The sequence below is a fragment of the Pelodiscus sinensis genome, unplaced genomic scaffold, assembly GCF_049634645.1.
Source record: "Pelodiscus sinensis isolate JC-2024 unplaced genomic scaffold, ASM4963464v1 ctg75, whole genome shotgun sequence".
NCBI classification, from domain to species: domain Eukaryota; kingdom Metazoa; phylum Chordata; order Testudines; family Trionychidae; genus Pelodiscus; species Pelodiscus sinensis.
The window spans coordinates 171,334-239,435 of record NW_027465860.1 but is presented as its reverse complement, the minus strand read 5'-3'; the positions used below and the strand labels follow the sequence as shown (position 1 = coordinate 239,435).

Sequence of the window (68,102 nt, the reverse complement as noted above, 5' to 3'; positions counted from 1 at the left end):
CCTGCATTACCGGCCATGGCCACCGGGGGGCGCCGTGGAGGCGCTGCGGAATTACACCTGCATTCCCGGCCGTGCCCACCGGGGGGCGCCTTGGAGGCGCTGCGGAATTACACCTGCATTGCCGCTCATGGGCACCGGGGGGTGCCGTGGAGGCGCTGCGGAATTACACCTGCATTCCCGGCCGTGCCCACCGGGGGGCGCTGTGGAGGCACTGAGGAATTAAACCTGCATTCCTGGCCGCACCCACCGGGGGGCGCCGTGGAGCCTCTGCAGAATTACACCTGTATTCCCGGACGTGCCCACCGGGGGGCGCCGTGGAGGCGCTGCGGAATTACACCTGCATTCCCGGCCGTGCCCACCGGGGGGCGCCGTGGAGGCACTGAGGAATTACACCTGCATTCCCGGCCGTGCCCACCGGGGGGCGCCGTGGAGGCACTGAGGAATTACACCTGCATTCCCGGCCGTGCCCACCGGGGGGCGCCGTGGAGGCACTGAGGAATTACACCTGCATTCCCGGCCGTGCCCACCGGGGGGCGCCGTGGAGGCACTGAGGAATTACACCTGCATTCCCGGCCGTGCCCACCGCGGGGCGCCGTGGAGGCCCTGCAGATTTACACGTGCATTCCCGGCCATGCCCACCGGAGGGCACCGTGGAGGCGCTGCGGAATTACACCTGCATTCCCGGCCGTGCCCACTGGGGGGCGCCGTGGAGGCACTGAGGAATTACACCTGCATTCCCGGCCATGGCCACCGGGGGGCGCCGTGGAGGCGCTGCGGAATTACACCTGCATTCCCGGCCGTGCCCACCGGGGGGCGCCTTGGAGGCCCTGCGGACTTACACGTGCATTCCCGGCCGTGCCCACCGGGCGGCGCCGTGGAGGCCCTGCGGAGTTACACGTGCATTCCCGGCCGTACCCACCGGGCGGCGCCGCGGAGGCGCTGCGGAATTACACCTGCATTCCCGGCCGTGCCCACCGGGGGGCGCCTTGGAGGCCCTGCGGACTTACACGTGCATTCCCGGCCGTGCCCACCGGGCGGCGCCGTGGAGGCCCTGCGGACTTACACGTGCATTCCCGGCCGTGCCCACCGGGCGGCGCCGTGGAGGCCCTGCGGACGTACACGTGCATTCCCGGCCGTGCCCACCGGGAGGCGCCGTGGAGGCTCTGCGGAATTACACGTGCATTCCCGGCCGTGCCCACCGGGCGGCGCCGTGGAGGCCCTGCGGACGTACACGTGCATTCCCGGCCGTGCCCACCGGGAGGCGCCGTGGAGGCCCTGCGGACTTACACGTGCATTCCCGGCCGTGCCCACCGGGCGGCGCCGTGGAGGCCCTGCGGACGTACACGTGCATTCCCGGCCGTGCCCACCGGGAGGCGCCGTGGAGGCCCTGCGGCATTACACGTGCATTCCCGGCCGTGCCCACCGGGCGGCGCCGTGGAGGCCCTGCGGCCTTACACGTGCATTCCCGGCCGTGCCCACCGGGCAGCGCCGTGGAGGCCCTGCTGCCTTACACGTGCATTCCCGGCCGTGCCCACCGGGCAGCGCCGTGGAGGCCCTGCGGACTTACACGTGTATTCGCGGCCGTGCTCCCCGGGCGGCGCCGTGGAGGCCCTGCGGAGTTACACGTGCATTCCCGGACGTGCCCACCGGGCGGCTCCGTGGAGGCCCTGCGGCATTACACGTGTATTCCCGGCCGTGCCCACCGGGCGGCGCCGTGGAGGCCCTGCAGCATTACACGTGTATTCCCGGCCGTGCCCACCGGGCGGCGCTGTGGAGGCCCTGCGGACTTACACGTGCATTCGCGGCCATGCTCCCCGGGCGGCGCCGTGGAGGCCCTGCGGACTTACACGTGCATTCCCGGCCGCGCCCACCGGGCGGCGCCGTGGAGGCCCTGCGGCATTACATGTGCATTCCCGGTCGTGCCCACCGGGCGGCGCCGTGGAGGCCCTGCGGCATTACACGTGTATTCCCGGCCGTGCCCACCGGGCGGCGCCGTGGAGGCCCTGCGGCCTTACACGTGCATTCCCGGCCGTGCCCACCGGGCGGCGCCGTGGAGGCCCTGCGGCCTTACACGTGCATTCCCCGCCGTGCCCACCGGGCGGCGCCGTGGAGGCCCTGCGGCATTACACGTGCATTCCCGGCCGTTCCCACCGGGCGGCGCCGTGGAGGCCCTGCGGCATTACACGTGCATTCCCGGCCGTGCCCACCGGGCGGCGCCGTGGAGGCCCTGCGGCCTTACACGTGCATTCCCGGCCGTGCCCACCGGGCCGCGCCGTGGAGGCCCTGCTGCCTTACACGTGCAATCCCGGCCGTGCCCAACGGGTGGCGCCGTGGAGGCCCTGCGGACTTACACGTGCATTCCCGGCCGTGCTCACCGGGCGGCGCCGTGGAGGCCCTGCGGACTTACACGTGCATTCCCGGCCGTGCCCACCGGGCGGTGCCGTGGAGGCCCTGCGGACTTACACGTGCATTCCCGGCCGCGCCCACCGGGCGGCGCCGTGGAGGCCCTGCGGCATTACACGTGCATTCCCGGCCGTGCCCACCGGGCGGCGCCGTGGAGGCCCTGCGGCATTACACGTGAATTCCCGGCCGTGCCCACCGGGCGGCGCCGTGGAGGCCGTGCGGCATTACACGTGCAATCCCGGCCATGCCCACCCGTCCAATCCCGGTGTAATTCCGCAGCGCCTCAACGGCGCCCCCCTGTGGGCATGGCCGGGAATGCAGGTGTAATTCCGCAGCGCCTCCACGGCGCCCTCCGGTGGTCATGGCCGGGAATGCAGGTGTAATTCCGCAGCGCCTCAACGGCGCCCCCCTGTGGGCATGGCCGGGAATGCAGGTGTAATTCCGCAGCGCCTCAACGGCGCCCCCCTGTGGGCGTGGCCGGGAATGCAGGTGTAATTCCGCAGCGCCTCAACGGCGCCCCCCTGTGGTCATGGCCGGGAATGCAGGTGTAATTCCGCAGCGCCTCAACGGCGCCCCCCTGTGGGCATGGCCGGGAATGCAGGTGTAATTCCGCAGCGCCTCAACGGCGCCCCCCTGTGGTCATGGCCGGGAATGCAGGTGTAATTCCGTAGCGCCTCAACGGCGCCCCCCTGTGGTCATGGCCGGGAATGCAGGTGTAATTCCGCAGCGCCTCCACGGCGCCCCCCCGGTGGGCATGGCCGGGAATGCACGTGTAATTCCGCAGCGCCTCAACGGCGCCCCCCTGTGGTCATGGCCGGGAATGCAGGTGTAATTCCGCAGCGCCTCAACGGCGCCCCCCGGTGGTCATGACCGGGAATGCAGGTGTAATTCCGCAGCGCCTCAACGGCGCCCCCCGGTGGGCATGGCCGGGAATGCAGGTGTACTTCCGCAGCGCCTCAACGGCGCCCCCCTGTGGGCATGGCCGGGAATGCAGGTGTAATTCCGCAGCGCCTCCACGCCGCCCCCCTGTGGGCATGGCCGGGAATGCAGGTGTAATTCCGCAGCGCCTCAACGGCGCCCCCCTGTGGTCATGGCCGGGAATGCAGGTGTAATTCCGCAGCGCCTCCACGGCGCCCCCCGGTGGGCATGGCCGGGAATGCAGGTGTAATTCCGCAGCGCCTCAACGGCGCCCCCCGGTGGGCATGGCCGGTAATGCAGGTGTAATTCCGCAGCGCCTCCACGGCGCCCCCCGGTGGTCATGGCCGGGAATGCAGGTGTAATTCCGCAGCGCCTCCACGGCGGCCCCCTGTGGGCATGGCCGGGAATGCAGGTGTAATTCCGCAGCGCCTCAACGGCGCCCCCCTGTGGTCATGGCCGGGAATGCAGGTGTAATTCCGCAGCGCCTCAACGGCGCCCCCCGGTGGGCATGGCCGGGAATGCAGGTGTAATTCCGCAGCGCCTGCACGGCGCCCCCCGGTGGTCATGGCCGATAATGCAGGTGTAATTCCGCAGCGCCTCCACGGCGCCCCCCGGTGGGCATGGCCGGGAATGCAGGTGTAATTCCGCAGCGCCTCCACGGCGCCCCCCTGTGGGCATGGCCGGGAATGCACTTGTAATTCCGCAGCGCCTCAACGGCGCCCCCCGGTGGGCATGGCCGAGAATGCAGGTGTAATTCCGCAGCGCCTCCACGGCGCCCCCCTGTGGGCATGGCCGGGAATGCACTTGTAATTCCGCAGCGCCTCAACGGCGCACCCCGGTGGGCATGGGCGGGAATGCAGGTGTAATTCCGCAGCGCCTCCACGGCGCCCCCCCGGTGGGCATGGCCGGGAATGCAGGTGTAATTCCGCAGCGCCTCAACGGCGCCCCCCGGTGGGCATGGCCGGGAAGGCAGGTGTAATTCCACAGCGCCTCCACGGCGCCCCCTGTGGGCATGGCCGGGAATGCAGGTGTAATTCCGCAGCGCCTCAACGGCGCCCCCCGGTGGGCATGGCCGGGAATGCAGGTGTAATTCCGCAGCGCCTCCACGGCGCCCCCCGGTGGGCATGGCCGGGAATGCAGGTGTAATTCCGCAGCGCCTCCACGGCGCCCCCCGGTGGTCATGGCCGGGAATGCAGGTGTAATTCCGCAGCGCCTCAACGGCGCCCCCCTGTGGGCATGGCCGGGAATGCAGTTGTAATTCCGCAGCGCCTCAACGGCACCCCCCGGTGGGCATGGCAGGGAAGGCAGGTGTAATTCCGCAGCGCCTCCACGGCGCCCCCCTGTGGGCATGGCCGGGAATGCAGGTGTAATTCCGCAGCGCCTCAACAGGGCCCCCCTGTGTTCATGGCCGGGAATGCAGGTGTAATTCCGCAGCGCCTCCTCTGCGCCCCCCGGTGGGCATGGCCGGGAATGCAGGTGTAATTCCGCAGCGCCTCCACGGCGCCCCCCGGTGGTCATGGCCGGGAATGCAGGTGTAATTCCGCAGCGCCTCAACGGCGCCCCCCTGTGGGCATGGCCGGGAATGCAGTTGTAATTCCGCAGCGCCTCCACGGCGCCCCCCGGTGGTCATGGCCGGGACTGCAGGTGTAATTCCGCAGCGCCTCCACGGCGCCCCCCGGTGGGCATGGCCGGGAATGCAGGTGTCATTCCACAGCGCCTCCACGGCACCCCCCGGTGGTCATGGCCGGGAATGCAGGTGTAATTCCGCAGCGCCTCCACGGCGCCCCCCGGTGGGCATGGCCGGGAATGGAGGTGTAATTCCGCAGCGCCTCAACGGCGCCCCCCGGTGGGCATGGCCGGGAATGCAGGTGTAATTCCGCAGCGCCTCCACGGCGCCCCCCTGGGGTCATGGCCAGGAATGCAGGTGTAATTCCGCAGCGCCTCCACGGCGCCCCCCGGTGGGCATGGCCGGGAATGCAGGTGTAATTCCGCAGCGCCTCCACGGCGCCCCCCGGTGGGCATGGCCGGGAATGCAGGTGTAATTCCGCAGCGCCTCAACGGCGCCCCCCGGTGGGCATGGCCGGGAATGCAGGTGTAATTCCGCAGCGCCTCAACGGCGCCCCCCGGTGGGCATGGCCGGTAATGCAGGTATAATTCCGCAGCGCCTCCACGGCGCCCCCCGGTGGTCATGGCCGGGAATGCAGGTGTAATTCCGCAGCGCCTCCACGGCGGCCCCCTGTGGGCATGGCCGGGAATGCAGGTGTAATTCCGCAGCGCCTCAACGGCGCCCCCCTGTGGTCATGGCCGGGAATGCAGGTGTAATTCCGCAGCGCCTCAACGGCGCCCCCCGGTGGGCATGGCCGGGAATGCAGGTGTAATTCCGCAGCGCCTGCACGGCGCCCCCCGGTGGTCATGGCCGATAATGCAGGTGTAATTCCGCAGCGCCTCCACGGCGCCCCCCGGTGGGCATGGCCGGGAATGCTGGTGTAATTCCGCAGCGCCTCCACGGCGCCCCCCTGTGGGCATGGCCGGGAATGCACTTGTAATTCCGCAGCGCCTCAACGGCGCCCCCCGGTGGGCATGGCCGGGAATGCAGGTGTAATTCCGCAGCGCCTCCACGGCGCCCCCCTGTGGGCATGGCCGGGAATGCACTTGTAATTCCGCAGCGCCTCAACGGCGCCCCCCGGTGGGCATGGCCGGGAATGCAGGTGTAATTCCGCAGCGCCTCCACGGCGCCCCCCCGGTGGGCATGGCCGGGAATGCAGGTGTAATTCCGCAGCGCCTCAACGGCGCCCCCCGGTGGGCATGGCCGGGAAGGCAGGTGTAATTCCACAGCGCCTCCACGGCGCCCCCTGTGGGCATGGCCGGGAATGCAGGTGTAATTCCGCAGCGCCTCAACGGCGCCCCCCGGTGGGCATGGCCGGGAATGCAGGTGTAATTCCGCAGCGCCTCCACGGCGCCCCCCGGTGGGCATGGCCGGGAATGCAGGTGTAATTCCGCAGCGCCTCCACGGCGCCCCCCGGTGGTCATGGCCGGGAATGCAGGTGTAATTCCGCAGCGCCTCAACGGCGCCCCCCTGTGGGCATGGCCGGGAATGCAGTTGTAATTCCGCAGCGCCTCAACGGCACCCCCCGGTGGGCATGGCAGGGAAGGCAGGTGTAATTCCGCAGCGCCTCCACGGCGCCCCCCTGTGGGCATGGCCGGGAATGCACTTGTAATTCCGCAGCGCCTCAACGGCGCCCCCCTGTGGTCATGGCCGGGAATGCAGGTGTAATTCCGCAGCGCCTCCACGGCGCCCCCCCGGTGGGCATGGCCGGGAATGCAGGTGTAATTCCGCAGCGCCTCCACGGCGCCCCCCGGTGGGCATGGCCGGGAATGCAGGTGTAATTCCGCAGCGCCTCCACGGCGCCCCCCTGTGGTCATGGCCGGGAATGCAGGTGTAATTCCGCAGCGCCTCACCGGCGCCCCCCTGTGGGCATGGCCGGGAATGCAGGTGTAATTCCGCAGCGCCTCCACGGCGCCCCCCCGGTGGGCATGGCCGGGAATTCAGGTGTAATTCCGCAGCGCCTCAACGGCGCCCTCCGGTGGGCATGGCCGGGAAGGCAGGTGTAATTCCTCAGCGCCTCCACGGCGCCCCCCGGTGGGCATGGCCGGGAATGCAGGTGTAATTCCGCAGCGCCTCCACGGCGCCCCCCCAGTGGGCATGGCCGGGAATGCAGGTGTAATTCCGCAGCGCCTCAACGGCGCCCCCCGGTGGGCATGGCCGGGAATGCAGGTGTAATTCCGCAGCGCCTCAACGGCGCCCCCCGGTGGGCCCAGTTTCTCCTCCCGAGTCCGGCCCCGCCCGCCCAGTTTCTCCTCCCGAGCTCGGCCCCGCCCGCCCCGCTTCCCCTCCCGAATCCGGCCCCGCCCGCCCCGCTTCCCTTCCCAGCTTGGCCCCGCCCGCCCCGCTTCCCTTCCCAGCTTGGCCCCGCCCGCCCCGCTTCCCCTCCCAGCTTAGCCCCGCCCGCCCAGTTTCTCCTCCCGAGAGAGGCCCCGCCCGCCAAGCTTACCCTCCCGACCCCGGCCCCGCCACCCAGTTTCTCCTCCCAGCTTGGCCCCGCCCGCCCAGCTTCCCCTTCCCGAGTCCGGCCCCGCCCGCCCAGTTTCTCCTCCCGAACCCGGCCCCGCCCGCCCAGCTTCCCCTCCCAGCCAGGCCCCGCCCGCCCAGCTTCCCCTCCCAGCTTGGCCCCGCCCGCCCAGCTTCCCATGGCGAGCGAGGCCCCGCCCGCCCAGTTTCTCCTCCCAGCTTGGCCCCGCCCGCCCAGCTTCCCCTCCCGAGTCCGGCCCCGCCCGCCCAGTTTCTCCTCCCGAGTCCGGCCCCGCCCGCCCCGCTTCCCCTCCCAGCCAGGCCCCGCCCGCCCAGCTTCCCCTCCCGAACCCGGCCCCGCCCGCCCAGTTTCTCCTCCCAGCACGGCCCCGCCCGCCCAGTTTCTCCTCCCAGCCAGGCCCCGCCCGCCCAGCTTCCCCTCCCGAACCCGGCCCCGCCCGCCCAGCTTCTGCTAGCGAGCTCGGCCCCGCCCGCCCAGCTTCCCCTCCCAGCTTGGCCCCGCCCGCACAGTTTCTCCTCCCAGCACGGCCCCGCCCACCCAGCTTCCCCTCCCAGCGTGGCCCCGCCCGCCCAGTTTCTCCTCCCGAGTGCGGCCCCGCCCGCCCCGCTTCTCCTCCCGAGTCCGGCCCCGCCCGCCCCGCTTCCCCTCCCAGCTTGGCCCCGCCCGCCCAGCTTCCCCTCCCAGCCAGGCCCCGCCCGCCCAGTTTCTCCTCCCGAGCCCGGCCCCGCCCGCTCCGCTTCCCCTCCCAGCCAGGCCCCGCCCGTCCAGTTTCTCCTCTTGAGTCCGGCCCCGCCCGCCCAGTTTCTCTTCCCGAGCCCGGCCCCGCTTCCCCTCCCAGCTTGGCCCCGCCCGCCCAGTTTCTCCTCCCGAGCGAGGCCCCGCCCGCCCAGTTTCTCCTCCCGAGCGAGGCCCCGCCCGCCCAGCTTCCCCTCCCGAATCCGGCCCCGCCCGCCCATGTTAACCTCCCAGCCAGGCCCCGCCCGCCCAGTTTCTCCACCCAGCTTGGCCCCGCCCGCCCAGCTTCCCCTCCCGATCCCGGCCCCGCCCGCCCATGTTCCCCTCCCAGCCAGGCCCCGCCCGCCCAGTTTCTCCTCCCAGCTTGGCCCCGCCCGCCCAGCTTCCCCTCCCGAACCCGGCCCCGCCCGCCAAGCTTCTCCTAGCGAGCCCGGCCCCGCCCGCCCAGCTTCCCCTCCCAGCTTGGCCCCGCCCGCCCAGTTTCTCCTCCCAGCCAGGCCCCGCCCGCCCAGTTTCTCCTCCCGAGTCCGGCCCCGCCCGCCCCGCTTCCCCTCCCAGCCAGGCCCCGCCCGCCCAGCTTCCCCTCCCGAACCCGGCCCCGCCCGCCCAGCTTCTCCTCCCAGCTTAGCCCCGCCCGCCCAGTTTCTCCTCCCAGCACGGCCCCGCCCGCCCAGTTTCTGCTAGCGAGCTCGGCCCCGCCCGCCCAGCTTCCCCTCCCAGCTTGGCCCCGCCCGCCCAGTTTCTCCTCCCAGCCAGGCCCCGCCCGCCCAGTTTCTCCTCCCGAGTCCGGCCCCGCCCGCCCCGCTTCCCCTCCCAGCCAGGCCCCGCCCGCCCAGCTTCCCCTCCCGAACCCGGCCCCGCCCGCCCAGTTTCTCCTCCCAGCACGGCCCCGCCCGCCCAGTTTCTCCTCCCAGCCAGGCCCCGCCCGCCCAGCTTCCCCTCCCGAACCCGGCCCCGCCCGCCCAGCTTCTGCTAGCGAGCTCGGCCCCGCCCGCCCAGCTTCCCCTCCCAGCTTGGCCCCGCCCGCCCAGTTTCTCCTCCCAGCTTGGCCCCGCCCGCCCAGCTTCCCCTCCCGAACCCGGCCCCGCCCGCCAAGCTTCTCCTCCCAGCTTAGCCCCGCCCGCCCCGCTTCCCCTCCCGAATCCGGCCCCGCCCGCCCCGCTTCCCTTCCCAGCTTGGCCCCGCCCGCCCCGCTTCCCTTCCCAGCTTGGCCCCGCCCGCCCCGCTCCCCCTCCCAGCTTAGCCCCGCCCGCCCAGTTTCTCCTCCCGAGCGAGGCCCCGCCCGCCAAGCTTCCCCTCCCGATCCCGGCCCCGCCACCCAGTTTCTCCTCCCAGCTTGGCCCCGCCCGCCCAGCTTCCCCTCCCGAGTCCGGCCCCGCCCGCCCAGTTTCTCCTCCCGAACCCGGCCCCGCCCGCCCAGCTTCCCCTCCCGAGCCCGGCCCCGCCCGCCCAGCTTCCCCTCCCAGCCAGTCCCCGCCCGCCCAGTTTCTCCTCCCGAGCGAGGCCCCGCCCGCCCAGTTTCTCCTCCCAGCTTGGCCCCGCCCGCCCCGCTTCCCCTCCCAGCTTGGCCCCGCCCGCCCAGCTTCCCCTCCCAAACCCGGCCCCGCCCGCCCCGTTTCTCCTCCCAGCTTGGCCCCGCCCGCCCCGCTTCCCCTCCCGAACCCGGCCCCGCCCGCCCCGCTTCCCCTCCCAGCTTGGCCCCGCCCGCCCCGCTTCCCCTCCCGAACCCGGCACCGCCCGCAAAGCTTCTCCTCGCGAGCCCGGCCCCGCCCGCCCAGCTTCCCCTCCCAGCCAGGCCCCGCCCGCCCAGTTTCTCCTCCCGAGCCCGGCTCCGGCCGCCCCGCTTCCCCTCCCAGCCTGGCCCCGCCCGCCCAGTTTCTCCTCCCAGCACGGCCCCGCCCGCCCAGCTTCCCCTCCCGATCCCGGCCCCGCCCGCCCATGTTCCCCTCCCAGCCAGGCCCCGCCCGCCCAGCTTCTCCTCCCAGCTTAGCCCCGCCCGCCCAGTTTCTCCTCCCAGCACGGCCCCGCCCGCCCAGTTTCTGCTAGCGAGCTCGGCCCCGCCCGCCCAGCTTCCCCTCCCAGCTTGGCCCCGCCCGCCCAGTTTCTCCTCCCAGCCAGGCCCCGCCCGCCCAGTTTCTCCTCCCGAGTCCGGCCCCGCCCGCCCCGCTTCCCCTCCCAGCCAGGCCCCGCCCGCCCAGCTTCCCCTCCCGAACCCGGCCCCGCCCGCCCAGTTTCTCCTCCCAGCACGGCCCCGCCCGCCCAGTTTCTCCTCCCAGCCAGGCCCCGCCCGCCCAGCTTCCCCTCCCGAACCCGGCCCCGCCCGCCCAGCTTCTGCTAGCGAGCTCGGCCCCGCCCGCCCAGCTTCCCCTCCCAGCTTGGCCCCGCCCGCCGAGTTTCTCCTCCCAGCTTGGCCCCGCCCGCCCAGCTTCCCCTCCCGAACCCGGCCCCGCCCGCCAAGCTTCTCCTCCCAGCTTAGCCCCGCCCGCCCCGCTTCCCCTCCCGAATCCGGCCCCGCCCGCCCCGCTTCCCTTCCCAGCTTGGCCCCGCCCGCCCCGCTTCCCTTCCCAGCTTGGCCCCGCCCGCCCCGCTCCCCCTCCCAGCTTAGCCCCGCCCGCCCAGTTTCTCCTCCCGAGCGAGGCCCCGCCCGCCAAGCTTCCCCTCCCGATCCCGGCCCCGCCACCCAGTTTCTCCTCCCAGCTTGGCCCCGCCCGCCCAGCTTCCCCTCCCGAGTCCGGCCCCGCCCGCCCAGTTTCTCCTCCCGAACCCGGCCCCGCCCGCCCAGCTTCCCCTCCCGAGCCCGGCCCCGCCCGCCCAGCTTCCCCTCCCAGCCAGTCCCCGCCCGCCCAGTTTCTCCTCCCGAGCGAGGCCCCGCCCGCCCAGTTTCTCCTCCCAGCTTGGCCCCGCCCGCCCCGCTTCCCCTCCCAGCTTGGCCCCGCCCGCCCAGCTTCCCCTCCCAAACCCGGCCCCGCCCGCCCCGTTTCTCCTCCCAGCTTGGCCCCGCCCGCCCCGCTTCCCCTCCCGAACCCGGCCCCGCCCGCCCCGCTTCCCCTCCCAGCTTGGCCCCGCCCGCCCCGCTTCCCCTCCCGAACCCGGCACCGCCCGCAAAGCTTCTCCTCGCGAGCCCGGCCCCGCCCGCCCAGCTTCCCCTCCCAGCCAGGCCCCGCCCGCCCAGTTTCTCCTCCCGAGCCCGGCTCCGGCCGCCCCGCTTCCCCTCCCAGCCTGGCCCCGCCCGCCCAGTTTCTCCTCCCAGCACGGCCCCGCCCGCCCAGCTTCCCCTCCCGATCCCGGCCCCGCCCGCCCATGTTCCCCTCCCAGACAGGCCCCGCCCGCCCAGTTTCTCCTCCCGAGCTCGGCCCGCCCGCCCCGCTTCCCCTCCCAGCTTGGCCCCGCCCGCCCCGCTTCCCAACCCGAGTCCGGCCCCGCCCGCCCAGTTTCTCCTCCCGAGCCCGGCTCCGGCCGCCCCGCTTCCCCTCCCAGCCTGGCCCCGCCCGCCCAGTTTCTCCTCCCAGCACGGCCCCGCCCGCCCAGTTTCTCCTCCCGAGCTTGGCCCCGCCCGCCCAGCTTCCCATCCCGAGCGAGGCCCCGCCCGCCCAGTTTCTCCTCCCAGCTTGGCCCCGCCCGCCCAGCTTCCCCTCCCAAACCCGGCCCCGCCCACCCCGTTTCTCCTCCCAGCTTGGCCCCGCCCGCCCCGCTTCCCCTCCCGAACCCGGCCCCGCCCGCCCCGCTTCCCCTCCCAGCTTGGCCCCGCCCGCCCCGCTTCCCCTCCCGAACCCGGCCCCGCCCGCCAAGCTTCTCCTAGGGAGCCCGGCCCCGCCCGCCCAGCTTCCCCTCCCAGCCAGGCCCCGCCCGCCCAGTTTCTCCTCCCGAGCCCGGCCCCGCCCGCCCCGCTTTCCCTCCCAGCTTGGCCCCGCCCGCCCAGTTTCTCCTCCCGAGCGAGGCCCCGCCCGCCAAGCTTCCCCTCCCGACCCCGGCCCCGCCACCCAGTTTCTCCTCCCAGCTTGGCCCCGCCCGCCCAGCTTCCCCTCCCGAGTCCGGCCCCGCCCGCACAGTTTCTCCTCCCAGCACGGCCCCGCCCGCCCAGCTTCCCCTCCCGATCCCGGCCCCGCCCGCCCATGTTCCCCTCCCAGCCAGGCCCCGCCCGCCCAGTTTCTCCTCCCGAGCTCGGCCCCGCCCGCCCCGCTTCCCCTCCCAGCTTGGCCCCGCCCGCCCCGCTTCCCATCCCGAGTCCGGCCCCGCCCGCCCAGTTTCTCCTCCCGAGCTTGGCCCCGCCCGCCCAGGTTCCCATCCCGAGCGAGGCCCCGCCCGCCCAGTTTCTCCTCCCAGCTTGGCCCCGCCCGCCCAGCTTCCCCTCCCGAACCCGGCCCCGCCCGCCCAGCTTCTGCTAGCGAGCTCGGCCCCGCCGGCCCAGCTTCCCCTCCCAGCTTGGCCCCGCCCGCCCAGTTTCTCCTCCCGAGCTCGGCCCCGCCCGCCCCGCTTCCCCTCCCAGCCAGGCCCCGCCCGCCCAGTTTCTCCTCCCGAGTCCGGCCCCGCCCGCCCCGCTTCCCCTCCCAGCCAGGCCCCGCCCGCCCAGCTTCCCCTCCCAGCTTGGCCCCGCCCGCCCAGCTTCCCATGGCGAGCGAGGCCCCGCCCGCCCAGTTTCTCCTCCCAGCTTGGCCCCGCCCGCCCAGCTTCCCCTCCCGAGTCCGGCCCCGCCCGCCCAGTTTCTCCTCCCGAGTCCGGCCCCGCCCGCCCCGCTTCCCCTCCCAGCCAGGCCCCGCCCGCCCAGCTTCCCCTCCCGAACCCGGCCCCGCCCGCCCAGTTTCTCCTCCCAGCACGGCCCCGCCCGCCCAGTTTCTCCTCCCAGCCAGGCCCCGCCCGCCCAGCTTCCCCTCCCGAACCCGGCCCCGCCCGCCCAGCTTCTGCTAGCGAGCTCGGCCCCGCCCGCCCAGCTTCCCCTCCCAGCTTGGCCCCGCCCGCACAGTTTCTCCTCCCAGCACGGCCCCGCCCACCCAGCTTCCCCTCCCAGCGTGGCCCCGCCCGCCCAGTTTCTCCTCCCGAGTGCGGCCCCGCCCGCCCCGCTTCTCCTCCCGAGTCCGGCCCCGCCCGCCCCGCTTCCCCTCCCAGCTTGGCCCCGCCCGCCCAGCTTCCCCTCCCAGCCAGGCCCCGCCCGCCCAGTTTCTCCTCCCGAGCCCGGCCCCGCCCGCTCCGCTTCCCCTCCCAGCCAGGCCCCGCCCGTCCAGTTTCTCCTCTCGAGTCCGGCCCCGCCCGCCCAGTTTCTCCTCCCGAGCCCGGCCCCGCTTCCCCTCCCAGCTTGGCCCCGCCCGCCCAGTTTCTCCTCCCGAGCGAGGCCCCGCCCGCCCAGTTTCTCCTCCCGAGCGAGGCCCCGCCCGCCCAGCTTCCCCTCCCGAATCCGGCCCCGCCCGCCCATGTTCCCCTCCCAGCCAGGCCCCGCCCGCCCAGTTTCTCCACCCAGCTTGGCCCCGCCCGCCCAGCTTCCCCTCCCGATCCCGGCCCCGCCCGCCCATGTTCCCCTCCCAGCCAGGCCCCGCCCGCCCAGTTTCTCCTCCCAGCTTGGCCCCGCCCGCCCAGCTTCCCCTCCCGAACCCGGCCCCGCCCGCCAAGCTTCTCCTAGCGAGCCCGGCCCCGCCCGCCCAGCTTCCCCTCCAAGCCAGGCCCCGCCCGCCCCGCTTCCCCTCCCGAGTCCGGCCCCGCCCGCCCAGTTTCTCCTCCCAGCTTGGCCCCGCCCGCCCAGCTTCCCCTCCCGAACCCGGCCCCGCCCGCCCAGCTTCTGCTAGCGAGCTCGGCCCCGCCCGCCCAACTTCCCCTCCCAGCTTGGCCCCGCCCGCCCCGCTTCCCCTCCCAGCCAGGCCCCGCCCGCCCAGCTTCCCCTCCCGAACCCGGCCCCGCCCGCCCAGCTTCTCCTCCCAGCTTAGCCCCGCCCGCCCAGTTTCTCCTCCCAGCACGGCCCCGCCCGCCCAGTTTCTGCTAGCGAGCTCGGCCCCGCCCGCCCAGCTTCCCCTCCCAGCTTGGCCCCGCCCGCCCAGTTTCTCCTCCCAGCCAGGCCCCGCCCGCCCAGTTTCTCCTCCCGAGTCCGGCCCCGCCCGCCCCGCTTCCCCTCCCAGCCAGGCCCCGCCCGCCCAGCTTCCCCTCCCGAACCCGGCCCCGCCCGCCCAGTTTCTCCTCCCAGCACGGCCCCGCCCGCCCAGTTTCTCCTCCCAGCCAGGCCCCGCCCGCCCAGCTTCCCCTCCCGAACCCGGCCCCGCCCGCCCAGCTTCTGCTAGCGAGCTCGGCCCCGCCCGCCCAGCTTCCCCTCCCAGCTTGGCCCCGCCCGCCCAGTTTCTCCTCCCAGCTTGGCCCCGCCCGCCCAGCTTCCCCTCCCGAACCCGGCCCCGCCCGCCAAGCTTCTCCTCCCAGCTTAGCCCCGCCCGCCCCGCTTCCCCTCCCGAATCCGGCCCCGCCCGCCCCGCTTCCCTTCCCAGCTTGGCCCCGCCCGCCCCGCTTCCCTTCCCAGCTTGGCCCCGCCCGCCCCGCTCCCCCTCCCAGCTTAGCCCCGCCCGCCCAGTTTCTCCTCCCGAGCGAGGCCCCGCCCGCCAAGCTTCCCCTCCCGATCCCGGCCCCGCCACCCAGTTTCTCCTCCCAGCTTGGCCCCGCCCGCCCAGCTTCCCCTCCCGAGTCCGGCCCCGCCCGCCCAGTTTCTCCTCCCGAACCCGGCCCCGCCCGCCCAGCTTCCCCTCCCGAGCCCGGCCCCGCCCGCCCAGCTTCCCCTCCCAGCCAGTCCCCGCCCGCCCAGTTTCTCCTCCCGAGCGAGGCCCCGCCCGCCCAGTTTCTCCTCCCAGCTTGGCCCCGCCCGCCCCGCTTCCCCTCCCAGCTTGGCCCCGCCCGCCCAGCTTCCCCTCCCAAACCCGGCCCCGCCCGCCCCGTTTCTCCTCCCAGCTTGGCCCCGCCCGCCCCGCTTCCCCTCCCGAACCCGGCCCCGCCCGCCCCGCTTCCCCTCCCAGCTTGGCCCCGCCCGCCCCGCTTCCCCTCCCGAACCCGGCACCGCCCGCAAAGCTTCTCCTCGCGAGCCCGGCCCCGCCCGCCCAGCTTCCCCTCCCAGCCAGGCCCCGCCCGCCCAGTTTCTCCTCCCGAGCCCGGCTCCGGCCGCCCCGCTTCCCCTCCCAGCCTGGCCCCGCCCGCCCAGTTTCTCCTCCCAGCACGGCCCCGCCCGCCCAGCTTCCCCTCCCGATCCCGGCCCCGCCCGCCCATGTTCCCCTCCCAGCCAGGCCCCGCCCGCCCAGCTTCTCCTCCCAGCTTAGCCCCGCCCGCCCAGTTTCTCCTCCCAGCACGGCCCCGCCCGCCCAGTTTCTGCTAGCGAGCTCGGCCCCGCCCGCCCAGCTTCCCCTCCCAGCTTGGCCCCGCCCGCCCAGTTTCTCCTCCCAGCCAGGCCCCGCCCGCCCAGTTTCTCCTCCCGAGTCCGGCCCCGCCCGCCCCGCTTCCCCTCCCAGCCAGGCCCCGCCCGCCCAGCTTCCCCTCCCGAACCCGGCCCCGCCCGCCCAGTTTCTCCTCCCAGCACGGCCCCGCCCGCCCAGTTTCTCCTCCCAGCCAGGCCCCGCCCGCCCAGCTTCCCCTCCCGAACCCGGCCCCGCCCGCCCAGCTTCTGCTAGCGAGCTCGGCCCCGCCCGCCCAGCTTCCCCTCCCAGCTTGGCCCCGCCCGCCCAGTTTCTCCTCCCAGCTTGGCCCCGCCCGCCCAGCTTCCCCTCCCGAACCCGGCCCCGCCCGCCAAGCTTCTCCTCCCAGCTTAGCCCCGCCCGCCCCGCTTCCCCTCCCGAATCCGGCCCCGCCCGCCCCGCTTCCCTTCCCAGCTTGGCCCCGCCCGCCCCGCTTCCCTTCCCAGCTTGGCCCCGCCCGCCCCGCTCCCCCTCCCAGCTTAGCCCCGCCCGCCCAGTTTCTCCTCCCGAGCGAGGCCCCGCCCGCCAAGCTTCCCCTCCCGATCCCGGCCCCGCCACCCAGTTTCTCCTCCCAGCTTGGCCCCGCCCGCCCAGCTTCCCCTCCCGAGTCCGGCCCCGCCCGCCCAGTTTCTCCTCCCGAACCCGGCCCCGCCCGCCCAGCTTCCCCTCCCGAGCCCGGCCCCGCCCGCCCAGCTTCCCCTCCCAGCCAGTCCCCGCCCGCCCAGTTTCTCCTCCCGAGCGAGGCCCCGCCCGCCCAGTTTCTCCTCCCAGCTTGGCCCCGCCCGCCCCGCTTCCCCTCCCAGCTTGGCCCCGCCCGCCCAGCTTCCCCTCCCAAACCCGGCCCCCGCCCGCCCCGTTTCTCCTCCCAGCTTGGCCCCGCCCGCCCCGCTTCCCCTCCCGAACCCGGCCCCGCCCGCCCCGCTTCCCCTCCCAGCTTGGCCCCGCCCGCCCCGCTTCCCCTCCCGAACCCGGCACCGCCCGCAAAGCTTCTCCTCGCGAGCCCGGCCCCGCCCGCCCAGCTTCCCCTCCCAGCCAGGCCCCGCCCGCCCAGTTTCTCCTCCCGAGCCCGGCTCCGGCCGCCCCGCTTCCCCTCCCAGCCTGGCCCCGCCCGCCCAGTTTCTCCTCCCAGCACGGCCCCGCCCGCCCAGCTTCCCCTCCCGATCCCGGCCCCGCCCGCCCATGTTCCCCTCCCAGCCAGGCCCCGCCCGCCCAGTTTCTCCTCCCGAGCTCGGCCCGCCCGCCCCGCTTCCCCTCCCAGCTTGGCCCCGCCCGCCCCGCTTCCCAACCCGAGTCCGGCCCCGCCCGCCCAGTTTCTCCTCCCGAGCCCGGCTCCGGCCGCCCCGCTTCCCCTCCCAGCCTGGCCCCGCCCGCCCAGTTTCTCCTCCCAGCACGGCCCCGCCCGCCCAGTTTCTCCTCCCGAGCTTGGCCCCGCCCGCCCAGCTTCCCATCCCGAGCGAGGCCCCGCCCGCCCAGTTTCTCCTCCCAGCTTGGCCCCGCCCGCCCAGCTTCCCCTCCCGAACCCGGCCCCGCCCGCCCCGCTTCCCCTCCCAGCTTGGCCCCGCCCGCCCCGCTTCCCATCCCGAGCGAGGCCCCGCACGCCCAGTTTCTCCTCCCAGCTTGGCCCCGCCCGCCCAGCTTCCCCTCCCGAACCCGGCCCCGCCCGCCAAACTTCTCCTAGCGAGCTCGGCCCCGCCCGCCCCGCTTCCCCTCCCAGCCAGGCCCCGCCCGCCCAGTTTCTCCTCCCGAGTCCGGCCCCGCCCGCCCCGCTTCCCCTCCCAGCCAGGCCCCGCCCGCCCAGCTTCCCCTCCCAGCTTGGCCCCGCCCGCCCAGCTTCCCATGGCGAGCGAGGCCCCGCCCGCCCAGTTTCTCCTCCCAGCTTGGCCCCGCCCGCCCAGCTTCCCCTCCCGAGCCCGGCGCCGCCCGCCCAGTTTCTCCTCCCGAGTCCGGCCCCGCCCGCCCCGCTTCCCCTCCCAGCCAGGCCCCGCCCGCCCAGCTTCCCCTCCCGAACCCGGCCCCGCCCGCCCAGTTTCTCCTCCCAGCACGGCCCCGCCCGCCCAGCTTCCCCTCCCGAACCCGGCCCCGCCCGCCCAGTTTCTCCTCCCAGCTTGGCCCCGCCCGCCCAGCTTCCCCTCCCGAACCCGGCCCCGCCCGCCCAGCTTCTGCTAGCGAGCTCGGCCCCGCCCGCCCAACTTCCCCTCCCAGCTTGGCCCCGCCCGCCCAGTTTCTCCTCCCAGCCAGGCCCCGCCCGCCCAGTTTCTCCTCCCGAGTCCGGCCCCGCCCGCCCCGCTTCCCCTCCCAGCCAGGCCCCGCCCGCCCAGCTTCCCCTCCCGAACCCGGCCCCGCCCGCCCAGCTTCTCCTCCCAGCTTAGCCCCGCCCGCCCAGTTTCTCCTCCCAGCACGGCCCCGCCCGCCCAGTTTCTGCTAGCGAGCTCGGCCCCGCCCGCCCAGCTTCCCCTCCCAGCTTGGCCCCGCCCGCCCAGTTTCTCCTCCCAGCCAGGCCCCGCCCGCCCAGTTTCTCCTCCCGAGTCCGGCCCCGCCCGCCCCGCTTCCCCTCCCAGCCAGGCCCCGCCCGCCCAGCTTCCCCTCCCGAACCCGGCCCCGCCCGCCCAGCTTCTCCTCCCAGCACGGCCCCGCCCGCCCAGTTTCTCCTCCCAGCCAGGCCCCGCCCGCCCAGTTTCTCCTCCCGAGCTCGGCCCGCCCGCCCCGCTTCCCCTCCCAGCTTGGCCCCGCCCGCCCCGCTTCCCAACCCGAGTCCGGCCCCGCCCGCCCAGTTTCTCCTCCCGAGCCCGGCTCCGGCCGCCCCGCTTCCCCTCCCAGCCTGGCCCCGCCCGCCCAGTTTCTCCTCCCAGCACGGCCCCGCCCGCCCAGTTTCTCCTCCCGAGCTTGGCCCCGCCCGCCCAGCTTCCCATCCCGAGCGAGGCCCCGCCCGCCCAGTTTCTCCTCCCAGCTTGGCCCCGCCCGCCCAGCTTCCCCTCCCAAACCCGGCCCCGCCCACCCCGTTTCTCCTCCCAGCTTGGCCCCGCCCGCCCCGCTTCCCCTCCCGAACCCGGCCCCGCCCGCCCCGCTTCCCCTCCCAGCTTGGCCCCGCCCGCCCCGCTTCCCCTCCCGAACCCGGCCCCGCCCGCCAAGCTTCTCCTAGGGAGCCCGGCCCCGCCCGCCCAGCTTCCCCTCCCAGCCAGGCCCCGCCCGCCCAGTTTCTCCTCCCGAGCCCGGCCCCGCCCGCCCCGCTTTCCCTCCCAGCTTGGCCCCGCCCGCCCAGTTTCTCCTCCCGAGCGAGGCCCCGCCCGCCAAGCTTCCCCTCCCGACCCCGGCCCCGCCACCCAGTTTCTCCTCCCAGCTTGGCCCCGCCCGCCCAGCTTCCCCTCCCGAGTCCGGCCCCGCCCGCACAGTTTCTCCTCCCAGCACGGCCCCGCCCGCCCAGCTTCCCCTCCCGATCCCGGCCCCGCCCGCCCATGTTCCCCTCCCAGCCAGGCCCCGCCCGCCCAGTTTCTCCTCCCGAGCTCGGCCCCGCCCGCCCCGCTTCCCCTCCCAGCTTGGCCCCGCCCGCCCCGCTTCCCATCCCGAGTCCGGCCCCGCCCGCCCAGTTTCTCCTCCCGAGCTTGGCCCCGCCCGCCCAGGTTCCCATCCCGAGCGAGGCCCCGCCCGCCCAGTTTCTCCTCCCAGCTTGGCCCCGCCCGCCCAGCTTCCCCTCCCGAACCCGGCCCCGCCCGCCCAGCTTCTGCTAGCGAGCTCGGCCCCGCCGGCCCAGCTTCCCCTCCCAGCTTGGCCCCGCCCGCCCAGTTTCTCCTCCCGAGCTCGGCCCCGCCCGCCCCGCTTCCCCTCCCAGCCAGGCCCCGCCCGCCCAGTTTCTCCTCCCGAGTCCGGCCCCGCCCGCCCCGCTTCCCCTCCCAGCCAGGCCCCGCCCGCCCAGCTTCCCCTCCCAGCTTGGCCCCGCCCGCCCAGCTTCCCATGGCGAGCGAGGCCCCGCCCGCCCAGTTTCTCCTCCCAGCTTGGCCCCGCCCGCCCAGCTTCCCCTCCCGAGTCCGGCCCCGCCCGCCCAGTTTCTCCTCCCGAGTCCGGCCCCGCCCGCCCCGCTTCCCCTCCCAGCCAGGCCCCGCCCGCCCAGCTTCCCCTCCCGAACCCGGCCCCGCCCGCCCAGTTTCTCCTCCCAGCACGGCCCCGCCCGCCCAGTTTCTCCTCCCAGCCAGGCCCCGCCCGCCCAGCTTCCCCTCCCGAACCCGGCCCCGCCCGCCCAGCTTCTGCTAGCGAGCTCGGCCCCGCCCGCCCAGCTTCCCCTCCCAGCTTGGCCCCGCCCGCACAGTTTCTCCTCCCAGCACGGCCCCGCCCACCCAGCTTCCCCTCCCAGCGTGGCCCCGCCCGCCCAGTTTCTCCTCCCGAGTGCGGCCCCGCCCGCCCCGCTTCTCCTCCCGAGTCCGGCCCCGCCCGCCCCGCTTCCCCTCCCAGCTTGGCCCCGCCCGCCCAGCTTCCCCTCCCAGCCAGGCCCCGCCCGCCCAGTTTCTCCTCCCGAGCCCGGCCCCGCCCGCTCCGCTTCCCCTCCCAGCCAGGCCCCGCCCGTCCAGTTTCTCCTCTCGAGTCCGGCCCCGCCCGCCCAGTTTCTCCTCCCGAGCCCGGCCCCGCTTCCCCTCCCAGCTTGGCCCCGCCCGCCCAGTTTCTCCTCCCGAGCGAGGCCCCGCCCGCCCAGTTTCTCCTCCCGAGCGAGGCCCCGCCCGCCCAGCTTCCCCTCCCGAATCCGGCCCCGCCCGCCCATGTTCCCCTCCCAGCCAGGCCCCGCCCGCCCAGTTTCTCCACCCAGCTTGGCCCCGCCCGCCCAGCTTCCCCTCCCGATCCCGGCCCCGCCCGCCCATGTTCCCCTCCCAGCCAGGCCCCGCCCGCCCAGTTTCTCCTCCCAGCTTGGCCCCGCCCGCCCAGCTTCCCCTCCCGAACCCGGCCCCGCCCGCCAAGCTTCTCCTAGCGAGCCCGGCCCCGCCCGCCCAGCTTCCCCTCCAAGCCAGGCCCCGCCCGCCCCGCTTCCCCTCCCGAGTCCGGCCCCGCCCGCCCAGTTTCTCCTCCCAGCTTGGCCCCGCCCGCCCAGCTTCCCCTCCCGAACCCGGCCCCGCCCGCCCAGCTTCTGCTAGCGAGCTCGGCCCCGCCCGCCCAACTTCCCCTCCCAGCTTGGCCCCGCCCGCCCCGCTTCCCCTCCCAGCCAGGCCCCGCCCGCCCAGCTTCCCCTCCCGAACCCGGCCCCGCCCGCCCAGCTTCTCCTCCCAGCTTAGCCCCGCCCGCCCAGTTTCTCCTCCCAGCACGGCCCCGCCCGCCCAGTTTCTGCTAGCGAGCTCGGCCCCGCCCGCCCAGCTTCCCCTCCCAGCTTGGCCCCGCCCGCCCAGTTTCTCCTCCCAGCCAGGCCCCGCCCGCCCAGTTTCTCCTCCCGAGTCCGGCCCCGCCCGCCCCGCTTCCCCTCCCAGCCAGGCCCCGCCCGCCCAGCTTCCCCTCCCGAACCCGGCCCCGCCCGCCCAGTTTCTCCTCCCAGCACGGCCCCGCCCGCCCAGTTTCTCCTCCCAGCCAGGCCCCGCCCGCCCAGCTTCCCCTCCCGAACCCGGCCCCGCCCGCCCAGCTTCTGCTAGCGAGCTCGGCCCCGCCCGCCCAGCTTCCCCTCCCAGCTTGGCCCCGCCCGCCCAGTTTCTCCTCCCAGCTTGGCCCCGCCCGCCCAGCTTCCCCTCCCGAACCCGGCCCCGCCCGCCAAGCTTCTCCTCCCATCTTAGCCCCGCCCGCCCCGCTTCCCCTCCCGAATCCGGCCCCGCCCGCCCCGCTTCCCTTCCCAGCTTGGCCCCGCCCGCCCCGCTTCCCTTCCCAGCTTGGCCCCGCCCGCCCCGCTCCCCCTCCCAGCTTAGCCCCGCCCGCCCAGTTTCTCCTCCCGAGCGAGGCCCCGCCCGCCAAGCTTCCCCTCCCGATCCCGGCCCCGCCACCCAGTTTCTCCTCCCAGCTTGGCCCCGCCCGCCCAGCTTCCCCTCCCGAGTCCGGCCCCGCCCGCCCAGTTTCTCCTCCCGAACCCGGCCCCGCCCGCCCAGCTTCCCCTCCCGAGCCCGGCCCCGCCCGCCCAGCTTCCCCTCCCAGCCAGTCCCCGCCCGCCCAGTTTCTCCTCCCGAGCGAGGCCCCGCCCGCCCAGTTTCTCCTCCCAGCTTGGCCCCGCCCGCCCCGCTTCCCCTCCCAGCTTGGCCCCGCCCGCCCAGCTTCCCCTCCCAAACCCGGCCCCGCCCGCCCCGTTTCTCCTCCCAGCTTGGCCCCGCCCGCCCCGCTTCCCCTCCCGAACCCGGCCCCGCCCGCCCCGCTTCCCCTCCCAGCTTGGCCCCGCCCGCCCCGCTTCCCCTCCCGAACCCGGCACCGCCCGCAAAGCTTCTCCTCGCGAGCCCGGCCCCGCCCGCCCAGCTTCCCCTCCCAGCCAGGCCCCGCCCGCCCAGTTTCTCCTCCCGAGCCCGGCTCCGGCCGCCCCGCTTCCCCTCCCAGCCTGGCCCCGCCCGCCCAGTTTCTCCTCCCAGCACGGCCCCGCCCGCCCAGCTTCCCCTCCCGATCCCGGCCCCGCCCGCCCATGTTCCCCTCCCAGCCAGGCCCCGCCCGCCCAGCTTCTCCTCCCAGCTTAGCCCCGCCCGCCCAGTTTCTCCTCCCAGCACGGCCCCGCCCGCCCAGTTTCTGCTAGCGAGCTCGGCCCCGCCCGCCCAGCTTCCCCTCCCAGCTTGGCCCCGCCCGCCCAGTTTCTCCTCCCAGCCAGGCCCCGCCCGCCCAGTTTCTCCTCCCGAGTCCGGCCCCGCCCGCCCCGCTTCCCCTCCCAGCCAGGCCCCGCCCGCCCAGCTTCCCCTCCCGAACCCGGCCCCGCCCGCCCAGTTTCTCCTCCCAGCACGGCCCCGCCCGCCCAGTTTCTCCTCCCAGCCAGGCCCCGCCCGCCCAGCTTCCCCTCCCGAACCCGGCCCCGCCCGCCCAGCTTCTGCTAGCGAGCTCGGCCCCGCCCGCCCAGCTTCCCCTCCCAGCTTGGCCCCGCCCGCCCAGTTTCTCCTCCCAGCTTGGCCCCGCCCGCCCAGCTTCCCCTCCCGAACCCGGCCCCGCCCGCCAAGCTTCTCCTCCCAGCTTAGCCCCGCCCGCCCCGCTTCCCCTCCCGAATCCGGCCCCGCCCGCCCCGCTTCCCTTCCCAGCTTGGCCCCGCCCGCCCCGCTTCCCTTCCCAGCTTGGCCCCGCCCGCCCCGCTCCCCCTCCCAGCTTAGCCCCGCCCGCCCAGTTTCTCCTCCCGAGCGAGGCCCCGCCCGCCAAGCTTCCCCTCCCGATCCCGGCCCCGCCACCCAGTTTCTCCTCCCAGCTTGGCCCCGCCCGCCCAGCTTCCCCTCCCGAGTCCGGCCCCGCCCGCCCAGTTTCTCCTCCCGAACCCGGCCCCGCCCGCCCAGCTTCCCCTCCCGAGCCCGGCCCCGCCCGCCCAGCTTCCCCTCCCAGCCAGTCCCCGCCCGCCCAGTTTCTCCTCCCGAGCGAGGCCCCGCCCGCCCAGTTTCTCCTCCCAGCTTGGCCCCGCCCGCCCCGCTTCCCCTCCCAGCTTGGCCCCGCCCGCCCAGCTTCCCCTCCCAAACCCGGCCCCGCCCGCCCCGTTTCTCCTCCCAGCTTGGCCCCGCCCGCCCCGCTTCCCCTCCCGAACCCGGCCCCGCCCGCCCCGCTTCCCCTCCCAGCTTGGCCCCGCCCGCCCCGCTTCCCCTCCCGAACCCGGCACCGCCCGCAAAGCTTCTCCTCGCGAGCCCGGCCCCGCCCGCCCAGCTTCCCCTCCCAGCCAGGCCCCGCCCGCCCAGTTTCTCCTCCCGAGCCCGGCTCCGGCCGCCCCGCTTCCCCTCCCAGCCTGGCCCCGCCCGCCCAGTTTCTCCTCCCAGCACGGCCCCGCCCGCCCAGCTTCCCCTCCCGATCCCGGCCCCGCCCGCCCATGTTCCCCTCCCAGCCAGGCCCCGCCCGCCCAGTTTCTCCTCCCGAGCTCGGCCCGCCCGCCCCGCTTCCCCTCCCAGCTTGGCCCCGCCCGCCCCGCTTCCCAACCCGAGTCCGGCCCCGCCCGCCCAGTTTCTCCTCCCGAGCCCGGCTCCGGCCGCCCCGCTTCCCCTCCCAGCCTGGCCCCGCCCGCCCAGTTTCTCCTCCCAGCACGGCCCCGCCCGCCCAGTTTCTCCTCCCGAGCTTGGCCCCGCCCGCCCAGCTTCCCATCCCGAGCGAGGCCCCGCCCGCCCAGTTTCTCCTCCCAGCTTGGCCCCGCCCGCCCAGCTTCCCCTCCCGAACCCGGCCCCGCCCGCCCCGCTTCCCCTCCCAGCTTGGCCCCGCCCGCCCCGCTTCCCATCCCGAGCGAGGCCCCGCACGCCCAGTTTCTCCTCCCAGCTTGGCCCCGCCCGCCCAGCTTCCCCTCCCGAACCCGGCCCCGCCCGCCAAACTTCTCCTAGCGAGCTCGGCCCCGCCCGCCCCGCTTCCCCTCCCAGCCAGGCCCCGCCCGCCCAGTTTCTCCTCCCGAGTCCGGCCCCGCCCGCCCCGCTTCCCCTCCCAGCCAGGCCCCGCCCGCCCAGCTTCCCCTCCCAGCTTGGCCCCGCCCGCCCAGCTTCCCATGGCGAGCGAGGCCCCGCCCGCCCAGTTTCTCCTCCCAGCTTGGCCCCGCCCGCCCAGCTTCCCCTCCCGAGCCCGGCGCCGCCCGCCCAGTTTCTCCTCCCGAGTCCGGCCCCGCCCGCCCCGCTTCCCCTCCCAGCCAGGCCCCGCCCGCCCAGCTTCCCCTCCCGAACCCGGCCCCGCCCGCCCAGTTTCTCCTCCCAGCACGGCCCCGCCCGCCCAGCTTCCCCTCCCGAACCCGGCCCCGCCCGCCCAGTTTCTCCTCCCAGCTTGGCCCCGCCCGCCCAGCTTCCCCTCCCGAACCCGGCCCCGCCCGCCCAGCTTCTGCTAGCGAGCTCGGCCCCGCCCGCCCAACTTCCCCTCCCAGCTTGGCCCCGCCCGCCCAGTTTCTCCTCCCAGCCAGGCCCCGCCCGCCCAGTTTCTCCTCCCGAGTCCGGCCCCGCCCGCCCCGCTTCCCCTCCCAGCCAGGCCCCGCCCGCCCAGCTTCCCCTCCCGAACCCGGCCCCGCCCGCCCAGCTTCTCCTCCCAGCTTAGCCCCGCCCGCCCAGTTTCTCCTCCCAGCACGGCCCCGCCCGCCCAGTTTCTGCTAGCGAGCTCGGCCCCGCCCGCCCAGCTTCCCCTCCCAGCTTGGCCCCGCCCGCCCAGTTTCTCCTCCCAGCCAGGCCCCGCCCGCCCAGTTTCTCCTCCCGAGTCCGGCCCCGCCCGCCCCGCTTCCCCTCCCAGCCAGGCCCCGCCCGCCCAGCTTCCCCTCCCGAACCCGGCCCCGCCCGCCCAGCTTCTCCTCCCAGCACGGCCCCGCCCGCCCAGTTTCTCCTCCCAGCCAGGCCCCGCCCGCCCAGCTTCCCCTCCCGAACCCGGCCCCGCCCGCCCAGCTTCTGCTAGCGAGCTCGGCCCCGCCCGCCCAGCTTCCCCTCCCAGCTTGGCCCCGCCCGCCCAGTTTCTCCTCCCAGCTTAGCCCCGCCCGCCCCGCTTCCCCTCCCGAATCCGGCCCCGCCCGCCCCGCTTCCCTTCCCAGCTTGGCCCCGCCCGCCCCGCTTCCCTTCCCAGCTTGGCCCCGCCCGCCCCGCTCCCCCTCCCAGCTTAGCCCCGCCCGCCCAGTTTCTCCTCCCGAGCGAGGCCCCGCCCGCCAAGCTTCCCCTCCCGATCCCGGCCCCGCCACCCAGTTTCTCCTCCCAGCTTGGCCCCGCCCGCCCAGCTTCCCCTCCCGAGTCCGGCCCCGCCCGCCCAGTTTCTCCTCCCGAACCCGGCCCCGCCCGCCCAGCTTCCCCTCCCGAGCCCGGCCCCGCCCGCCCAGCTTCCCCTCCCAGCCAGTCCCCGCCCGCCCAGTTTCTCCTCCCGAGCGAGGCCCCGCCCGCCCAGTTTCTCCTCCCAGCTTGGCCCCGCCCGCCCCGCTTCCCCTCCCAGCTTGGCCCCGCCCGCCCAGCTTCCCCTCCCAAACCCGGCCCCGCCCGCCCCGTTTCTCCTCCCAGCTTGGCCCCGCCCGCCCCGCTTCCCCTCCCGAACCCGGCCCCGCCCGCCCCGCTTCCCCTCCCAGCTTGGCCCCGCCCGCCCCGCTTCCCCTCCCGAACCCGGCACCGCCCGCAAAGCTTCTCCTCGCGAGCCCGGCCCCGCCCGCCCAGCTTCCCCTCCCAGCCAGGCCCCGCCCGCCCAGTTTCTCCTCCCGAGCCCGGCTCCGGCCGCCCCGCTTCCCCTCCCAGCCTGGCCCCGCCCGCCCAGTTTCTCCTCCCAGCACGGCCCCGCCCGCCCAGCTTCCCCTCCCGATCCCGGCCCCGCCCGCCCATGTTCCCCTCCCAGCCAGGCCCCGCCCGCCCAGTTTCTCCTCCCGAGCTCGGCCCGCCCGCCCCGCTTCCCCTCCCAGCTTGGCCCCGCCCGCCCCGCTTCCCAACCCGAGTCCGGCCCCGCCCGCCCAGTTTCTCCTCCCGAGCCCGGCTCCGGCCGCCCCGCTTCCCCTCCCAGCCTGGCCCCGCCCGCCCAGTTTCTCCTCCCAGCACGGCCCCGCCCGCCCAGTTTCTCCTCCCGAGCTTGGCCCCGCCCGCCCAGCTTCCCATCCCGAGCGAGGCCCCGCCCGCCCAGTTTCTCCTCCCAGCTTGGCCCCGCCCGCCCAGCTTCCCCTCCCGAACCCGGCCCCGCCCGCCCCGCTTCCCCTCCCAGCTTGGCCCCGCCCGCCCCGCTTCCCATCCCGAGCGAGGCCCCGCACGCCCAGTTTCTCCTCCCAGCTTGGCCCCGCCCGCCCAGCTTCCCCTCCCGAACCCGGCCCCGCCCGCCAAACTTCTCCTAGCGAGCTCGGCCCCGCCCGCCCCGCTTCCCCTCCCAGCCAGGCCCCGCCCGCCCAGTTTCTCCTCCCGAGTCCGGCCCCGCCCGCCCCGCTTCCCCTCCCAGCCAGGCCCCGCCCGCCCAGCTTCCCCTCCCAGCTTGGCCCCGCCCGCCCAGCTTCCCATGGCGAGCGAGGCCCCGCCCGCCCAGTTTCTCCTCCCAGCTTGGCCCCGCCCGCCCAGCTTCCCCTCCCGAGCCCGGCGCCGCCCGCCCAGTTTCTCCTCCCGAGTCCGGCCCCGCCCGCCCCGCTTCCCCTCCCAGCCAGGCCCCGCCCGCCCAGCTTCCCCTCCCGAACCCGGCCCCGCCCGCCCAGTTTCTCCTCCCAGCACGGCCCCGCCCGCCCAGCTTCCCCTCCCGAACCCGGCCCCGCCCGCCCAGTTTCTCCTCCCAGCTTGGCCCCGCCCGCCCAGCTTCCCCTCCCGAACCCGGCCCCGCCCGCCCAGCTTCTGCTAGCGAGCTCGGCCCCGCCCGCCCAACTTCCCCTCCCAGCTTGGCCCCGCCCGCCCAGTTTCTCCTCCCAGCCAGGCCCCGCCCGCCCAGTTTCTCCTCCCGAGTCCGGCCCCGCCCGCCCCGCTTCCCCTCCCAGCCAGGCCCCGCCCGCCCAGCTTCCCCTCCCGAACCCGGCCCCGCCCGCCCAGCTTCTCCTCCCAGCTTAGCCCCGCCCGCCCAGTTTCTCCTCCCAGCACGGCCCCGCCCGCCCAGTTTCTGCTAGCGAGCTCGGCCCCGCCCGCCCAGCTTCCCCTCCCAGCTTGGCCCCGCCCGCCCAGTTTCTCCTCCCAGCCAGGCCCCGCCCGCCCAGTTTCTCCTCCCGAGTCCGGCCCCGCCCGCCCCGCTTCCCCTCCCAGCCAGGCCCCGCCCGCCCAGCTTCCCCTCCCGAACCCGGCCCCGCCCGCCCAGCTTCTCCTCCCAGCACGGCCCCGCCCGCCCAGTTTCTCCTCCCAGCCAGGCCCCGCCCGCCCAGCTTCCCCTCCCGAACCCGGCCCCGCCCGCCCAGCTTCTGCTAGCGAGCTCGGCCCCGCCCGCCCAGCTTCCCCTCCCAGCTTGGCCCCGCCCGCCCAGTTTCTCCTCCCAGCTTGGCCCCGCCCGCCCAGCTTCCCCTCCCGAACCCGGCCCCGCCCGCCAAGCTTCTCCTAGCGAGCCCGGCCCCGCCCGCCCAGCTTCCCCTCCAAGCCAGGCCCCGCCCGCCCCGCTTCCCCTCCCGAGTCCGGCCCCGCCCGCCCAGTTTCTCCTCCCAGCTTGGCCCCGCCCGCCCAGCTTCCCCTCCCGAACCCGGCCCCGCCCGCCAAGCTTCTCCTCCCAGCTTAGCCCCGCCCGCCCAGCTTCTCCTCCCAGCAGGGCCCCGCCCGCCCAGTTTCTCCTCCCGAGTCCGGCCCCGCCCGCCCCGCTTCCCCTCCCGAGTCCGGCCCCGCCCGCCCAGTTTCTCCTCCCGAGCGAGGTCCCGCCCGCCCCGCTTCCCCTCCCAGCCAGGCCCCGCCCGCCCAGCTTCTCCTCCCAGCTTAGCCCCGCCCGCCCAGCTTCTCCTCCCAGCACGGCCCCGCCCGCCCAGTTTCTCCTCCCAGCCTGGCCCCGCCCGTCCAGTTTCTCCTCCCGAGTCCGGCCCCGCCCGCCCCGCTTCCCCTCCCGAGTCCGGCCCCGCCCGCCCGGTTTCTCCTCCCGAGCGAGGCCCCGCCCGCCCAGTTTCCCCTCCCGAACCCGGCCCCGCCCGCCCAGTTTCTCCTCCCGAACCCGGCCCCGCCCGCCAAGCTTCTCCTAGCGAGCCCGGCCCCGCCCGCCCAGCTTCCCCTCCAAGCCAGGCCCCGCCCGCCCCGCTTCCCCTCCCGAGTCCGGCCCCGCCCGCCCAGTTTCTCCTCCCAGCTTGGCCCCGCCCGCCCAGCTTCCCCTCCCGAACCCGGCCCCGCCCGCCCAGCTTCTGCTAGCGAGCTCGGCCCCGCCCGCCCAGCTTCCCCTCCCAGCTTGGCCCCGCCCGCCCCGCTTCCCATCCCGAGCGAGGCCCCGCCCGCCCAGTTTCTCCTCCCAGCTTGGCCCCGCCCGCCCAGCTTCCCCTCCCGAACCCGGCCCCGCCCGCCCAGCTTCTGCTAGCGAGCTCGGCCCCGCCCGCCCAGCTTCCCCTCCCAGCTTGGCCCCGCCCGCCCCGCTTCCCATCCCGAGCGAGGCCCCGCCCGCCCAGTTTCTCCTCCCAGCTCTGCCCCGCCCGCCCCGCTTCCCCTCCCAGCCAGGCCCCTCCCGCCCAGCTTCCCCTCCCGAACCCGGCCCCGCCCGCCCAGCTTCTCCTCCCAGCTTAGCCCCGCCCGCCCAGTTTCTCCTCCCAGCACGGCCCCGACCACCCAGCTTCCCCTCCCAGCCTGGCCCCGCCCGCCCAGTTTCTCCTCCCGAGTCCGGCCCCGCCCGCCCAGCTTCCCCTCCCGAACCCGGCCCCGCCCGCCCAGTTTCTCCTCCCGAGTCCGGCCCCGGCCGCCCAGTTTCTCATCCCAGCTTGGCCCCGCCCGCCCAGTTTCTCCTCCCAGCTTGGCCCCGCCCGCCCAGCTTCCCCTCCCGATCCCGGCCCCGCCCGCCCATGTTCCCCTCCCAACTTGGCCCCGCCCGCCCAGTTTCTCCTCCCGAACCCGGCCCCGCCCGCCAAGCTTCTCCTAGCGAGCCCGGCCCCGCCCGCCCAGCTTCCCCTCCAAGCCAGGCCCCGCCCGCCCCGCTTCCCCTCCCGAGTCCGGCCCCGCCCGCCCAGTTTCTCCTCCCAGCTTGGCCCCGCCCGCCCAGCTTCCCCTCCCGAACCCGGCCCCGCCCCCCAAGTTTCTCCTAGCGAGCTCGGCCCCGCCCGCCCCGCTTCCCCTCCCAGCCAGGCCCCGCCCGCCCAGTTTCTCCTCCCGAGCGAGGCCCCGCCCGCCCCGCTTCCCCTCCCAGCCAGGCCCCGCCCGCCCAGCTTCTCCTCCCAGCTTAGCCCCGCCCGCCCAGCTTCTCCTCCCAGCACGGCCCCGCCCGCCCAGTTTCTCCTCCCAGCCTGGCCCCGCCCGCCCAGTTTCTCCTCCCGAGTCCGGCCCCGCCCGCCCCGCTTCCCCTCCCGAGTCCGGCCCCGCCCGCCCGGTTTCTCCTCCCGAGCGAGGCCCCGCCCGCCCAGTTTCCCCTCCCGAACCCGGCCCCGCCCGCCCAGTTTCTCATCCCAGCTTGGCCCCGCCCGCCCAGCTTCCCCTCCCGAGCGAGGCCCCGCCCGCCCAGTTTCTCCTCCCGAGCGAGGCCCCGCCCGCCCAGCTTCCCCTCCCGAACCCGGCCCCTCCCGCCCAGCTTCTCCTCCCAGCTTGGCCCCGCCCGCCCAGTTTCTCCTCCCGAGCGAGGCCCCGCCCGCCCAGTTTCTCATCCCAGCTTGGCCCCGCCCGCCCAGCTTCCCCTCCCGAGCGAGGCCCCGCCCGCCCAGCTTCCCCTCCCGACCCCGGCCCCGCCACCCAGTTTCTCCTCCCAGCTTGGCCCTGCCCGCCCAGCTTCCCCTCCCGAGTCCGGCCCCGCCCGCCCAGTTTCTCCTCCCGAGCTTGGCCCCGCCCGCCCAGCTTCCCATCCCGAGCGAGGCCCCGCCCGCCCAGTTTCTCCTCCCGAGCTTGGCCCCGCCCGCCCAGCTTCCCATCCCGAGCGAGGCCCCGCCCGCCCAGTTTCTCCTCCCAGCTTGGCCCCGCCCGCCCAGCTTCCCCTCCCGAACCCGGCCCCGCCCCCCAAGCTTCTCCTAGCGAGCTCGGCCCCGCCCGCCCCGCTTCCCCTCCCAGCTTGGCCCCGCCCGCCCAGTTTCTCCTCCCGAGCTCGGCCCCGCCCGCCCCGCTTCCCCTCCCAGCTTGGCCCCGCCCGCCCAGTTTCTCCTCCCAGCTTGGCCCCGCCCGCCCAGGGGCTGGCCCCTGGGGAAGAGGGGAGGCGTGTTCTCCCACAGCCTCACTGCCCCTGCCAGCCAGTCTCGCTGTGATGCATGCCGCCGGACTTGGCCCTCTGTTTGCCTTTGGCAGGACCACTGCCTGAGACTGCCTGGGTCGTTAGCTCCCTATTGACGTTGAGTTCACTCCCAGGCTTCTTTCTCTGGCATTTCCTGGCTGAGGGTTATGTTTGACTGCAGGCCAAACAAAACAAGAGTTGGTTGGATGCAATGTTCTTACTGAGCTCTGAACTCTGACCGGCAAGATCCGAACCTTTCATTCCCAGAGCGCTGGCTGCTGGGGGAGGGGCTGGCTGGGTCTGCACCAGCCTGTGTTTCATTTTATTCTGATAGCCCCACGATCACCTGGTCGTGCCCCTTTTGGCCTTGCATTCAACATGCAGGTGCTTTGATTGAATAGCCTAGTGAAGGACGCGGGGGATTCGGACCCTAGGTCCTGCCGAAGGCCCTGTCTGCAGCAGTGTTCCCTGTAAGCTGAGCACTTGGGCGGCAGCCCAGGAGGGACTCAGGTGCCGCCCAGCTGATGAGCAGAGCACCCACAGCCGGCAGCATTTCTACCAGTGGAGCACATCTGCACGTGCCTCGGTGCACAGCACAAAATGTATTCCACATCTGGATGGAAAAAACGAGAGGGAACATTGGTCTGCAGTAGGGAGCTGTGCAGCTGTAGCAGTGTAGCTGTGTGGGTGCAGCTCCACAGTGTGATGCAGGCGACAGGGAGGGAAGGGTTTGGAGCACTTCACTTCACTGGAGCCAGAAGCGCTGCTCTGACCTGCCGCTCCGGGTCCTGGCCTCCGCAGTCTTTGGTGGGGCTGGATCTGGAGTTTGGGTTTGGGTCCGTCCCCGGCCTCACAGGACAGCTCTTCTCCCCTCGTCCCACCGCCAGCTGCAGGCAATGCCGAGGAAAAGAGAGCCCCACCTCCCCAACTGCAAGCTGGAAAGCTGCAGTCAGTGTGGGTGAGCCATGCCGGGGTCACCCAGGAGGCTACACAAGTGCTCCAGGAGTAGCTAAATATAGCGCTTGCCTCAGGCTAACAGCACAGATAACGCGTCTCTCCAGCCTTTTGCCCACGTCATCACTGTAGTCACTGTGCTGCATCGGAGTGTGGCTGTGCAGCGCATTGGGGCGAAAGGGGGGGCCTGCAACTGGGGGGGAAATGGGGCTGTCTGAGGCTGCAAACCAGCTCCCCTGGGTTTGGCGGGCAAAGTATGAGTAGCAGTGAGGCTTGCACAGACTTTCATCACATGGCCGAGCCCATGTCGGATTGGCCAGCTGACTCGATTACCAGTGCAGGATTGCTAGAAGCCTGCTCATGCAGAGTCAGTTTCACTGCAGGCCTGTCTCTAGCTGCATTTCACCACTCTAGCAAGACTTAGCACTTCCAGGAGCTCAGGACCATACTGGGGGGAGGGACCAAGATATGGGGCAGCCCTGTGTCTGGTCCAAGCCACTAGCACTCTGGCCCTCTGAGTCCCAGCATAGTGCTCTAGCCACTAGAGCACACAGCCACTCACATACCACCCACAAGCAATATGGACTGTTAGCATTCAGCCACCTAGTTTCGGCGGGACTCTCAGCAAGGCAGGAAAGCGCTACTACCCTTATGCCAGATGGGGAGCTGAGACACAGAGCATGGCATGCCGGAAGCATCCCAGCAGCTACATTTAGCCCCTGGAAAATCACAGGAACAGCCCTGTACTCCACAATGCCTAGGGCTGCCAGGGGGCTGGTTTTGAACCAGACAGTCCCATATTTGAGCTTTCTGTCCGGGAAACAAATGGAGAAAATACCGGACATAGAAATGTCTGGTATTTTCTAATTAAGTTTTATTATTATCATGAGTATCGGTACATACTTGTGTACTGCCTGGCTAGTAGACACACTCACACTGCGTGAACATTGGTACCAGCAAAGCATTACGCAACTACGCAGTAGAGAGGAGTGGGGCGGGGGCGAGGCCGGGGCTGGGGCGGGATGGACTCCCCGGGGCCAGACTCACCCATGCGCACTGCCGGGACCATGTGTGGGACGGGCAGCACCACAGGATCTGTGTGAGCCTGGGCCAGCCCCGCTCCCTGCCGGCCGGTTCCCCACCCTCCTGCTCCCCCCCCCCGTCAGTCCTGCTCCCCACTGGCTGGTTCCCCCCCTTCCGCTCTCCCCTCTGGCCAGTCCTGCTCCCCGCTGGCCGGTACCCTACCCTCCTGCTCCCCCCCCCCCCCGGCCAGTCCCACTCCCTGCCAGCTGGTCCCCCCCCCGCTCAGCTGGGCCGCCGCGGGGGGAGGAGAGGCGGGGCGGTGATGTACATGGTCGGGGGCGGGGCTGTCTACGTCACCGCCCCCCCCTCCCCTCTCCCGCAGTGGCCCAGCTGAGCGGGGGGGGGACCAGCTGGCAGTGGCGCACCACTCAGCGCCACGGCGGGAGGAGGAAGGGGGGGCGGTGACATACACGGCCCTGCCCCCTGGCCATATATGTCACCGCCCCGCTGCCCATCCTGTCCCACTGGGGCTCAGCTGAGCAGCGCAGCGCCAGCACCACTCAGCTGGGCCACGGCGGGGGAGCAAGCGGCAGCAAGCAGCCATTTGGGGTCCGCACTCCCCATGCTGTCTACACTGGCCGCGAGTATTTGCACGAGAAAGCTCACTTTGTACTGTACAAAATCAGTGGTTCTTGCGCAAATACTCCGCCACTCCCGCTCAGGGATAAGCCCCCTTGCACAAGTATTCTTGCGCAAGAGGGCCAGTGTAGACAGCCAAGCTAATTTCTTGCGCAAGAAAGCCCGATGGCTAAAATGGCCCCCGGGCTTTCCTGCGCAAGAGAGTCTACTCTGGCACTGAAATCTTTTGTGCAAAGGCACATGCCAGTATAGATGCTCTCTTGTGCAAATACTTTTAACGGAAAAACGTTTCCATTAAAAGTATTTGCGCAAAAACATGCCAGTCTAGACGCAGCCTTAGGTGTAGGGACACTCTTCCCATCTTCAACACTGGTGAAAACACAGCATGGAGCTTTCCCAAGCTGGCTTTTATGCCCAAAGTTAATTAATTGCTAAAGCTGATCCCTAGGGTAAAGCAAATGTGTGTAGCTCTGAACAAACATTTGGAGTGCCCAAACTAGTGTTTACTCATGTGGTAACTGCCTAAAATAATTACTAAACAATTAACAAAGGCTAAAAGATATCCCCTTGGCCTAGAAGCACATTTAGCTTCTACTCCCCCGGTACTGTGCTGTCTCTCCAGGGCAACCCGCCTGTCACAGCACATTGGACTCTTCTCCTCCTTGTAACCAGCTACTCTTCATTGCTCCTTTCTATCCCATCACTTAGTTAAGAGTGTCTGTTTATTGAGTGCAAATGGTTTAAGACAAAGGCTCTCCTGTGTCCACAGCAGGCTTGGGAAGCTAGCTCCGGCTCTTGAGAAGTGTGCAGGGGCAGTGTTTGGTGGCTCAGGTAACAAAGGGCAAGGGCCGGAGAAGCGAGCCGAGCCAAAGGTGAAGCTGCAGGGCCAGAGGCGAAGTGCCGGGGAGAAGCCAGATGAGCGTCCCAGGGATAAGGTAGGGCTGGCAGGTGACTGCACTACAAGCCATAACCCCGAGTGGGGGTGGGTCTGTCCCAGTGCCTGCTCTTGGGGGTGTCTTTCCCCTGGGTGCTCCTCACTGGAGGGACTCCCTGCAGATCTGCAAGGCTCGTCCCTCCTGTTAACCCACGTCGCCAAGCCCTGGGCTGGAGGGGCTCATTCTTCTCCAAGCCCTGGGCTGGAGGGGCTCATTCTTCTCCAAGCCCTGGGCTGGAGGGGCTCATTCTTCTCCAAGCCCTGGGCTGGAGGGGCTCATTCTTCTCCAAGCCCTGGGCTGGAGGGGCTCATTCTTCTCCAAGCCCTGAGCTGGAGGGGCTCATTCTTCTCCAAGCCCTGAGCTGGAGGGGCTCATTCTTCTCCAAGCCCTGAGCTGGAGGGGCTCATTCTTCTCCAAGCCCTGAGCTGGAGGGGCTCATTCTTCTCCAAGCCCTGGGCTGGAGGGGCTCATTCTTCTCCAAGCCCTGGGCTGGAGGGGCTCATTCTTCTCCAAGCCCTGGGCTGCGGGAGGCAAGGACAAGCCCAAGGGATCGCTCTGTTTGCTGGGCAGCGGGGATGCTTTGGCCCCTAGGTGGCGGAGGGCTGTGCTTATAGGGCTATCCCCCTCTGAGGCCTGGCCAGGGGTGTGTGTGCTGGGGGGGCTATCCCCCTCTGAGGCCTGGCCGGGGTGTGTGTGCTGGGGGGGCTATCCCCCTCTGAGGCCTGGCCAGGGGTGTGTGTGCTGGGGGGGGCTATCCCCCTCTGAGGCCTGGCCGGGGTGTGTGTGCTGGGGGGGCTATCCCCCTCTGAGGCCTGGCCAGGGGTGTGTGTGCTGGGGGGGCTATCCCCCTCTGAGGCCTGGCCGGGGTGTGTGTGCTGGGGGGGGCTATCCCCCTCTGAGGCCTGGCCAGGGGTGTGTGTGCTGGGGGGGCTATCCCCCTCTGAGGCCTGGCCGGGATATGTGTGCTGGGGGGGGGCTATCCCCCTCTGAGGCCTGGCCAGGGGTGTGTGTGCTGGGGGGGCTATCCCCCTCTGAGGCCTGGCCAGGGGTGTGTGTGCTGGGGGGGCTATCCCCCTCTGAGGCCTGGCCAGGGGTGTGTGTGCTGGGGGGGCTATCCCCCTCTGAGGCCTGGCCAGGGGTGTGTGTGCTGGGGGGGCTATCCCCCTCTGAGACCTGGCCAGGGGTGTGTGTGCTGGGGGGGCTATCCCCCTCTGAGGCCTGGCCAGGGGTGTGTGTGCTGGGGGGGCTATCCCCCTCTGAGGCCTGGCCGGGGTGTGTGTGCTGGGGGGGCTATCCCCCTCTGAGGCCTGGCCGGGATATGTGTGCTGGGGGGGGGCTATCCCCCTCTGAGGCCTGGCCAGGGGTGTGTGTGCTGGGGGGGCTATCCCCCTCTGAGGCCTGGCCAGGGGTGTGTGTGCTGGGGGGGCTATCCCCCTCTGAGGCCTGGCCAGGGGTGTGTGTGCTGGGGGGGCTATCCCCCTCTGAGGCCTGGCCGGGGGTGTGTGTGCTGGGGGGGCTATCCCCCTCTGAGGCCTGGCCAGGGGTGTGTGTGCTGGGGGGGCTATCCCCCTCTGAGGCCTGGCCAGGGGTGTGTGTGCTGGGGGGGCTATCCCCCTCTGAGGCCTGGCCAGGGGTGTGTGTGCTGGGGGGGCTATCCCCCTCTGAGGCCTGGCCAGGGATGTGTGTGCTGGGGGGGGCTATCCCCCTCTGAGGCCTGGCCGGGGTGTGTGTGCTGGGGGGGGGCTATCCCCCTCTGAGACCTGGCCAGGGGTGTGTGTGCTGGGGGGGCTATTCCCCCCTGAGGCCTGGCCGGGGTGTGTGTGCTGGGGGGGCTATCCCCCTCTGAGGCCTGGCCAGGGATGTGTGTGCTGGGGGGGGCTATCCCCCTCTGAGGCCTGGCCGGGGTGTGTGTGCTGGGGGGGCTATCCCCCTCTGAGGCCTGGCCAGGGATGTGTGTGCTGGGGGGGGCTATCCCCCTCTGAGGCCTGGCCAGGGGTGTGTGTGCTGGGGGGGGCTATCCCCCTCTGAGGCCTGGCCAGGGGTGTGTGTGCTGGGGGGGGCTATCCCCCTCTGAGGCCTGGCCAGGGGTGTGTGTGCTGGGGGGCACTATCCCCCTCTGAGGCCTGGCCGGGGTGTGTGTGCTGGGGGGGCTATCCCCCTCTGAGGCCTGGCCAGGGGTGTGTGTGCTGGGGGGGCTATCCCCCTCTGAGGCCTGGCCAGGGGTGTGTGTGTGCTGGGGGGGGCTATCCCCCTCTGAGGCCTGGCCGAGGGTGTGTGTGCTGGGGGGGGCTATCCCCCTCTGAGGCCTGGCCAGGGGTGTGTGTGCTGGGGGGGCTATCCCCCTCTGAGGCCTGGCCAGGGGTGTGTGTGCTGGCGGGGGGGCTATCCCCCCTCTGAGGCCTGGCCAGGGGGTGTGTGTGCTGGGGGGGGGCTATCCCCCTCTGAGGCCTGGCCGAGGGTGTGTGTGTGCTGGGGGGGGGCTATCCCCCTCTGAGGCCTGGCCAGGGGTGTGTGTGCTGGGGGGGGCTATCCCCCTCTGAGGCCTGGCCAGGGGTGTGTGTGTGCTGGGGGGGCTATCCCCCTCTGAGGCCTGGCCAGGGGTGTGTGTGCTGGGGGGGCTATCCCCCTCTGAGGCCTGGCCAGGGGTGTGTGTGCTGGGGGGGCTATTCCCCCCCTGAGGCCTGGCGGGGTGGGGGGTGCTGGGGGGGCTATTCCCCCCGAGGCCTGGCGGGGGTGGGGGTGCTGGGGGGGCTATTCCCCCCTGAGGCCTGGCGGGGGGGGGGGTGCTGGGGGGGGCTATCCCCCTCTGAGGCCTGGCAGGGTGGGGGTGCTGGGGGGGGCTATTCCCCCCGAGGCCTGGCGGGGTGGGGGTGTAGGGGGGCTATTCCCCCCGAGGCATGGGGGTGGGGGTGCTGGGGGGCTATCCCCCTCGAGGCCTGGCGGGGTAGGGGTGCGGGGGGGGTGGGGGTGCGGGGGGGCTATCCCCCTCGAGGCCTGGCGGGGTAGGGGTGCAGGGGGGCTATTCCCCCCGAGGCATGGGGGGTGGGGGTGCTGGGGGGCTATTGCGAGGCCTGGCGAGGTGGGGGTGCGGGGGGCTATTGCGAGGCCTGGCGGGGTGGGGGTGCGGGGGGCCTATTGCGAGGCCTGGGGGGTGGGGGTGCGGGGGGGCTATTGCGAGGCCTGGCTGGGGTGGGGGTGCGGGGGGGCTATTGCGAGGCCTGGGGGTGGGGTGCGGGGGGGCTATTGCGAGGCCTGGCGGGGTGGGGGTGCGGGGGGGCTATTGCGAGGCCTGGGGGGTGGGGTGCGGGGGGGCTATTGCGAGGCCTGGGGGGTGGGGTTGCGGGGGGCCATTGCGAGGTCTGGCGGGGGTGGGGGGTGCGGGGGGGCTATTGCGAGGCCTGGCGGGGTGGGGGTGCGGGGGGGCTATTGCGAGGCCTGGGGGGTGGGGTGCGGGGGGGCTATTGCGAGGCCTGGCGGGGTGGGGGTGCGGGGGGCCATTGCGAGGCCTGGCGGGGTGGGGGTGTGGGGGGGCTATTGCGAGGCCTGGGGGGGTGGGGTGCGGGGGGGCTATTGCGAGGCCTGGGGGGGTGGGGTGCGGGGGGGCTATTGCGAGGCCTGGCGGGGTGGAGGTGCGGGGGGCCATTGCGAGGTCTGGCGGGGTGGGGGTGCGGGGGGCTATTGCGAGGCCTGGCGGGGTGGGGGTGTGGGGGGGGCTATTGCGAGGCCTGGCGGGGTGGGGGTGCGGGGGGGCTATTGCGAGGCCTGGGGGTGGGGGTGCGGGGGGGGCTATTGCGAGGCCTGGCGGGGTGGGGGTGCGGGGGGGCTATTGCGAGGCCTGGCGGGGTGGGGGTGCGGGGGGCTATTGCGAGGCCTGGGGGGTGGGGGTGCGGGGGGGCTATTGCGAGGCCTGGCGGGGTGGGGGTGCGGGGGGGCTATTGCGAGGCCTGGGGGGTGGGGGTGCGGGGGGGGCTATTGCGAGGCCTGGCGGGGTGGGGGTGCGGGGGGGGCTATTGCGAGGCCTGGCGGGGTGGGGGTGCGGGGGGGCTATTGCGAGGCCTGGCGGGGGGGGTGCGGGGGGGCTATTGCGAGGCCTGGCGGGGGGGGTGCGGGGGGGCTATTGCGAGGCCTGGCGGGGTGGGGGTGCGGGGGGGGCTATTGCGAGGCCTGGCGGGGGGTGGGGTGCGGGGGGGCTATTGCGAGGCCTGGCGGGGTGGGGTGCGGGGGGGCTATTGCGAGGCCTGGGGGGTGAGGGGGTGCGGGGGGGCGGGGGGTGCGGGGGGGCTATTGCGAGGCCTGGGGGAGGTGGGGGTGCGGTGGGGGCTATTGCGAGGCCTGGCGGGGGGGGGGTGCGGGGGGGCTATTGCGAGGCCTGGGGGGTGGGGGTGCGGGGGGGGCTATTGCGAGGGCCTGGCGGGGGGGGGGTGCGGGGGGGCTATTGCGAGGCCTGGCGGGGGGGCTGCCCCACTCCCCCAGCTCAGACTGGGGCTGCGCTCCCGCAGGTCTGTGCTCACGTGGCGAGCTGCTGCAGCTTCACGCAAGAACCCCTCCCATTGGCTGAGGGGCCTGGGTCAGCTCGCGCCCATTGACTGACGGGCCGGACTCGGCGCGCTCCCATTGGCTAGATTTCGTGCCCGGCGCTCGCGTGCGGGCCAGTCGCCGCGGTCTTGCCCCTCCCCCTCAGTGGCCCGGCTCCGCCCCCCCAGGCAGCCTCGTTCGGCAGCCGCGGCCGGTGGCCGCCAGGAGCTGCCCCGGGAGTCGGGCTGAGCGCGCCGCGGGCCAGGTAGGGAGCGGGCGGGGTCCGGCCCAGCCCCCCAGCGGAGCAGGGAAGGGATGTTTTATTGCGATGTTTCTACTCTACCGAAAGTCCTAGTATAGAGATAATTGTGTCAGCATAAAAGGGTGTTTTCTGGGGTCACGTGTTTTGCTTGGCAAATCGCTATAAGCTATTTCCCTCTTTGTTCATATAAGCTGTGTATATAATAAGAGAGTTTGCTGGGATTGCTGCATTCGGAAACCTGTTCTTGTGTAGATCTGGCCTACGACCCGACATACTTGCGTCTTATAACCAGCTTAGCTATGTCAGCATGGATGTGAACACAAACCTCCAGACACAGATTTGAACTCAAAAATCCCAGCAGCTACATATAGAGAAGAGGACACGGCGGATGTCCTTCAGGGAGATGATGCACACTGGCAGAAAAATTCCCTCTTCTGGCATATGCTGTGTCAACAGTTAGGGTCTACCTGACATCAGTACTAGCCTCTGCTCTTTAGTGTAGGCCTTTGTCTGGTTGTAACTGTGATCTAACTGAGGCTAGTGTAAATCAGGAACCACTCAGTGACATCAGAGCAGCTGAAACCTCAGAATGAGATCACAAAGAGGCCCTGAACATTTGGTTTTCTATTGTAATTAATCACCTCATCTCTGCAACGAAAAGGACAAAAGCCCTCACCTGGAAATGTTGGGCTTTCGGTGGTTTTGCCAGGTGTCCTGGTTTGAACCGGATAGTCCAGTATTCGAGCTTTCTGTTTGGGAAACAAATTGAGAAAATAGAAATGTCCGGTATTTTCTAAATCAGATGGAATGCAGATTGTGATGTAATGTCAAGTGTGTCCGGTATTTTTGTTGAAACCATCTGGCGACCCTAGCTTTCAGAGTGTCTCAAAGAGTAACTGTGTCTAATGGCACCTGGCTGTCCAAAGAACGGCCACTGCCCTTAGTAGTGTAGGTTCTTCAGCAGGCACCACCCCAGAGGAAGTGGTGCTGGGTTCTCACTAACATATTCACGGAAATGCACATTTTTTCAAACACAGATCTGGGTCTGCCCCCGTCTCTGAACATGTATTTCTGTTGGCTCTCTTGGGCTATTTACGGATAAGACTTTCAAAGACCAGATACAGAATAGAGAGAGGGTAATTTTACTGATGTGCGTTACTGCCAGGAAGCACAGACAATTGATAGAGCACTGGGGTCAGACTCAGGAACCTAGGATTTCTTGCTAGGCACTACTGCCTATGCCTCAGTTTCCCCACACTTGTAATACATGGATTACATTGGCCTTTTCTGTGAGGCACATTGTGATGTATTGATGAAAAGGGCTAGGTGACAGCCAGGAGATGGTTAATTTATTATTATTATTATTATTATTAATAATAAACAGGCAATTTCATTTAACATTAGAGATGGTTGAAAAATATTTTTTTAATTCTGCTTTTTTATGGAAAATTTCAAAATGAAGATTTTCAAAAACATTCTTTAAATATTCTTCAGGTGATAAATAAACCTCTTGCTATCACTTTTTGTAACTTTTTGAAGTGGAGATGCAAGCTTTTAGAAAAGTGGAAGCAGCCCTTTTTCTCTAAATCTAACTGATATTTTAACAATAATCAAAAAGTCTGAAAAGTTTTTGTTTTGATTTTTTTCTTGTTGAAAGCTGAAATGTTATAACCAAAATACTTTGCTTCACACAAACTTTCATTTTGGTCTAAAAAGGTATTTTCTGTTGAAATAGTTCATGGGAATTATCTGAACTGGCATATGCTCAGCCCCTGGGATCATCCTCTGGAAGGTGGAGACTGGGGAGGGTTCCATAGACTGGTGAGTCACAGAGCCCAGAGGGGGCACAGCTCCAGGGTACTGCCTGGGCATAGGCTCAATGGCCCCTGTGCAGAAGAAGCCCAGTTTCCATGCAGCCAGGGCCCTGCAACCCAGGAAGAGGAGAGCTGGGTCTGGCCAGGAATGGGCATCATCAGGAGCGCCATGGAAACACAATGCTGGCATCTACCCTGCCCTCTGGACTGGCGCAGCAGCTATTCCAGTAACCATTGTGAAGCCAAAAGCCTCCATGAGGCTTCCCAGGGTATTTGCATGTGGATAGCTGCACCTAGATCCTTTTCTAATCAGCCTGCTCTTCTTCCCCAGCTGGTTCCGTGATGCTTTCCCAGCAGCCGCCCAATGACCCAGGAGATGATTTCGTTAACATGATAATCTCCTGGTAATTAGAGGGGAAGGACAGAAAACTCCATGACAATGGTCCCCGGCCAGACCATGTGGTTTAAGCTTTGCTCAAGGCTCCAGACAGAGGGTGATTTATTATAACCCCCCCCCCCCCCCTTCCAGAGATGCTAGCAAGCAGCTGCCTCCCATCCACCCTGAGAGGTAAGGAGGGGGGCAGGGAACTGGTAGCACTGTGTTTATGGGATGTTCCCAAGGCCAGGAAGGGAGTCCCTCCCAAGCCAGCTCAGAAGTTCAGGGGCATCCACTTTGGAGGTTAGACCAGTAGGTAAGACTGCCCTTGTAGGCACCAGGTGGGCCGTAGTGCCCCGGCCCAATGGAGGGGGGCAAATATGTAGTTTAAAGCTGTAACCCTGAAACTGTAATGAGGTGGGCTCTAGCCAGACACTTATGCTGTAGAGAGCACATGTTTTGGGATGAATCACACTTACAGATACACAGGGCCAGTGCAGACTGTTGTGTGGAGACCCCAAGGCCCCAAATGTGCTGGTGGAAGTTCAGAGGGACCTCTGTCTCCTGGGTCCAAGTTCTTCTCTGACTGGGGGCAGGTGAGTGGCAGGAGGAGGATGGAGGGGAAGTTTCAGTTTGCTCTGGTTGTACTGTGAAGATATACACTTGCTGTCCGTGCTCTTGTCACCTGGCTGGACTTGTGAAGGGGCAGTGTTGCGCTCTCCCCACTGCCTGGCACTGGCACTGTCTTCATTGCAATGCAACTAGGGTTAGCAGGTGGTCTTAAAAAAATACCAGACACACTTGATTGGGGGGGCAGGAAGCAGAGCTGGTTGGGGACAGCTGGGCTGGTCAGGGGAGGGCGGCTGGCGGGAAGTAGAGCTGGTCGGGGGCGGGGACAGTTGGGCTGGCCGGGGGAGGGCGGCTGGCGGGAAGTAGAGCTGGTCGGGGGCGGGGACAGCGGGGCTGGCCGGGGGAGGCCGGCCGGCGGGAAGTAGAGCTGGTCGGGGGCGGGGACAGTGGAGCTGGCCGGGGGAGGTCGGCCGGTGGGAAGTAGAGCTGGTCGGGGGCGGGGACAGCGGGGCTGGCCGGGGGAGGCCGGCCGGTGGGAAGTAGAGCTGGTCGGGGGCGGGGACAGCGGGGCTGGCCGGGGGAGGCCGGCCGGCGGGAAGTAGAGCTGGTCGGGGGCGGGGACAGCGGGGCTGGCCGGGGGAGGCCGGCCGGTGGGAAGTAGAGCTGGTCGGGGGCGGGGACAGTTGGGCTGGCCGGGGGAGGCCGGCCGGCGGGAAGTAGAGCTGGTCGGGGGCGGGGACAGCGGGGCTGGCCGGGGGAGGCCGGCCGGTGGGAAGTAGAGCTGGTCGGGGGCGGGGGACAGCGGGGCTGGCCGGGGGAGGCCGGCCGGCGGGAAGTAGAGCTGGTCGGGGGCGGGGACAGTGGGGCTGGCCGGGGGAGGCCGGCCGGTGGGAAGTAGAGCTGGTCGGGGGCGGGGACAGTGGGGCTGGCCGGGGGAGGCCGGCCGGTGGGAAGTAGAGCTGGTCGGGGGCGGGGACAGTTGGGCTGGCCGGGGGAGGTCGGCCGGTGGGAAGTAGAGCTGGTCGGGGGCGGGGACAGTTGGGCTGGCCGGGGGAGGCCGGCCGGTGGGAAGTAGAGCTGGTCGGGGGCGGGGACAGCGGGGCTGGCCGGGGGAGGCCGGCCGGTGGGAAGTAGAGCTGGTCGGGGGCGGGGACAGTTGGGCTGGCCGGGGGAGGCCGGCCGGCGGGAAGTAGAGCTGGTCGGGGGCGGGGACAGCGGGGCTGGCCGGGGGAGGCCGGCCGGTGGGAAGTAGAGCTGGTCGGGGGCGGGGACAATGGGGCTGGCCGGGGGAGGCCGGCCGGTGGGAAGTAGAGCTGGTCGGGGGCGGGGACAGTTGGGCTGGCCGGGGGAGATTGGGGGAGGCCGGCCGGTGGGAAGTAGAGCTGGTCGGGGGCGGGGACAGTGGGGCTGGCCGGGGGAGGCCGGCCGGCGGGAAGTAGAGCTGGTCGGGGGCGGGGACAGTGGGGCTGGCCGGGGGAGGCCGGCCGGTGGGAAGTAGAGCTGGTCGGGGGCGGGGACAGTGGGGCTGGCCGGGGAGGCCGGCCGGTGGGAAGTAGAGCTGGTCGGGGGCGGGGACAGTTGGGCTGGCCGGGGGAGGTCGGCCGGTGGGAAGTAGAGCTGGTCGGGGGCGGGGACAGTTGGGCTGGCCGGGGGAGGCCGGCCGGTGGGAAGTAGAGCTGGTCGGGGGCGGGGACAGCGGGGCTGGCCGGGGGAGGCCGGCCGGCGGGAAGTAGAGCTGGTCGGGGGCGGGGACAGTGGGGCTGGCCGGGGGAGGCCGGCCGGCGGGAAGTAGAGCTGGTCGGGGGCGGGGACAGCGGGGCTGGCCGGGGGAGGCCGGCCGGCGGGAAGTAGAGCTGGTCGGGGGCGGGGACAGCGGGGCTGGCCGGGGGAGGCCGGCCGGTGGGAAGTAGAGCTGGTCGGGGGCGGGGACAGTTGGGCTGGCCGGGGGAGATTGGGGGAGGCCGGCCGGCGGGAAGTAGAGCTGGTCGGGGGCGGGGACAGCGGGGCTGGCCGGGGGAGGCCGGCCGGCGGGAAGTAGAGCTGGTCGGGGGCGGGGACAGCGGGGCTGGCCGGGGGAGGCCGGCCGGTGGGAAGTAGAGCTGGTCGGGGGCGGGGACAGTTGGGCTGGCCGGGGGAGATTGGGGGAGGCCGGCCCGCGGGAAGTAGAGCTGGTCGGGGGCGGGGACAGTGGGGCTGGCCGGGGGAGGCCGGCCGGCGGGAAGTAGAGCTGGTCGGGGGCGGGGACAGTGGGGCTGGCCGGGGGAGGCCGGCCGGCGGGAAGTAGAGCTGGTCGGGGGCGGGGACAGTTGGGCTGGCCGGGGGAGATTGGGGGAGGCCGGCCCGCGGGAAGTAGAGCTGGTCGGGGGCGGGGACAGTGGGGCTGGCCGGGGGAGGCCGGCCGGCGGGAAGTAGAGCTGGTCGGGGGCGGGGACAGTTGGGCTGGCCGGGGGAGGCCGGCCGGCGGGAAGTAGAGCTGGTCGGGGGCGGGGACAGTTGGGCTGGCCGGGGGAGATTGGGGGAGGCCGGCCCGCGGGAAGTAGAGCTGGTCGGGGGCGGGGACAGTTGGGCTGGCCGGGGGAGGCCGGCCGGCGGGAAGTAGAGCTGGTCGGGGGCGGGAACAGTGGGGCTGGCCGGGGGAGGCCGGCCGGCGGGAAGTAGAGCTGGTCGGGGGCGGGGACAGTTGGGCTGGCCGGGGGAGGCCGGCCGGCGGGAAGTAGAGCTGGTCGGGGGCGGGGACAGTGGGGCTGGCCGGGGGAGGCCGGCCGGTGGGAAGTAGAGCTGGTCGGGGGCGGGGACAGTGGGGCTGGCCGGGGGAGGCCGGCCGGCGGGAAGTAGAGCTGGTCGGGGGCGGGGACAGTGGGGCTGGCCGGGGGAGGCCGGCCGGCGGGAAGTAGAGCTGGTCGGGGGCGGGGACAGTTGGGCTGGCCGGGGGAGATTGGGGGAGGCCGGCCCGCGGGAAGTAGAGCTGGTCGGGGGCGGGGACAGCGGGGCTGGCCGGGGGAGGCCGGCCGGCGGGAAGTAGAGCTGGTCGGGGGCGGGGACAATGGGGCTGGCCGGGGGAGGCCGGCCGGCGGGAAGTAGAGCTGGTCGGGGGCGGGGACAGTTGGGCTGGCCGGGGGAGATTGGGGGAGGCCGGCCCGCGGGAAGTAGAGCTGGTCGGGGGCGGGGACAGTGGGGCTGGCCGGGGGATATTGGGGGAGGCCGGCCGGTGGGAAGTAGAGCTGGCCGGGGGCGGGGACAGTGGGGCTGGCCGGGGGAGATTGGGGGAGGCCGGCCCGCGGGAAGTAGAGCTGGTCGGGGGCGGGGACAGCGGGGCTGGCCGGGGGAGATTGGGGGAGGCCGGCCGGTGGGAAGTAGAGCTGGTCGGGGGCGGGGACAGCGGGGCTGGCCGGGGGAGATTGGGGGAGGCCGGCCTGCGGGAAGTAGAGCTGGTCGGGGGCGGGGACAGCGGGGCTGGCCGGGGGAGATTGGGGGAGGCCGGCCGGTGGGAAGTAGAGCTGGTCGGGGGCGGGGACAGCGGGGCTGGCCGGGGGGAGATCAGGGGAGGGGCGGCTGGCAGGAAGTAGAGCTGGTCGGGGGAGGGAGGTCGGACAGACCGGGGCTGGCTGGGGTGGGGGAGCGAATTGGCTGGCGGGGAGTGGGACTGACCTGGGTACGTGCAGATTCCAGGGTCTACCCGTCCCGCGCACGGTCCCGGCGAGGCGAGTCCGGCTGTGTCTCCACCACGCGCTTCACCAGCGCTCAGGAGCAGGGCCAGGGCTTCCCCTCCTCCTCAGATGCTACCAGAGGCTCCCAGCGCTTATCACGCCCCGCCTCCCAGACACTCCCTCTGCCCCCGCCAGGCTTCCGTCCAGCGCCCTGCCAGAGAACCAGAAAATACCGGACATTGCACCTGTCCAATATTTTCTAAATTTTCTTTACCAGACAGAGGCCCTAAAAACTGGACTGTCCGATAGAATACCAGACAGCTGGCAACCCTAATGCCAACAGGCGTCAGCAACAAACCACCACCATTTCTGTGCCTTGATCCAAACAACTACCTGGTGCTTTTGTGCTGCTTTCCTGCAGCAAAAGTCCATGAGGATTGGCTCAGGCAGTCGCCCAGGCAAGGAAACAAACATTGCAAACAAAGGGGCCTGGCCCACAGCCAAGCAGAACAGCACAAGTTGGCTTGAGGAAGGACTAGTGTTTCGGGCTCCCACGCAGCAATTGCAAGCCATTGAGAATTCAATCCGCCCTGAAAGGAAAGAGCTAGTGTGTGCCTTGGACATCAGGTGCACCAGCTCCCGCTTCCAGAAACTCTGCGGAGTAGCGTGCTGGGGCAGCCATGTGCCTTGCAGAGCACAGGAATCCGTGTGCCTCCAGGTTATGCATGCACGGGCGTGGCAGGGGTTCTGTTCAGTGAGGCAGTGTGGTCTGTCAGCTAGACTCAAGAGCAGGCCTCCAGGGTTCCAGCCCTGCCTCAGTTGCTGTGGTGCTGGGTGAACTTGCACACACTATCAGAAGGCTTCAGTTTGTCCCCCACCTCCCAGTCATCTTTTCCAGGGCTGAACAATTAGCAGTATCTATGGGGGAAAGGGCTAAAATCAAACCCAGCCCTTTAGCAGAAATCCAGACCTTCCACCTACAGCTCCTGTGGTGCAGGCTGGGTGAGGCAGCAGAATGTTTAGCATATGCCTATGTGAAACCCGGGGAGTCTCTCAGGGGACTGTCTATACTAGGCATGAGGTCTGGGCTGACTGTTCTGCATTCTGCACAAAGCTCTTAGGGTGCTGCGCCAAAGCACGTCTGTTCAAGTAGCCAGACCTGATCTAGCCTGCGCAGTGCAGCTGTGGCTAGCCACCCAAGGCATTACCCAGGTTCCACAGGCTTGTACGGGGCTAAGCTGCCATAGACTGTCCCATCTTGCAGGGATCTGGCTGAGGCCCATGCCCAGAGAAGTACGTAATATTCATAATTACTGAACATCTCACACATTTCTCCATTGTCCCAAATTGAAAGTCTCAGTAGGGATTCAGTGGACTGGGATGGGCATTTGGATTTCACATGCTGGGCACCTGGTCTGAGCACTGGGCATGTGATTAGTACTCTTGTAAGACATCTGCCCCAAGATACAGCTAGGCTTCTCCATGACATCTCGAGAGCACCTTGTCCTCTGTGGGCTCCAGGCAACGCTGTGTGGCAGGCACTGGCCAAACAGCCACCTGCGCGTACTCTCCCAACTCCCTAGCTGCATTCCATTGCACACAGCCAGTGTGCCTCTCCTATAGCCAACGCCCACTTGGGCAGCATGGGGCCAGCTATACAGCAGGCGGGACTGGGAAGCCACATCTCTGGGAGGCCAGTTCTCAGGCTGGGTCGGAGCCCATCTCTGTATACGGGTTGTTCCAAGCCATCGCTGGCCCTTAGCATTTATTTAGCAAAGCAAAGAGCAAGCAGAGCACCCATTTGTCACCTCAAAAAAGATATTTTGGCCTTGGAAAGGGTTCAGAAAAGGGCAACTACAATGATTAGGGGTTTGGAACGGGTCCCATATGAGGAGACGCTAAAGAGACTGGGACTTTTCAGTTTAGAAAAGAGGAGACTGAGGGGGATATGATAGAGGTCTATAAAATCATGAGTGGTGTGGAGAGGGCTGATAAAGAAAAGTTATTTATTAGTTCCCATAATAGAAGAACTAGAGGACACCAAATGAAATTAATGGGTAGCAGGTTTAAAACTAATAAAAGAAAGTTCTTCTTCACACAGCGTGTTGTCAACCTGTGGAACTCCTTGCCAGAGGAGGCTGTGAAGGCTAGGACTATAATAGAGTTTAAAGAGAAGCTGGATAAATTCATGGCGGTCAGGTCCATAAAAGGCTGTTAACCAGGGGATAAAATGGTGTCCTTGGCCTCTGTTTGTCAGAGGCTGGAGAGGGATGGCAGGAGACAAATCGCTTGATCATTGTCTTCGGTCCACCCTCTCTGGGGCACCTGGTGCTGGCCACTGTCGATAGACAGGATACTGGGCTAGATGGACCTTTGGTCTGACCCAGTACGGCCGTTCTTATGTTCTTATGTTCATTTGAACTGATCTACCTGGATGGACTTTAGCATTCAATGAAAGGGCACTTCAGTGAGCAAGATAAACTTTGCCATTCTTCCCCTGTGGGGTACAGCTGTGCTCAAACAGGGCTTTGTGCAGAGTGGGTGGTCTGGCTGAATAACTGAGTGAAAATATAATGAATGGGTGTTGAAAAACACCAATATCTGCACAGTCACAGCAAAGGCTGAGCAGGATATCACTGAATTAGTCAGCCCAGCATTTGAACAGCCTTCCTATCTCCTCTGCTGCCAGGAGTGGCACATTCCAGCAATGCACAGTGCAAACTAGCACCCAAAGAAAGACAAACAAGCTAAGAGCTGCTGGACTGTGCAATCTGTTAAAGATAACATGCCCGGATATTTCAGAAAAGACACCTGTTCACTCCAGCCATCAGAGAGGGGATTGCTGAAACCCAACAAACTGAAAATCTACATGGGCCCTTAAAGGAATAAAACTACAGGGTTGGGGTGACACTTGTATGTTTCACGTGAAGCAATATTCTTTTAAGCAGGAATTGATCTATTCCTTAGTATTTCTCCCTAAAATTCGAGCAACACATTCACTTAATCTGAAGGCTGGATCTGGCAAGAGTTAGTATGGAGTAGTAAATATTAAACTAGCTGAACATTTTAGAGAACTGGCTGCATCTTTCTGGAAAAGAATACAGCTCTATTGTAAAGTTTATTCAGAAGGCACTACACAATGTGGCTGCGTCTACACTGGCATGATTTTGCGCAAATACTTTTAATGGAAGAGAGCGTCTATACTGGCATGTGCCTTTGCGCAAAAGATTTGCTTTTGCGCAAAATCTTGCCAATGTAGACACAGCCTGTGAGAGTCAAGCCCGTATCCACACAAATAGGCTGTGTCTACACTGGCCTGAATTTCCGGAACTGCTTAAAACGGAATACTATTCCGTTTTCAGTTTTTCTGGAAAAGGAGCGTCTACATTGGCAGGCTGCTTTTCCGGAAAAGCCCTTTTTACTAGTCACATTAGTAAGGACAGGAGAAAAAAACCGTTTGCATTCTGGTATATACTGTATATGCTCTTAGGACCTGACTCAGCAAGCGCATATTTAACGTTAAGGATGTGCTTACATCCCACTGATTTCAAGGACAATTAGACAACATGCATAGGCAGTTTGCTGAATTAATGCCTTATAAAATGACTTCTTGTGAATCACATGCAAACGTTGGTGCATGAGCTACTCACTGCAAATCCCTTTACTTGCTGCTTGATTGTAACTCTGTATATCACTTCAGGGCTGACTGTGATGGTGACTTTGTTCCTGCCCATTTCTGATTGACTGGTATCCGGTGAGGACTCATTGTTCTGGGTTTCCCAGCTGCAAGGAGGGTGCTGTCCTAGCCAGTGGTATTTCACTCACGTGCCGGGTTTTGATTGCCACTAGGAGTCCAGGCCTCGGGAAGTTGACATGACGTTTATTTTTACCACCTTGCAATATCTCAACATTCTAGTGACTTGTCCAGGCCTTGCCATGTTGTAACTGAACCTACACTACCAGTAAGGGAGGGAGCACTAGGTACGGAATTTAGAAGGAGTATTAGAGGGCCTTAGGCAATTGCTTAGTCTGCTTTTGCCTGGCACTGGCTCCACTACTATGGCAACCTGTTCCTGGCCGCGATGTGCAGCCAGTGCTTGAGAAGAAGCCAACAAATCTGGTATGAATCTTTCTCCTACCAGCACTTTCTAAGCTTTGGTGACTTCAGGGAAAGGAATGATCTTTCCGATCTGTAACAAACCACGACTCCAGCCAGGCTCCATCCGTCGCAGTTTGCATTTCTAGCTCTTCGATTTGCCAGTTTAGTAGAAATAAGCAGAAGGATAAATAGGGAGCAATTAATTGTTAGTGGTGGAAGAAATGGTGGGTCTGTTAAACCAGTCTGGCGTAACTCATTTGAAATAATATTCCTGCCAGTGTGGCAGGCCACAGCAAGTATTACTTCAGCATTACACGTTCTCGCTCTGTGTCATTTTCTCAGCTATCTGGGGATCATGGGCTTGTCTGGATTTACCACAGGCAGCTTCCTTCACTTCCCTACCAGAGGGTGAAATGTAGCTACTGCTACAGGGCTGAACTGGAATACCCCATGTCCATGTGTGACCTTTTCAGTGTGCTGCTGTGCCAGAGCACTGGAAAAGGACAGAGGCGGAGAGCTTCCAGGACAGGAGCCTCAAGTTAGTCTCCTCAGCCCATACTTCGACCCCTAAGAAGGACTCCAATTGTAAAGGTGCAGCACAGCCAAAGCTCCCTCTTGAAAGCAACGGGAACGCCTGCAGGATTGGATCTCAGCATTAGGGTCGAGGCACCGTCCAGAGCTCCCCGTGAGCTCCATTCTAAGTGGCTTCAGGGTGGTAGACGGCTGCACAGGAATGCTCAGGCAGCAAAGACACCAATGTGAGGGTGAGATACTGGGGCACTTCACTCCAGCTGGACAGGGCTGCTGGTTTGGAGCAAGCCGATGAAGCTCCTAGAGCTCCAAGCCATTCTGACCATCCTGCAGTGCACAAGCCCAGAGCTTGTGGCTAAGTGACAGTACAGCAGTCTGGTGTCTCAGGCCAGGCTGCCAATGGGAGATCGGAAGAAAGCTCTCCTGCTGACATAGCGCTGTTCATACCAATGCTTAGGTCGACCGAATTTACATCACTCGTGAGGGTGGCTTATGCACACCCTAGTGACCAAACTTATGCTGGCATAAGCCGTGTAGAGGAGTCCCCTCAGAGTTCAGTGGCCTCGGCAGCCCCAGGCTGCAGTGTTCTGCTGTTAGCCTGTACGGCTCTGGCCTGACTTTCCACTGCCCCTGCAGCCCGGAGAGTCTCTGCCTGTGCAGTGTCACAAACTGCCATCCTAATCTGTAGCACTTCTCACCCACTTTGCCAGGGTGCACATGATCTGCACAAGAGGAGGCCGGGGAGAACCACGCCCAGCTATTTCACACGTTGCTGTTTGATTCTTTTGTCCCACACCCTACACTGGAACACCACCTTAGCAGGAAAGGGTCTGGAGCAACCCTGGCCCAGAAGTGGTTAACCCCCAAACTCATTCATTCACTGTGTAAGCTGATCAAGAGTCACCAAACAGCAACTGTTTCACCAACAGCTGCTATTGCTCTCACAGGGGAATATAAGGACCAAGAGGGCACCTGGTGGAATTTTCCAAAGTCTCTAATCTGAATCTTCAGCTACTTAAAATGCCATTAAAGAGCTGGCCCCAAGGGGCAAATTCCAAAACCGCTGAAGACAAGGGAAGTTTTGTCACCAGTGAGACCAGGGTTTTACCCCGAATATATGATTCCTATCAGTGATAAAAGGTATTCTACAAGAGGGACTTTGTAAAACCATGTAGAGCCATTGTACATACCGTCCCGCTGGATATTTGCATCCGTAGATACCCCCAAACGGCACAAACAGAAAAGTATTGTCATCCTTTGAAAACACCAATTCCTGCATTTATCCAAATCCAAATAAGCAGAACCCTTCTGCTTTCTTAAGATCTGCAGCATTCATGATCTTTGCTGCATAATCACTGATTTATTGCTTAGTGTGTAGTGTTTAGCCTAAACCTTGCATGGGCATTTGCCTTTTTCCAGTAAGCTTGGGGCTCTGCTATAACAGCTAACTCTCTGACATCTGCGAGTCCGGTCATCTGAAGAAGTGGGCTCTGCCCACAAAAGCTCATGATCCCATCTACATGTTTTGTGAGTCTGTAAATGCTACCAGCCCATTTGTTGTTTTTTAAGTTTATCTCTGACATTAGTTTATGACACTAGTTTATGCAGCACCATCATGTTCTCCAACCTTTTGTTTGTATGCCAAGTTATGGGCATTTTTGGAAGCAATTTGAACACTATGCCCTTGCTTTTCCCTCTAGTTCTTAAATTGTTCTTCTGACACGCAATAGATAAAGGGCTGTTCTACTCTGGAAAGTGCCAATTAAAATGGCTCTTTCTTGCTCGATAAATCTGTTCCCTGTGCGTATTTAGAGTTAGAGCACCTGAGAATCTTACAGGTCATGTGCAAGAAGGAAAAGGAGACAGCTTCAGTCTCCTAGCCCAGTGTAGGACCTCAGCCAGCAGCTTGCATTGATGTCAATGGCCAAAGATCTGTTGAGGCCACTTGTGCAGGACTGAGCCTCAGCCTGCTGGCCTGGCCATTAGAAAATCCATCTTTCCTTCTCACTTGAACACCCTTTGTATTGTTCCCTGTGTCGCCCCCAGGTAGAATTTTGCTTGCTTCGCAACACTTTTTCAATAACCAGGGCTAGTCATGGTTCTGTCTAGTGAGCCAAAAAGGAGTTGACGTGAGGAGGGAAATGTTGAAAAATGCATGAATCACTGACTGAAATGTTAGCCAAGGACAGTTAGTATCTTTCTCTTAGCCTGGCTGGAGCTTTCCAAGTAGGCAAACCAGTTCTGCAGAAAATGTCCTGGGGGGGAGGAGGAGCAGCCAACCTAACTGATGTTTGCAGTGTGATGTTCTGGAGCCATGGTGGGCCCAGGATATTAGGGAGAGGAGTTGGGTGTGGCAATTTCTTTTATGAGCCCAGCCTCTGTTGGTAAGAGACACAAGCTTTGGAGCTTACACAGGGCTGTTCCTCAGACCAGTTTCTGTTCCCCCCCGCCCCCGGTCACTCTGAACTTTGTGGCTTTGCCATTGCCAAAGTCCTTTGATTTGGTAACAGAAAATTAACAGTGCATCAGCCTTAAACATTCATCTAACCAATAATTAATTTCCAGAATGTGAATGAAGTAAACTACACTCAGGCCTGCCCCCTGGCATTTTCCCTTGTCACTGACTGGTAACTCAAAGCAGAACATGCATCGAGTTACCCAGCCAGGGAACTCTTTCTTGGTCTATCTTGTCTTGTTTGCCTTATCACGTGTTATTTTTTACCTGCTCTTTCAAAATCATGCCTGTGGCATTTAGAAGAAAACATGAACCATTCTACAAAGTGACCAAAAGGGGCATTGTTAAAAAGAAATAGGCTGGGGGGGGGCTAGCAGCGCCAACCCCTGCTCAAGTTTGCAAAACTCACGAGACTGGCTTGAACTGCTGAGATTTTAAAGGCCATACATAGTTAGGGGAAAGGGCAGATGGTAAAGGTGGCAGAGCCCTAGTGAAAGCTCTTTGTCCACGAGGGGGGGGTCTCATGTCCCGGCTGAGTGCCCAGACCACTGGGTTACTAGCTGTGAGAGAGATTTTCTTCTCCCACCATGCCCAGCTAGAACAGCAGCAGCACCTAACCTCAAGAGATGACTCAGCTGCATCCCAGGCAGGTGGTGGTGCCTGCCCGCACACTAGACTTAGATGCCTGTCTCAGCAGGGGGCTGGGCTTTGGTCCCTACCCCTTGGTTTGGCTCCATCCCCGGCTAACTTAGGCAAGGAATTTCCTAGAGTACTGGCCTTGTGGAGCGCATTGGTCCCCATTCACTGCACAGGGAATGAAGGCTGTGAAGGCTGGTGAGCTTCTCTGTGCATCTAGCCTTGCCCTCTTCTCTTCCTACTCCATCCGCACCCTCACATCCCCACGGTGCTCAGTGGAGCCCAGCACCCAATGTCTTACACTCTTCTGTAACAGTCACCCTGTGGTCCCTTGGCCCTGGCTCCCCTCCCTTTTCTGGCACTTTCCCCTGGCACTCCCACTTCCCCAGCCCCACGTAGCTAGCACAATGGGCAGGATTTCTCCATGCCTGAGAAATCAGCTTGAAAACCATGTGGCCAGCACCAGAGGCACACAAGCCAAAGTGGCACAAAGCCAGGGCCGGTCAGAGGCAGATGCAGCCGGGCATGACACACGTGGTGCTTTTGATCATGCAAGACTACTACGGCACGAAGCTGCCTTCTCCCCCACAAAGAACCAGGGTGCAGGATCCTCGTCTGTGAGGCGGACACACCGGGTGCAAGTCCCTGGGCTTGCGGGGGAGGTGGGCGCTCTGAACACCAGGCTATTGGCTGCGCTGGGATGTGTCGAGCTCCTGCTGCAGAAGGGGAAAAGGTTTCCTGCACTAGGATGGCCGTGTCCTGCCCAGCACCGGTGAGGTTTGAGGGAGGCAAGGCTGGTGGCTGGTGTGCAGGGAGGGCTGGGTGTGTATGAAAGGGAGCTCGGGGTGGGGTTGCCAGGTCTCCGGTTTTGAACTGGCCACTCCAGTATTTGCGCTTTCTGTTCGGCAACAGACAATAGAACTGCCTGGGATTTTCTAACTAAGCTGGAATGTCGATTGGGATGTCATGTCGAGTGTGGCCGGGATTTTTGTTGCACCGTCTGGCAAGGGAGCGGGGTGGGAGTGAAAGGCACGGAGCGCTCTGCTGGGGGATGTTTGAAAAGGGCAGGGAGAGATGGAGGTCAAGGCACCAGGCAGCTTCAGCGCCCATTCGCTTCCGTTCCAGTTGTCAGGTCCCTTGGAGCCAGCAGCAGCCTCTGCCAGGGCTATCGGGAGCCGTTCTCACCCTCTCCTGCCTGGGGGCCTAGACCTGGCTACAGGACTCCTGGGGCCATGCTGGGAGTCCAGTCCCATTCCACACAGTCGGCTTTGGTTGGCTTCCTATACTGCCTCCCCGTGGCTCAGGGGCTCCAGGCAGGCTGTAAGCCCTCGTCTCAATCTGCCTGGTCATTGGCCCCCTTCCCCAGCTCCTTCCCTCCTTCTGGAAAGGCGTCAGGCCCTGAGACAGAGGGTGGCTGGCCCACGGCTGCAGCGGGACAGAGAAGCTGAGATGAGCCACAGACACTCCTGCCGCCATGGTCACAGAACGCCCACAAGAGCAAAACCAGACGGGCTCATCTGCAGCCTGCCAGCGCAGTGCTGGGAACCCAGTGGCACAGCTGCGGGCTGGTTGCGCCTTTGAGCACTCGTGCAGTCTCTGTACATCGCTCAGGCCTCTGCCTCCGCCTGGCCTGGGGCGGACGCCTGCGATTCTCCCCGTGTCTGACCAGGGTCCAGGGGCAGCACGCTGTGTGGTAGCCGGGGGGGCTCTCAGCAGCTCTGACGGGATTTGCACCCTGCTGGTCTGTGCTTCGGGAGCTGAGTCTGGGGGCGGCTTCAGCGACATAGAACAGCCTTTCAAAGGAGAGAACGCAGCAGCAGCAGAGAGGGCAGCCTGCACGCGCACCCGCCTGCCCTGCCTTAGAGACCTGGCTCAGCCTGACACCCCAGAGCAGGGCTCAGGCCACTTCCATACTGGTTTTGGAACAGCGTGCCCGGCCAGCCCAGCCAGGATCAGGCCCCGTGGCACGAGCGCCACACACGGGTCAAAGGCCAGTAGGGTGTCCAGGTGTCCAGGTTTGACCCGGACAGTCGGGTATTTGAGCTTTCTGTCCAGGAAACAAATGGGGAAAATACCAGACACAGACATGGCGGATATTGTCTAATGAAGTAAGTTTTAGTATTAGCAAGAGTATCAGGACCTAGTTGTGAACTGCCTGGCTGGTAGATATGCTCATGCTGTGTGTGTCACACTGCATGGGCATGTCTGCCAGGCAGGCAGGACGGAGCTACACAGTGGAGTGGAGGGGAGGATGGAATCCCCAGGGGCAGACTCACCCGTGTGCCACGCCGGGACCGTGCGCGTGACAGGCAGCACCCTGGGATCTGCGTGCGCCTGGGCCAGCCCCGCTCACCGCCAGCCAGTTTCCCCCTGGCCATCCCTGCTCCCCCTGACCTCCTCCCTGCTGGCTGGTTCCCCTCCTGGCCAGTCCCTTTCCTCCCAACCCCTCCTGGCCAGCCCCGCTCCCCTCAAGCTCCTCCCAGCCAGCCCTGCTTCCCGCCTGCCAATTTTCCCCACCCCCCCCGATATTCCCCCAGCCAGCCCCACTCCCCCCAACCCTCTCCTGGCTGGTTCCCCACCCCTCCCGTTCTGCGATCACGTGTGTCCAGTATTTTTTTGAAACCCATCTGGTAACCCTAAAGGCCAGCCCCGCCTGGAGAGTAGCTCTGTTCCTCCTGCCTGGCCCTTCTTTTTCCTCCCCCGTGCCAGAAGGAGGAAAGCGGCATCCCCCGGGGAACCGCGTCACTGGGCGCCTGTTGGCCATTTTCAGGGCGTGCTGCAGTTGGGCAGGGTTCGCATGGTGCAGCACCGGCAGCTCACGAGAGGGTATCCCAATGGGCAACCCATCCCAGGGCATCTGCCTGCCAGTGGCACGGTAGCAGGCGCCCTTTCCCTGCAGAGGGTTGGCTGCTTAGCCATGAAGGGGTGTGCTGGGGAGGAGATGGAGCCGCTTCTAAACCCACAGGCAGCAGGGCGTCCGGGGTTCCCCTAACCCCACGGTGCGAGCTGCCCCACCAGCCCAGTCCCTGCATGAGGCCAGGGTGTTAGCATGTGTGGGACCAGCCCCACTGAGGATGGGCTGCCAAACTGGGCCCTGTGTACAACGGGCATTGTTCAGCAGCCATACACGAGACTGGGCTGGCCCTGTGCTTGCAGCCCACACCTGGAGGGGTGGCTTTAGCTGCCACCATGGGCAAGGGGTGATCTGCTGCCTTGGGAAGCCTCGCCCCTGAGCTCTGCGCCTGCTGCCTGAGAACGCGCCACTTCCACGCCCACTGGAGCCCAGTCTCATTGTGGCTGCAGCCTGTGCTACATGCCTCTAGTCCCCCGCCCCCACGCATCCCCCAGCCCTGGAGTGCAGATGCCAGGCAGCATGGCACCAGCGCACCAGAGGCCCAGCCACAGCATGCCAGGAAGGCAGGCAGCATGGCACCTGCAGCCATGCTCGTGTAACCCGCATGCCTAGTGTGGGTCACTGGCCCACGCAGTGGCACCGAGACCACAGCAACAGCGAAGAACAAGAGACCTTCACCGCATGGGCTGGGAGCCAGCTGGCTTTTAGCTCAATGGGTAGCGGCTCCTGGACTGAGCGCCAGAGGTCCCAGGTCGAAATGCACCTGGTGGCGGTTACACTAGCACAGGGGAGGAACTGAGGGCAGTCACGGCTGGCTGTTTGGGGCGACTCCCACTGCTCAGGGTTGCCATGCTGCATTGTAAATGTGTTTGCCCACTTTGGTATCTTCCATGCCGTCCAGTAAAATGCCTTTGCCTCCTTTCCAGACTGGCTGTAGGGCTTAAAATCTCCCAAGCTGTGTCTACACTGGGCCACTTATTCCGGAAAATCAGCCGCTTTTCCGGAATAAGCTGCGAGCTGTCTACACTGGCCCTTGAATTTCCGGAAAAGCAACGACGCTCTACTGTACAAAATCAGCCGCTATTCCGGAAAAACTATTCTGCTCCCGCTCGGGCATAAGTCCTTATTCCGGAACACTGTTCCAGAAAAGGGCCAGTGTAGACAGCCCAGTAGTCTTTTCTGGAAAAAAGCCCCCATCGTGAAAATGGCGATTGGGGCTCTTTTCCGGAAAAGCGCGTCTACATTGGCCACAGACGCTTTTCCGGAAAAAGGGCTTTTCCGGAAAGCAGCCTGCCAATGTAGACGCTTCTTTTCCAGAAAAACTGAAAACAGAATAGTATTCCGTTTTAAGCAGTTCCGGAAATTCATGCCAGTGTAGACACAGCCCCAGGGTATTTCCTGGAGCCCCAGGGCTTCTGCCCTGCCGGGGCACCCGGGCTTGTGACGTCTGCCCCAGAGTTCTGCTCTGGATGACTGCAGTGTTAAATAACAAAAGGCCTACAACCACTTCACCATGCCGTGTAAAAGCCAAAATGCCCAGCAGGGCCAGGCTCTCACCCAGCATTACGTTTTGTTTGTCATTCTTCGGCCCGTTTTCAGTCCATTTGTGCACGTAGAGCCCAGGGCTCTTTCCGACCACAAGGCCCTCTGCTAAAAGACAAGCATCTTATGTTTCCGATGTTTGGAAATGTTTCTCCTTTTTGGCAGGCTGCACTCTATAAACCAGTGCTGCTTCTTGGGTTAGTTCCACTATTCTCCAGGGCCCTGGAAGATTTTCCCTTCCTATTTATTCCATTCCTTTACTGGGAACTGAAGTTAGTTAATAATTTACTGGCTGCTAATTGCCAGAGTCACCCTTCTTTTATGTTTTGATGACCCGTATCCTAAAGCCTGGGGTCAGGAGGAGGAGGACGGATGTGTTTACTTTGTTCTGCTGTGGGGCGTTTATGCATTTCTAGCACAAAGTTTTAAAGTACTGCATTGTACTCAGGCTAGTACAAATGGACCTCCTGTTTTCCAGCTGGCTTGCTTTGGAGCATAGGCAGTGCTCCAGCATGATCAACATTTAAAATCTACAAAAGCTTCAGAGGGAGAGCTGAGTTCGTCTGTAACTGGAAAAATGTACAAAACAACAAATAGCGCTGTAGAGACTAACGCAACGTGGAGATGGTGTCATGAGCTTTCGCGGGCACAGCCCACTTCTTCAGCGGGGCATAGCTGCAGTGCTGAGGGGTATGAAAACCCACCTCCTCCCATGCCAGAGCTGAGCTGACTTGCCTCCACAGCCCAGCTGCCAGCACTCAGGAAGGGGAAGCTCCTGTAGAGGGTGTAGGATGCATCTACCTGGAGGTGTGGTGCTAGCCCTCTTAGCCCCTGGCTATTGAAAGACAAAGCAGGTGCGAGAACATCTGTTATTGGACCAATTTCAGCCCTGCAGTGTTCAGCTCGCTCTGCTGGCCACTGGCGTGTCACGGCTCCTGGGCTAAGGGCCGAGGTGTCTGAGAATGCAGGAGCACAGACTGGGCCAGTCTGGAGCTGTGGGGTGGGGGGTTGCATGTAGCCTATATCAGTTCATCGTTTAATCGGATACACCATTACATCCCTACAGGAAATAGGGTGGGATCAGCTCAGCCACAGGAGAGATTCCTTGACGCTGAGCCTTGCCAGCTGCTGAGAGCAGACTAGAGAAAAGGCATCAGAACCCCCTCTCCCTCTGGGATGTTTCAACCCTGCAATCAGCAGCTCTCTGGCCAAATGCACAGCTCATGTTCAGGTGCTGGCCCACAGAAGAGCCCCTGGGGAATCCAGGGGACGGAGGATGAAAACGAGGGCTACAAACATGCAGACGAGCCCTGCTGACCTCTGCAATTGGGATTTGCCTTGCAGGTGGTAAAACGTTGCCCACGGATCTGGTATAAGCAAAGCCTGTTATTCTTAGAATATGCTTGGCCCACGGCTCATGGCTCCACCGCAGTCTTCAGTACAATGGATTGAAGTGTGGCTCGAGATGCCTACTCACCGATGACCAGACACGGCTCTGAACAGTTCCTGTCCTCCTTCGAGCGCAGAAGAGCAAGAGCTAAGGCCGTGATCTCAGGTGCTCACCTTTTTCTCTCTGCAGAGCGGAGCTCACAACTGAGAGCAGGCTTGGGGAGAGGGCTGTCCTTAGAAGTTTGGTCCCCTCTGCAGGGGGATGGGGCTGGCCCTTCCACTTGGGGTGGGGAGGAGGGGCTGGGTGGACAGGAGCAGGGCAGGGAAGCAGCAAAGATCAGGCCCACCCTCGCACTCCCCAGCCGTGGCAGGAAGAGACACTCCACTCCCATCTCCCAGCTGTATCGCTCGAGGGAGGCTTTGAGCAACAGGTGAAACTGGCCCGCACACTCACCAGCCGTGGCGTGGTGTTGGCTGGGGCTGGGTCCTCTGCTTCCCTCTGGAGAGTGCGGGGGGACTCGGCTGCTAGCAGCAGGCACCCCCCACTAACCCTGGGTTGTGTTACTCAGAGGATGGGCTGGAATGGGCGTGGGGCAGGGATGGCCCTGCGGGGTGCCGCGTGCAGGGGGGCAGCCAGGGACCGGGGCTGGCCAGTGCAGCAAGCGCCACCCCATACACAGCTGCTGGTGGCACAATGCAATTTGGTGCCCCAAGTTCAAGGGGCCCAACCTGGCTGTGCCTGTGAGTAGGGATGCTGCTGGGCGAGCTCTTCTTTTACTCCGTCATCAGACAATCTGGCAGCCCCATCTCAAGAGACGCAGGTGGCAGGTGACTCCCCAGTGACGAGGAGTTTGAGTCTAGTTCGAACAAGCACCCTACAGTCTGATCACTGATCCCCAGTCCTTCCCCTGACAGGCCAGGTTCCCCTGCCACAGATACGTCATCCTCAAAGGACCAAAGCCCCGAGTGCTCCATACAACTATGCTCTTAGCTTCTGGTGTGCAGTGGGTAGACGTGCGCCTGGGTCTCTCAGAGTCCTTGGAGATTTCTGGAACAGCATTATTGATTGCCAAGATGGTCATTGGCTGAAAGTCCAATCAGCACCTACTGCAGTCAGAGGGAGCTCAGGAACACACCATCCATCTCTAGGCGCTGTTTGAAAGATTCAAAATGATGGGCTCAGAGTTCCATCATCTCCAATCCAGAGTCAGGACTTGGTTAGACACCCTGACCCTTCGCTCTGGTAGGAGAGAGACTATTTTCTCTAATTACTGTCATTTCTATTCGCCAGTTTTATCAAGCCTTAAAACAAAGCCAGCTAAAACTTGAAGGCATCTCTTCTCCCTTTGATGCAAAGCCTCAATTTTCATGGATGCTACTGGAGATTACTTTTGCATGGAGAGAGGAGGTTATTCCCCTTATTTTATAGGCATCAATAATATTCATATAGACACTGATGAAAGCTTGTCCTGATATTCCCGTAAGATAACCTGGACTGTACACTTCACAAACAAAGAAGGAGCTGTGATCTGCCTCTGTAACATAGTATTTTGCTCCCACTAGCAATGACAGATCAATGGTGTCTATTAAAGGTGGTGAAGCTAAACAACATGGATTTACGACCTTTCAAACCAAGGACAAACTGAACCAGGAGGCAGTGATCAATATCAGAGCTTGGGAGACAATATAGCTTCTGACTTATAGCAAACATAAATCAAAGGAGAGCACCATTGTATCCAATTAATGTGTAATTCACCAGAACAGAGGAATTGCATTTGGAAGGAGATCAGTGGAACTGGAAGTGACCAGAATAAAATAAGGATGTAAATTAATTGCCATAGGATACAGTGTAGGATAGGAAGTGTCCAAAGAGTCAGTGCAGTTCAAATAATCAGTGTTTTGGGGTGCTAATTCAAGTGGAGGGGGCCTGGAAGTCTCTGGGGAAAAGGAGTTCTTCAGGAGAGTTTCAGCATCTGGGAAATGGTTACTTGTCTGTGACCGCAGGTCTTCTACAGGGACTCTGCACAGTCTCTGCAGCTGCACAGTTGGGCCCTCCAATCAGCATGAATGTGCAGAGGCCACTGAAAGAAGTGCCCGGCTCAGATGAGTAGCCCTATACAGAGCAAAGCATTATTCCTGGAAGCGAAGCACTCACCAGTGTGCATTTAGCACAACCATCAGGCCCAAGAACAGTTCATTGAAGTCCAGCCCTGGCTGAATGCAGCAATTGCAAAGATACGTGAATATTTCTAAAGTTAAAAAGTTGCTTAATTTTTTCCAAGCCTGCCATGGAGTTTGGATTCACTTCGGGGCAGACATTTTGCCCAGTTCTTATTTTATCCAAGCTTCTCTCTAGCAGGGCTTGATGATATTACTACCAAAATAATTCTAAATTCAGAGGACCCGTGCACTCTGATCCAATTCAGGATCCAGACTCTGTCTCATTCATGTCTATGTCTAATATACTCATGCCATGGGAGTCCAAAAGGACAAAGTGAGGGCAAGCTGGAGTCACAAGCTAAAGAGATGGGCTGAGTTTTGAGCTGAAACATGAACATCAGGAGAAGAAGAGCAGGGAGACAGACCCCAGCATCTGTCACACACTGTGAAAGAAACCCAGAGAGGCAGGAAGAAATCTGGCATTTAAAGAGCAGAGAAAGAAGCTGGAGAGTGGGGCAAAAATTAGAGAGGTGGTGGGCCTGAGAGGAAAGCAGAACTGGCTGGAAATCTTCTGACAGAAGCAGCTGAGTCAATGGCCTAAAACATTTCATCACACCGATTGCAAATTTGCCAAACCAGTTCTTAGTTTGGTCACATTTCACAGTTTTGTTTTACACCAGTTTCAGGTTTTCTTCCAGAAATACCATGTTTCCAAAGCGAATCTCTTTGATTTCATCAAAGAGACTTAACTACCTGTATCCTGCTTCAAAGACATTTTAACACCAGACTTGAAAGAGAATCCTCTGAACTGTCATTCATGCTTAAATTTGACACTTTACACCCAGTTCTCAACAAAGATGCTAATTATCTTACCCATTACAAAGATAGCTTCCCCAATTATCACCTCTAATATCATTAGCTCACAGACATTTACCTACCTCCCTCATCCCCCCTCTCTTCTGAAATTTGATTTGTCCTTTTCATATGTGTTCATGGATGGTCATGTCAGTTTTCTTCCACAATTTGATCTGAGGAAGTGGGTCTGGCCCACGAAAGCTCATCACCTAATAACCATCTTGTTAGTCTTTAAAGTGCTGCATAGTCCTGTTTTTTTGTTTAATCAAGAATGTCAGTGGTTTGGGATTTGTTCCAAGATGGAACTGAATGGAAAAGCTAGAGGTAAGAGAGGCTCTGATGTGGAAAAGAAGCCCAAGCTCCTGAAGATGGTGACAGTGTTCTCTTTTCGTGGGGCGGGTGAAGTTAGGGGAGGGAAAAGTTTTTTGGAAAGATGAAATTTAGGGAGTGTATGAAAGAAGGGAAAGGGGATCAAATTTTGTAGCAGAATTTTTGAGTAACATCTAAGACAGATGATAACGTGGAGGTGATAAAATAAAGACTAGGATGTGTGGGAGAAGAGACAGTTTGGCATCCAAGCACTCCAAGGCTCCTGCTAGAAGACAAGTGAGGTATGTAAACAAAGTGAATATACATCAGAAAGGAGTTAGTCCAGGAAGAAATGAAGAAAATGGAGGATGCAGTAGTCAAGTTGGGGAAGGAGTATCCAATCAGTCACAAAAACAAAGTTGCTGGTACTTTTAGTGCATAGTGCACTTCCTGAAGAGCATCTAGGGTCCTCCTTTGCATACACACAGTTTGTCCTGGTGGGAATGGAACTGTACATTGATGGGAAAACACAAGCAAAGATGTTAGCAGTGATTACAGGAAAAAGGGCTGGTGAAACTAAATACGAAAGCAATTCATGTTGGTGAAAGAGGTCATTGCTCAAGACTCCGAGTCTTATGGACCCCTGCACTATGGTGGAAATGTTGATGAGAATCACGAAAGAGCAGGGAGTCCAGGATCACTGTGGATTTTTTTTCTGTTCTAACTGTGGCATTAACCCAAACTATAGGTTCAACCCCATATTCTAATCCATAAAAGAGTCTAGAACATTATATTTCTTTTCCCCTGGGATGTTGATACATTGTTTTATAACTAGGGAATTTCGATGGCTAGCTTTACATAATGACTATCTTAGCAACAGCTGCTACCCAAAACATTCCAAAAAAGATTTGTGGACGTGGCACATAAACACTAAAGGATAAAGAGTACTGAGTTTCATAAAAAAAATCCTGAGTTCAGGAGCTCAGCAGTCTCTGAAGAACTCACAAAAAGGTACTCAGTTATTGCACAGACTTTGCTCCTGGAAGATTCTGGCTTCAGGCACATGGTTTGCCAACATTCCAGGGGAAAGGAATGCCTTTTAATTATTCAGCCCCAAAAGTCATTACATAGAATTACGAGCTCTGAGACCTTAGTATCGTGCTACAGCCTGTTTTGTTTGCTGCTGAGTGAGGGCCTTTGTGATGTATTCATGAGGGCGAAATCCAGTGGCCAGAAAGGTGCATTAGGTGCTTGTGTGCATTTCTTATGCTTATGTGGAGGTGAGGCAAGGAGGGCCTGGGGAGAGAGCCCACACGATATTCCTGAGAAATATCACAGTAGCTTCATCTCTAGGAACTGGGACGAGTACCCTTAGAGGTACTCGAGACAAGTCTGGGGGGTACGTCAACACAACTGAAATTTGGAGTAAACTGATTTTTTGTTTAAGTTTTACAGCGTTTTATCATTTTTGTACTTTTTACACCCAAAAATGTCATCACCTGCCTGGCTACAATTAAGTTGTTTAAACAAATAGGTTGCAATGGTAGAAAAAAACCCTGTGTGTGTCTGAAAACTGTAGGCACTGGGGGTACTTTTTTTTTTTTTTATTAAAGGGGTACTTGATAAAAAAGGTTGAGAAACACTGGTCTAGCCTGCATCTATTTGCATGTCCACATGCGTTTCCTAGGAAACAGCGCTTTGTCCACATATTCATTCTGCTGATACCATTATTGGACCTAACCAAGTGAGTTATAAGATCAAGAACACATATTCCTGCGCATCCAGAAATATAATCTATGCTATCGTGTGCCGAAAGTGTCCGTCTGCTATGTACATTGGACAAACATCTCAGACACTGCGCCAAAGGATTAATGCCCACAAAACAGATATCAGACAGATATCAGTCTGGGGGCGGGGCCACTGACCGGCAGGAACTCAGCTGGGACACAGAAGTGAGCGGCAGAAAACTCCTCGGGGTCTCCGGAAAATCCTCGCGCGGCCCCTCTGGGCTTGTGAACGGGACGCAGCAGAGGCAGCCGCCCCCCCTCCCCCCCCACCCGCCTCACGCTCCCCGCTGCACTTTCGAAGGCAACAGCAGCATCAGCCTGTCCCGCTGCCAGTCCCCGCACAAGCCGGCTGGGAAATTTGGTGTTGGGGGGAGCAGACTGCATGGGGGGGAGAGGAGTTTGGTGGTGGTGGGGGATCAGACTGCATGGGGCGGGGAGGAGTTTGGGGGGTAGGGGATCAGACTGCACGGGGGGGAGGAGTTTGGGGGGGATCAGACTGCACGGGGGGAGTTTTGTGGGGGGTAGGAGATCAGACTGCACGGGGCGAGGAGTTTGGGGGGGATCAGACTGCACGGAGGGAGGAGTTTTGTGGGGGGTAGGAGATCAGACTGCACGGGGCGAGGAGTTTGGGGGGGATCAGACTGCACGGGGGGAGGAGTTTGGGGGGGATCAGACTGCACGGGGCGGAGAGGAGTTTGGTGGTGAGGGGGAGCAGACTGCACGGGGCGGGGAGGAGTTTGGGGGGGAACAGACTGCATGGGGCGGAGAGGAGTTTGGTGGGGGGGATCAGACTGCACGGGGCGGAGAGGAGTTTGGTGGGGATCAGACTGCACGGGGCGGAGAGCAGTTTGGTGGGGGGGAGCAGACTGCACGGGGCGGAGAGCAGTTTGGTGGGGGGGAGCGGACTGCACGGGGGGGAGGAGCTTGGGGGGGATCGGACTGCACGGGGCGGAGAGGAGGTTGGGGGGGATCGGACTGCACGCGGCGGAGAGAAATTTTGGGGGTGATCAGTCTGCAGGGGGCGGGGAGGAGTTTGGGGAGGGGAGCAGACTGCATGGGGCGGGGAGGAGTTTGGAGGGAGCAGACTGCACGGGGCAGGGACGAGTTTGGTGGTGAGGGGGAGAAGACCACTGGGGGAGAGGAGTTGGGGGGGAGCAGACTGCACGGGGCGGAGAGGAATTTGGGGGGGGTTCAGACTGCACGGGGCGGAGAGGAATTTGGGGGGGTTCACACTGCATTGGGCGGGGAGGAGTTTGGTGGGGGGGAGCAGACTGCACGGGGCGGAGAGGAGTTTGGTGGTGAGGGGGAGCAGACTGCACGGGACGGGGAGGAGTTTGGGGGGGAGCAGACTGCACGGGGCGGAGAGGAGTTTGGTGGGGATCAGACTGCACGGGGTGGGGAGGAGTTGGGGGGAGCAGACTGCACGGGGTGGGGAGCAGTTTGGGGGGGATCAGACTGCACGGGGGGGAGGAGTTTGGAGGGGGATCAGACTGCACGGGGCGGAGAGGAGTTTGGTGGTGAGGGGGAGCAGACTGCACGGGGCGGGGAGGAGTTTGGTGGGGGGGAGGAGACTGCACGGGGCGGAGAGGAGTTTGGTGGTGAGGGGGAGCAGACTGCACGGGGCGGGGAGGAGTTTGGTGGGGGGGAGGAGACTGCACGGGGCGGAGAGGAGTTTGGAGGGAGCAGACTGCACGGGGCAGGGACGAGTTTGGTGGTGAGGGGGAGAAGACTGCACTGGGGGAGAGGAGTTGGGGGGGAGGAGACTGCACGGGGCGGGGAGGAGTTTGGTGGGGGGGAGGAGACTGCACGGGGCGGGGAGGAGTTTGGGGGGGAGCAGACTGCACGGGGCGGAGAGCAGTTTGGTGGGGGGGAGCGGACTGCACGGGGGGGAGGAGCTTGGGGGGGATCAGACTGCACGGGGCGGAGAGGAGTTGGGGGGGGAGCAGACTGCACGGGGCGGAGAGGAGTTTGGTGGTGAGGGGGAGCAGACTGCACGGGACGGGGAGGAGTTGGGGGGGGAGCAGACTGCACGGGGCGGAGAGGAGTTTGGTGGTGAGGGGGAGCAGACTGCACGGGGCGGAGAGGAGTTTGGTGGGGATCAGACTGCACGGGGCGGGGAGGAGTTGGGGGGAGCAGACTGCACGGGGCGGGGAGGAGTTTGGAGGGAGTAGACTGCACGGGGCAGGGACGAGTTTGGTGGTGAGGGGGAGCAGACTGCACTGGGGGAGAGGAGTTGGGGGGGAGGAGACTGCACGGGGCGGGGAGGAGTTGGGGGGAGCAGACTGCACGGGGCGGGGAGGAGTTTGGGGGGAGCAGACTGCACGGGGGGAGGAGGAGTTTGGTGGTGAGGGGGAGCAGACTGCACGGGGCGGAGAGGAGTTTGGTGGTGAGGGGGAGCAGACTGCACGGGGCGGGGAGGAGTTGGGGGGAGCAGACTGCACGGGGCGGAGAGGAGTTTGGGGGGGAGCAGACTGCACGGGGCGGAGAGGAGTTTGGTGGTGAGGGGGAGCAGACTGCACGGGACGGGGAGGAGTTGGGGGGAGCAGACTGCACGGGGCGGAGAGGAGTTTGGGGGGGAGCAGACTGCACGGGGTGGGGAGGAGTTGGGGGGAGCAGACTGCACGGGGTGGGGAGCAGTTTGGGGGGGATCAGACTGCACGGGGTGGGGAGCAGTTTGGGGGGGATCAGACTGCACGGGGGGGAGGAGTTTGGAGGGGGATCAGACTGCACGGGGCGGAGAGGAGTTTGGTGGTGAGGGGGAGCAGACTGCACGGGGCGGGGAGGAGTTGGGGGGAGCAGACTGCACGGGGCGGGGAGGAGTTTGGGGGGGAGCAGACTGCACGGGGCGGAGAGCAGTTTGGTGGGGGGGAGGAGCTTGGGGGGGATCGGACTGCACGGGGCGGAGAGGAGGTTGGGGGGGATCGGACTGCACGCGGCGGAGAGAAATTTTGGGGGTGATCAGTCTACAGGGGGCGGGGAGGAGTTTGGGGAGGGGAGCAGACTGCACGGGGCGGGGAGGAGTTTGGAGGGGGATCAGACTGCACGGGGCGGAGAGGAGTTTGGTGGTGAGGGGGAGCAGACTGCACGGGGCGGGGAGGAGTTGGGGGGAGCAGACTGCACGGGGCGGGGAGGAGTTTGGAGGGGGATCAGACTGCACGGGGCGGAGAGGAGTTTGGTGGTGAGGGGGAGCAGACTGCACGGGGCGGGGAGGAGTTGGGGGGAGCAGACTGCACGGGGGGGAGGAGTTTGGAGGGGGATCAGACTGCACGGGGCGGAGAGGAGTTTGGTGGTGAGGGGGAGCAGACTGCACGGGGCGGGGAGGAGTTGGGGGGAGCAGACTGCACGGGGGGGGAGGAGTTTGGAGGGGGATCAGACTGCACGGGGCGGAGAGGAGTTTGGTGGTGAGGGGGAGCAGACTGCACGGGGCGGGGAGGAGTTTGGTGGGGGGGAGGAGACTGCACGGGGCGGAGAGGAGTTTGGTGGTGAGGGGGAGCAGACTGCACGGGGCGGGGAGGAGTTTGGTGGGGGGGAGGAGACTGCACGGGGCGGAGAGGAGTTTGGAGGGAGCAGACTGCACGGGGCAGGGACGAGTTTGGTGGTGAGGGGGAGAAGACTGCACTGGGGGAGAGGAGTTGGGGGGGAGGAGACTGCACGGGGCGGGGAGGAGTTTGGTGGGGGGGAGGAGACTGCACGGGGCGGGGAGGAGTTTGGGGGGGAGCAGACTGCACGGGGCGGAGAGCAGTTTGGTGGGGGGGAGCGGACTGCACGGGGGGGAGGAGCTTGGGGGGGATCAGACTGCACGGGGCGGAGAGGAGTTTGGTGGTGAGGGGGAGCAGACTGCACGGGACGGGGAGGAGTTGGGGGGGGAGCAGACTGCACGGGGCGGAGAGGAGTTTGGTGGTGAGGGGGAGCAGACTGCACGGGGCGGAGAGGAGTTTGGTGGGGATCAGACTGCACGGGGCGGGGAGGAGTTGGGGGGAGCAGACTGCACGGGGCGGGGAGGAGTTTGGAGGGAGTAGCACAGCAACAGCGAAGAACAAGAGACCTTCACCGCATGGGCTGGGAGCCAGCTGGCTTTTAGCTCAATGGGTAGCGGCTCCTGGACTGAGCGCCAGAGGTCCCAGGTCGAAATGCACCTGGTGGCGGTTACACTAGCACAGGGGAGGAACTGAGGGCAGTCACGGCTGGCTGTTTGGGGCGACTCCCACTGCTCAGGGTTGCCATGCTGCATTGTAAATGTGTTTGCCCACTTTGGTATCTTCCATGCCGTCCAGTAAAATGCCTTTGCCTCCTTTCCAGACTGGCTGTAGGGCTTAAAATCTCCCAAGCTGTGTCTACACTGGGCCACTTATTCCGGAAAATCAGCCGCTTTTCCGGAATAAGCTGCGAGCTGTCTACACTGGC

General features: G+C 66.0%; 1 long non-coding RNA gene across 1 annotated transcript; it reads left to right on the top strand.

Annotated features, from left to right (window-relative positions):
* Positions 1-38,326: 38,326 nt before the first annotated feature.
* LOC142823994 (uncharacterized) lies at positions 38,327-64,030 on the top strand. The gene is made up of 3 exons (XR_012899051.1): positions 38,327-38,677; positions 40,820-41,056; positions 45,359-64,030. It is a non-coding gene; the product is annotated as an uncharacterized LOC142823994 (long non-coding RNA).
* The last annotated feature ends 4,072 nt before the right edge of the window (positions 64,031-68,102 follow it).